The sequence below is a fragment of the Microcaecilia unicolor genome, chromosome 1, assembly GCF_901765095.1.
Source record: "Microcaecilia unicolor chromosome 1, aMicUni1.1, whole genome shotgun sequence".
Lineage (NCBI taxonomy): Eukaryota > Metazoa > Chordata > Amphibia > Gymnophiona > Siphonopidae > Microcaecilia > Microcaecilia unicolor.
In genome coordinates this window covers 134,449,731-134,521,819 of record NC_044031.1, presented here as the reverse complement: position 1 = coordinate 134,521,819, position 72,089 = coordinate 134,449,731, and the positions used below count along the sequence as shown (strand labels likewise).

Below are 72,089 nucleotides of genomic sequence, written 5' to 3'. Positions count from 1 at the left end.
CATTTGTTCTTTTTCCTGAGTTTTTTTTTTGCCTGTGGTCACCATCTTGCCTACGCAGTCCAGTCACGTTTAACAACTTCTGCAGGACCGTTTGTTCCCTTCGGCTGCAGTTGGTGCTTTCCTCTTCTCTGATGGGGTCTGGACCCCTCGCTCATGGCTCTGCTGCATTCCCGGGAGATGTCTTTTGCGACTGTACCTTGACTCTGGGTCCAGTCCTCCTTAGCAGTGGGAGATTGAGAGGTTCGCTGCGGGTAGCGTCCTACATCTGTGTGGCGGCTTTGCTGCCTGATGCACTCAGTCATCCTGCGCCGGTTTCAGTGTGGGAGATCCTTCCCGAATATCTTTGTAAAATTGGACGGGCTGGATCCTCTCATGGCGGACAGTGTGCACTGCACATTCCCTCGTGGCCTGCTTGTAGGTCCCTGGCTGTGGTCTGTGCTTCTGGCTGCCGTGGTTTTCAGAGGCGGCCATCTCACTTGCGGTGATTTGTGTTGGGGATCCGCCCTGCAGTGAGCTCTGCCTGGGGTGCTCTAGCCGTGTGTCTCCCCAGAACCGCTCTGATCAACTGCTGCTCACGTGAAGCGCCCAGATCATCAACGCTTGGTCGGGTCAGGCAGTGGCCTGGCTCGGTTGGGTCCATGGAGTGCAATGCAGACTGACCTCCTGGCTGTGTGCCAGGTGCATGTTTTTCACCACGTGAATTCCCAGGTCACTGAAGGTCTCTGTTCTCGGGTTGGGACTCACTATCAGATGCTTGTCTTCTCCTTTCCTCTGCGGTCCACAGACTGAAATTCCGAGCAGTTCAGAAGGTTGCGCTCATTGCATGACTCCAGCTCGCAAGCCTCTCGTTATTTCTGCCATAAACTACTCTGAAGATAGAATTCCTATCCCTTACATACAATAACAGACCATGCCCAAAAGCCAGAATAAAAACCACAGAGCACAGGCATGTGTAGAAAGGAGAGATATGTGAACAGTAACCATATGAAAGGCCAAGATGTGTCAGAAATAAAAGATACTCGCTACACAGCATCTTTATATACTTAGGAAAATATGGAATTACTATTAAATCTTCCTTAGCTGTCCTACCAGCCCCTTGTATTTTTGGATGCTATCCTGCAGCTCTTATGGTCACCATCTTAGTACCCAAAAGGATGGTAGCAATAACTATTCAGTCTCCAGACACATCAAATTCTTTTAGGATACTTTTGCTGCATGCACATTTTTACTAAATCCATTTTATGTGTTGACCAGAAGAAATGGGAATTAAGAAGCCCTTTCTGTCATATAATTCATTTTCTTCAAATTGGTGATAGAGGTAGAGGCCGGTCCTGCCATGAGTGTGTGTATAGGAAGGCAGAGTCCTCTGTCAGTAAGGTATAATAGGCGTATCCTGTGTAGAGTTCTGTAGGGTAGATGTTTAAGGTGGAGATGATGAGGCTCCATCTTCCACTGTTTCTGCTTCTGTTGGCCTGTTTTTTAAATTGTCAAGTCATGAAAGCATGGAAAGATTAAATACTGAATATTGAATCTTTCGAGTAATCAGAAGAGATGCTCTGCCATTTGAAGAGCTAATCTTACAATCTTATTGAAAACAGTTTTCCTACCCATAAATAGGGTAGAGTGCAGACAACAGAAATATGTGAGGGATTTGATCTTTGTGTTTTGTTTGTTTTGGATACATGATGGCCTTCCTTGACTAGAGCCATTAAGACTGTACACATTCTACGGCATAACAGTCTTTCTTAAAACTGATGCTGTCCGCTGTCCCCCGCCCCCCCCCCCCCCCCCCCCCCTCATTATGGTGCAAGGCTGCATGAGTATTTAAGAGAATATTTAAATGAGATTAAAGATCATTTAATTTTTGGTAAGAATGTGCATTAGATTTTTGTATAAATGGTAAAAGAGCATATTTGGTTAGTTTTACCACAAACTGATTTCTCAAGGCTGCAGTTTTTCATGAATTACCATTCGTGAAGTTTTTGTCACAGGTATATGACTGCTGCCAGGCATGCTTGAACCACTCGGGGAGGGGGAAGGTGGGATTAGAACTTTTTCACAGGCAGCCTATCTTTGCGTTTCATCCCATGGGTGATGATGTCACTGCTGGGTTGGAAATACGCAGACAGATCGCTAGAGAGAACAATTTTCTCTCGGGTTTTCAAAGAGGGTGGGGCTTCAGTAATTTTGCTCACAATAGAGCTGGAAGCAGTTGAAAACAAAAGCCAGGAAAGAAAAATTCTTCCAGAATCAGAGTGACAGGCAGGCAGGTTGGAGTGGAGATGTAGCATAATGGTTAGCACATCTTCCTGAAATCTAGGGAAACCAGGTTCAATTCCTACTGCAGCTCCTTGTGACTTTGGGCAAGTCACTTAACCTTCCATTGATCCAGGTACAAAGTAAGTGCCTGTATATAATATGTAAACTGCTTTGATTGTAACAATAGAAAAGTAGTATATCAACTACTATCCCCTTGGAAATCTTATGAATATAAATTTTGTGTGTGAAGGGAAAGAGCATACTTATAGGTTATACTACTGTACACTAAGTCAGAACAAACAGATAGATGAAGAAATGTTAACAGAAATTAGGAAAGCTAGCAAATCTGGCAACAGTATAATAGTGGGTGATTTCAATTACCAGTAATGTACTAGGGATGAGCTGTATAAACTCAGAACATCAAAAATGTCTTCCCAGTGAGCTGATATTATGATTTCAATTACCCCATTATTGATTGGGCAAATGTGCTAGGGAGGTAAAATTCCTAAACGTAATAAATGACTGCTTCTTGGAGCAACAGGTCCAGGAACTGACAAGAGGGTGATATATTTTAGATCTAGTCCTTAGAAGAAACAGTTTTGGTTCCACTGAGAAACAGTGATCGTAATATGATCAAACATGACTGACTATCTGGAGTGAAGTCACTAGGGAAATCTACTATAGCATTTAATTTTCAAAAAGGCAACTGTGATAACATGAAGAAAATGGTTTTAAAAAGTTTAAAAGGATCAGACGCTAAGGTTAGGACTTTTAATCAGGCATGGGCGTTGTTTAAAAATACTGTCTTGGAAGCCCAGACCAGATGTATTCCACGTAGTATTAAAAGTGGATAGAAGAGCAAACGATTGCCAGCATGATTAAAGGGAAAAGTGAAAGAGACTATTAAAGTCAAAAGAACATCCTTCAAAAAATGCAAAAGGTTCTGAATAAAACAAGAAACTGCATAAGCACTGGTGAGTTAGATGCAAAGCATTGATAAAGAAGGCTAAAAGAGAATATGAAGAGAAACTTGCCACAGAGGCAAAAACTCATAGTAATAACTTTTTCAGGTATATCAGAAGCAGAAAGCCTGTGATGGAATCCATGGGACCATTAGATCATCAAGAAGTAAAAGGGGCACTCAGGGAGGACAAGGCCATAGCAGAGAAACAGCATGAATTCTTTGCTTCAGTCTTTACTGAAGAAGATGTAAGAGATCTGCCTGTACCAGAAATGGTTTTCAAGGGTGACGATGTGTAGGAACTGAAAGAAATTTCAGTGAACCTTGACGACGTACTGAGCCAAACTGACAAGAGTAGTAAATCATTTGAACCAGATGGTATGCACCCCAGAGTACTGAAAAAAACTCAAACATGAAATTGCTGATCTGCTGTTAGTGATCTGTAACCTGTTATTAAAATTGTCCATAGTACCTGAAGATTTGAAAGTGGCTAATAACCCTGATTTTTAAAAAGGGTAGCAGGCATGATTCAGGAAATTACAGACCGGTAAACTTGATGTCAGTGCCGAGCAAAATAGTGGAAACTATTATAAATTGGTTTAATGGGTCAGAGTCAACATGGATTCAGCCAAGAAAATTCACCAATTTGCTTCATTTTCTTTGAAGGCGTGAATAAACATATAGGTAACGGTGAGCCGGTTGATGTGGTATATCTAGATTTTCAGAAAGCTTTTGACAGAGTCCCTTATGAGGAAATTAAAAGGCCATGGGATAGGAGTTAATGTTCTGTTGTGGATCAGGAATTGGTTAATGGATACAAAACAGAAGGTAGGGTTAAATGGTCATTTCTCTCCGTAGAGAAGGGTAAATAGTGGCATGCCGTAGGGATGTGTACTGGGACCAGTGCTATTTAACATATTTATAAATGATCTAGAAATGGGAATGATGAGTGTGGTGATTAAATTTGCAGATGACACAATTCAAATTGTTAAAATACATGCAGACTGTGAAAATTGCAGGAAGACCTTAGAAAATTGGAAGACTGGACATCTAAATGGCAGATGACATTTGGAAAAAATAATCCAAATCATAGTTACTTGCTATTAGGTTCCACCTTGGCAGTCAGCACCCAAGAAAAAGATCTAGGTGTCATCGTGGACAATAGATTGAAATCTTTTCCTAAAAATGCAAATAGAATGCTAGGAATTATTAGGAAAGGGATAGAAAATAAGACAAAGAATGGGAGCACCTGGGAAAGCTTTGGAGGAGGATGTAACTCCAATATATATATGTTTACCTTTAGTTTGTTTCTGTACATGGGATTTTACTGTTTAGTAGTTAATGTTAACTCGTATAGCATAGCCTATGTGGCGGGTTTATTCCAATGACCAAAAATGTCCAAGTTCCTGTTACTTGTCATATAGATTTTATTTTTCTCTGTCTTATATAGATCTTCAGATGGTAATTCAATCTTTCATGCTTTCATCTCTTCCAGTTTAGACAGCTGAAGTACTGCACATTTTTCACTGCCAAAATGTCTGATGATTAAAGCTATTGCGAAATGCTGCAGCATTGCTTATCTTAGATATTTTGGTGAAAGAGACAAGTTGCCCTTCCTCTAAGAACTATCAGTGACTTGCTACAATTAGGATTTTGTTTTCGATAAAGAATGCTGAATATGAAGACCCACATTTTTGGGGAATTCTATCTGTGCTCCATGAGACTGCTTAAGATTTGCTGGGGAGAATCTGCTAGTCAGCCTGTGGGATAAGCTTGCACCTGCCTGATGGTGTCTTCCAAAGCCTAATTGTCAATCATTTTTCCTACAGGATGTAACAGATGCTATTCCCTAATCAATCACCACCTGAAAATAATGAAACCCTTTTTGTTTCAAAATAACTGCACCCAGACTAACCTAGTGGCTCATTGCCCAGCTCTACAGGACTTTGGTTTGATTCCTGGGCTGGCTGGGGTAGGAATGCTGATAAGGCAACATTCCAATCCCTAGGAGAGGCAATCCCAGTTGTTGTGCAATCATTACACCTAGCAGCTGCACTAACAAGTAGATGATCAAAAGCCCCACGCTGTTCCAAACAGTGCTCTAAAATAGCGCTGGAGCAGCGTGGGGCTTTATTGCACCGATGATCAGAGATAATTGCATGCAAATTTAAGCACGCAATTATCTCTGATCATGGGGTAGAAGTGCGGAAGAATTGTGCCTGAGCATGCGCTCAGCACAATCCTCCCACACTTGTTTGACAGGTCTGGGCTGTCAAAAGCCCAAACCTGTCAAACACAGGGGCTGGAGGTCCATGGGACCACCAGGCCCCAACTACCCCTGCCTTGAGCAACGGGGTGGAGGTCCGTCAGACCTCCAGTCCCCCAATGATCCCCCCCCCCAGGTTCAGGGAGGGCTGGAGATCCAGTGGGTCTCCAGCCTCCCTAACTCCTGTCAACGTGCACCCAGTCCCTGGTGGCCCAGTGGGTGACCAACCCCCCCCCCCCCCAGCGACAGGGGGGGCTGGAGATCCGCTGGACCACCGGTACCCCCCCCCCCCTGACGATCCCCCCCTAGGTTTAGGGAGGGCTGGAGATCCGGTGGGTCTCCAACCTCCCCAACCCCTCAGCAAAGGGTCCCTGGTGGTCCAGTGATCAAACCGCCCCCCTCTCCCTACTCCCCTACCTTGTGGGTCGGAGGAGGGAGGTAGCCTGCCTCCCTCCTCTTCCTTCAACGCTGCAAAATGGTGGCGCCCTGCCCAGTGTATCCTGGGATGCGCTGGGCGGGGCTACACACCATGTAAGGGAGTTCCCTTATATGGTGTGTAGCCCTGCCCAGCACATCCCAGGATACACTGGGCAGGGTGCCACCATTTTGCAGCATCGAAGGAAGGAGAGAAGCAGGCTACCTCCCTCCTCCGACCCACAAGGTAGGGGGTAGGGAGAGGGGGTGAGTAGAGAGGGGAGGGCGGATTGATCACTGGACCACCAGGGACCTTTTGCTGGGGGGGGTTGGGTGGGGCTGGAGACCCACTGGATCTCCAGCCCTCCCTGTACCTAGGGGGGGGGGGACCAGTGGTCCAGCAGACCTCCAACCCCGCTGTAGCTGGGGGGGGGGGGGGGTTGGTCACCCACTGGGCCACCAGGGACTGGGTGCATGAGTTGGGGGGGGCTGGAGACCCACCGAATCTCCAGCCTCCCTGAACCTGGGGGGGGGGGGGGGACCAGAGGTCCGCTGGACCTCCAGCCCCCTGTCGCTGGCAGGTTTGCCTTGTTGGGGGGAATGGGGGCCTGCCAGCATGCAAATGCATGCTGGACAGGGCTCACCATTCCTCCCCAATGATCTGCAAACCCTAACGCCAGCTCAGAGCTGGCGTAGGGTTTGCCGCAGCCAGCAACTCAATCTTTGGCGTGCTGGTCGCTGATCATTGGGGATGAATATGTTTAGCCCTGTTTAGCATGCATTTGCATGATAGTTGCGTTCAGAGCCCTAGAGCGCGTTGTTTCACATGCTTGAGGGCTCTGATCATGGGGCGGTAGCAAACGCGGGCACTAGTATGGAGCTAACAGCCTCTAGCACTGGCGTTTGCTTCTGATCATCCTCCTGTAAGTGGCCTAAATGACTTGGAAGAGGGATATGAACCTAATCTCTTTTCAAGGAACACTAAGAGAATAGCCTTCCAGAGCCATGGAGGTAAGCTTTCCAAACAGGAATACATATGTGGTGGTTTATAGCTGTGAAACAGTATGAAATCACACATGTAAATGTGATATGATAACCCATTGAGAGAGCTGTACTTTGTCTTACATGTCAAAATAGGCAATAAGGAGAGTTCTATATATTGGTGCCTCAGGTAGGCACCCAAATGCCAAGATGTTATTACTGAATTGGAGCTAAGATTCTGTTATAGAATACCAGCATAAGGTTGGCCATGTCAATGAGAGGCGTAAGTTGGTGCGCCTGTGTGTAATTTATAGTATTCTATAAACTATGTGTGTAACTGGGAGATACGCCCATGGCCCTGCCCATGCTCCATTCACATGTAGGCCCCCCTTGCAGTTAGGCATTATGGCATTTAGGCACTACCTTATAGAATAGCAGTTAGTGTACATACAGGCTCATTTTCGAAAGAGATGGATGTCCAAAAAGTGACATAAATCATCTCTCAGAGACGTCCAAATCAGTATAATCAAAACCCAATTTTGGACGTCTCTAACTGAAGTACGTTGCAAGGACGTTCAAATTTCAAGGGGGCGTATCGGAGGCATGGTGAAGGCGGGACTTGGGCATTCCTAAGACTTGGATGTCTTTGACCCATAATGGAAAAAAGCAGAGACGTCCATGAGTAAAACTTGTACGTTTTCACCCGGACCTGTTTTTATTACGAATAAGGCACAAAAAAGTGCCCGGAATGACCAGATGACCACTGAAGGGAATTGGGGATGATCTCCCTTTACTCCCCCAGTGGTCACTAACTCCCTCCCACCCTCAAAAAACATTATTAAAAATATTACTTGCCAGCCTCTATGCCAGCCTCAAATGTCAAACCCAGCTCCATGATAGCAGTATGCAGGTCCCTGGAGCAGTTTTAGTGGGTGCAGTGCACTTAAGACAGGTGGACCCAGATCCGTACCCCCCTACCTGTTACATTTGTGGAGGAAACAGCGAGCCCTCCAAAACCCACCAGAAACCCTCTATACCCACATCTAGGTGCCCCCTTCACCCGTAAGGGCTATGGTAGTTGTGCACAGTTGGGGGTAGTGGGGGTTTTTTTTTGGGGGGGGGGTTGGGGATCTCAGCACACAAGGTAAGGGAGCTATGTACCTTGGAGCATTTTATGAAGTCCACTGTAGTGCCCCCTAGGGTGCCCGATTGCTGTCCTGGCATGTCAGGGCACTACAAATGCTGTGTCAGGTTCTCAGGTTCAGAGCCCGCGGGGCCGGGCTCTGGAGCAAACGTGAGCCCTTGGGCTGCTGCCGAGGAGCGACAGCAGCAGGCAAAACCCACCAACCAACACTGGGCAAGCACACCGGCAGGGACTGCAGGCACTGCCCAGCAAACCGGAACACATGGACTGGAATCCCCCGGACTGGAGGACACAGGACTGGAACCCCCCGGACTGGAACACTGGACTGGAATCCCCCGGACTGGAGGACACAGGACTGGAGCACACCGGACTGGAGCACACTGGACTGGTCCGAACAGCTTCACCTGCACTTAGCTACTAAGCCCCCCAGGAGTTGAGCTCCTGGGTTCGAGTAGCCGGCAGGACTTACTGGATACCGGATGACACAGGGACCAGGACTGGAAACAGAAGTACTCCTAAACCTAAACTGATCTACGTGCTCCCAAGCCCTAAACCAGCAGGAGTGTTCCTAACAGTAAACTGACAAAAGGACTTCCTAAGCCCTATACTAAACAGGAGCTCCTAAGCCCTGCTCAAGAAAGGGACTTCCTAAGCCCTAAACTAACAGAGCAGGGAACTAAATACACAAGCTAACACAGGTGCTACTAAGCACCAAGCTACAAGCAGAGCTCTACACTAACAAGCTAAACACAAAACTAACAAGCTACCTAAGCACTGCTCTAGCAAGCTAGATACAAAACTAACAAGGTGCTTCCTAAGCACTACTCTGGCAAGCAACCAGAAGAGCTCCTAGCACTAAAAGGGAAGACAGGGGAGCCACAAGGAAAAAGCAGGGAAGCTAACACATAAGCCAAAAGTGATTCTAAATCACCAAACACCAACAGCAAAGACTGCAATGCTCCCAATAGCACAAACACCAGAAGTACTTCTAACAGCAAACTCTGCAGTGTTCCTAACAACACCAAACCCTGAAGTACTTCTATCAGCAACAGAGCTTCCAAAGCCCTACACATAGCAATGCTTCCAAAACCAAGAGGGAAAAGCAGGGGAACCATAAGGGAAAAGCAGGAAAGCTAAACACACAGTCACCAGTGCACACTGCACTAACACTAACCTGGCCCTTAGCAAAAGCAAGCAGGGAAACTAGACACAAAGTCAGAAGTGCACACTGCACCACCCTACCTAAAGCAAACACCACCGTTGCAAAGGCTCTGAAACAACACCACTTCCTTATCAAGGCCCTCCCTGATGATGTCACACTCCCTAGACCTAGGCAAAAGCACACTGACCCAGAGAGGCCCAACCCACACCAATGCAACACCGTGAAGCACTTGAAGCCAGTACACCCAAAGAGAGGTAGAGCTAACTCCATGCTGCTGGAAGCTGCCAGCACAGAGAGACAGAGCCAGCTCAGAAAGGCCAGAGAAAAGAAACAGAAGCCAGCTAAGAAGCTGACCCCCAGGAAAGAGGTAAGTTTGAGAGAGGTTCTGACCCCAATCATAACATGCTGGCTCCTCCCATGTCCAAATGTTCCTTGACTCCACCACCCTTTTGAAAGAAACTGACCTATAAGAATGCAATTAAAGTTAGACCCAGGGAGCCACAAAACAGTACCATAATTATCAAGCCTACAAAAGTAAAGATATGATGAAGAGCAATTTGGATAAACTATATTCTGGATATAACCAAGAAGATATAATGGCATCCATCAAAATAAGTTCCATCTTTATGCCACTTTGGTGGTTATGTTTCATGTGTTCCATTGTAATTGCCTCACCACCAGCACAATTGCTAAGATATTTCATCATGCAAGCATAAAGAATTCTTTAAGTCTCCCATCACTGCTCGTTTGGTGGAAGGACTAGAAATAACATCATCAAGCAAGTTCACCACAGATTAGGTTGATGTTAGACACTTGGGATTTGAGATTATCCAAAAATTCAATGATGATTTTTGCATACACAACAAGCTACTCTGGGAGCCCAGTAATTTTTAGTAATCCTTTTTCTGCACCATCACAGCAAATGTGTTTGAAATAACTAAACGTCGTTGGGGTCGATATTCAAAGTGATGTGAACCAACCAGAAATGGTTGTTTAAGTCACCAGTGTGGGGCTATCTGCTGCCATTTAGAGGCACTCAACCAGTTTGTGCCAATGAATATCACCGCGGACCACTAAACTAAAAGCTGGCTATTTTGTGAGTAGCGTCAGCACTTATGCGATTGTTGATATGTGGCACTTAACTGCTTAAGGGCCCTGTTTACAAAGGTGCACTACCGTTTATAGCATGTGCAAAAAATTAGCGAGTGCTAACCATGTAGATGCCCATAATATTCACAAAGATGTCTATACAGCACGCACTAAAAACAGCGCACCTTTGTAAATAGGGTCCTAGGTTAAGCAGCCAAATTGGATCACATAAAAGTCAGTCCTATCTTTAAGTGGTGTCACTTAGGTAGTTAAGTGCCAAATATTACACTTAACCACATGAGAAATAGCGGCCCGTGTAAACCTGGATATTCAACGCCACTTTCCAGATGTGGCCGGACTTTGAATATCCAGGGATAGTGCTGGCAGTGTCTAACAAAATGCTCACTACCCATAGCTGAACATCTGTCCCCATTGTTCCTTCGCAGAGAATCATGTACAACAGTAGACAAAGAAACAGCAGTTTTGTATAGAGCCCACTTTTAAACTTTAATAATGGGACAAAAATATACTGTTATCATCAATACACATGAATAAAGGGAAATAACAGAATACCCTCAAAATGCTCCCATAATCTTGCTGTCCACTGATATGCAACACAGGATATAAAATCCTTATAAATGTGCCAGTTCTTTCAACTTAAAACAATTTATTATGTATAGGGAGAAAAGACTTCAGAGATAGATATCTACCCTTCTGTTCTAAAATATCAAGTGATTATTATTGTTATTTTCAATAACAATCTCTAGGCACTGCTTTGGGAAAAAATGTTTTCTTCATATTTCAAAATAACTTGCTTCTCACCAACTCACATTAAACAAATTATTTGTGCACTGGAGTTGAAAGAATAACAACAGTAATCATTTGATATTATGGCCTAAAAGGGCAGATATCAATCTCTGAACTCTTTTCTCCATATAAATAGTGAATTGTTAAAATACAAGTTGAAGTAGTTGGGTGCACTTATAAGGTTGTTGCTTATCAATTGACAGCAGCTTTATTTTTGTTGCCAAAACACAATGCTAGTTTGGCTAGTCTCAGGGCTGCGGAGAGACAGAGCCAGCTACCCCCCCCCCTACTTAGGTTGCAGCCACCGCCCCCTCCACTTTGGCTGCCATCACCGCCACCCCTCCCACTTGGACTGCCACCACTCCCCGCCCCTTACCTTCCTGCATCTGCTCCTCCCTCAGTCTGTCATTCTCCTGCTCCTGTGTGCTAGGACCTGGGTAATCGGGTTAGCACAATCACTCAAGTCCCGACACACAGGAACAGGAGAGAGACAGACCAAGGGAGCAGAACCTTCTGCCTGCCTCCGGAAACCTTGCTGGTGCCAGGCCCCCCCCCCCCCCACCTTGGAGGCTGGGCCTGGGAAATCTTGCCCCCCCCCCCCCGCCCCCCTCATGGTGGCCCTGGCTAATCTTATAATATTTTCCTCACAGTATGATAAATAAGATTTTGAAGTCATTACCTATAAGAAGCTTGCACTGTTATGTTATCAATTACACCGGGCCTATAATGTCATCCTGAGCATTGAATGTAACACTTGATAGCTCTGGTCTTTGTGGTAAGTACAAGATTCTGCTTTGAGCCCTCAGCTAGTCTGCAATTCATCTATTAGTACAATTCAGAATTGTGGAAAATGTTATGTGCATGAGTACATTTCCACAAGATAAACTCAAACATCTGCTGAACCACTTCAAATATCTCTTGTGACATCAAAAGAAAGGAAAAAACAGAAACCCCACCCTGGTCAGTCTCTTCAGGTCTTAGGCCATATGTATCACTCTTCTTTATTCAAAACAAAGCAAATCACATTTTTTAAGACTCTAACTGGCTTAGGGGGTCTTTTACTAAAGATTAGCCTGAGTTATCTGCAGCAGGGCCCATAGGAATAAAATGGGAACTGCTGCAGATAACTCGATCTAACCTTTAGTTAAAGACCCCCTAAATATTAATTATGTTCCAATTTAATTCCAGTGGAGAAAACCACAGAAGAATTCAATGATACCAGGATTATTCAACATATTATTTTATTGTACTCAGTAGCATCTTTAATTTAGTCTGTAAAAATGAAGGTAGTTGGTTGTGTACATGTGTATTTAATCAAAGAGACCAAACTAAAAAGCATAATCCTATATCTGATCAGGACGGTGACATAAGCCACATCTGAACATGGATGTATCTAACCATTAAGGGAAAACTGCTAAAGGAAAAGTCAGAGGTACAATCGTACTTTAGTCAGTGAACAAGATTGTTGATTGGAGGTGGAACCTGATTTATGAATCCACTTGTAGGGTTAGTATATCTAGGACACGGTGTTCACAGATGGTGTAGCAGGATCCTTAAGCAATGATACAGGCTCCTTTCTCCTTGAAGGGATTCTTATCCTCAGGAATACCCTTCACCAGAGGATCCTCTCCAGAATTTTCTTCAATGTAATTCTTAATTTCTTCAGAACACTTGGATACCTTAAACCAAAGAACAAATACATAGAGCTTCCGACTATTGTGATTAGTTACATAACACATCAGAACTTGCATCTGATCACTGAGTAACTTGTGCCTGAAAAAGTCAAATTGGTACCTCCTCCTTCAGGCCTGAAAATCATTTCTATTAATGAACTACATCTAACCAGAGCAATATGACCCACTACCTCAGTATCCTTTTGGGGTAACTCAGGATTTATTCCTAAAAAACAGAGGGGTCTTTATACAAAGCCACGGTACTGTGGGTACATCTTTAAGACAGGCTCTGGGCCATTTTTTACCATGACTGGGAAAAAGGCTAGTTTTTAATGGGCCAGGAAATGGGCTTGCGCTAATATTAAAACTAGCGCATGCCTATTTACGGCCTGAGCCCTTACTGCCACCCATTGACCTAGCAGTAAGGGCTCTCGCACTATCCATGTGGTAACCATGCAGAATGCTCCCTGCAGTAGAAAATTATTTTCTACAGCAGGATTTGGTGCATGCCAAACTTGGAATTACTACCGGGCGCAAGCGCTACCCTGGCAGTGGTGCTGATTGGGTGCATGCTACCCATGCATTAGCCCTCCCATGCCTTTGTAAAAGGGTCCTAGAGTTGGACAGCAGAAAAAAGCTAAAAACTCACTGAATGGTTTCTCAATCCCATTGTATCCCATTTCCTATGGCAAGTATGGGAAAAGCCATTGTATTTTACAACATGGTCACATTTTTATTATCTTACTTTCCAAAGAGAAAAAAGGCTTATGGGTTCACTATGTGCCCAATTTTTGCAGCAATTATCCACTCCTACCCTAGCTGAGATAATATTTAACCATTTCTCTGACCTCATGTGCAACTTTCTTTAAATCAAGCACCTTACATTCTAACTCTTCCTACTGTCTTACCCTTCTATGTGTTACATCTTTGCTTTACCCTTCGCTATCAATTATAATGTTCTGTTACGTATTGTGTTGACATTGTAAGTGGTATATTATGTCATACTTTGTATTGCTTTTGAATATTTTTACTGCTGCAATTGTCTAATGTACACCACCTTGAGTGAATTCCTTCCAAAAGGTGGTAAATAAATCCTAATAAATAAATAAATTTAATTGGGAAACAAGCCAATTAGTGCTAATAATTGTGCCCTAACAACCAATTATTGGCATTGTCAAAAGTTAGGATTTATGTGTGCATCTTGTTAAGCGCTATTCTATAAAGTTGTGCGTGTAAATCCTTTAGAGGGTCCTTTACAAAGGCGCACTTGCATTTTTAGAATGTGCTAATGATTAGCATGTACTAAATGCCAGAGATGCCCATAGGAATATATGAATTATCATTTGTTAGTACTCAGCTTCAACCTTAACTTGGTAATATCATATTCAGTAGTCTGGTTCAGTGATACCCTTTAATTGGATCATCAGATCCGCGCATCTACCTCTGTAACGGCTAGAATGAGCCAAGCATATCTTAGAGGTAGTGTCGTAATCCTCATAGATCCTCTTATTCTATTATATTTTTCAAAAGTTTTTATCTTTTTCATTAGTTATCAGTAAACTTAATAGCTAGATACTTAGCTTGTTTTGAGTATTACTCTTTTATTCTTCAGTATGCATGATGGAGACTCGGTTACTGAAGAATGAGTATTATGACACTACCTCCAAGATATGCTTGGCTCATTCTAGCCGTTACAGAGGTAGATGCCCGGATCTGATGATCCAATTAAAGGGTATCACTGAATATGATACTACCAAGTTAAGGTTGAAGCTGAGTACTAACAAATGATAATTAATTTACTACTCCCTTTATTAGTATAAGTAGTTATATGCCTAGTGAAACGTCATAGGAATATATGGGCATCTCTAACATGTAGCACACACTTATTTTTAGCACGTGCTAAAAACACTAGCACGTCTTTGTAAAAGGGGCTCTTAGTACACAACTTGAAAAAGGAGCATGGCCATGGGAGGGGCATGGGGGGGGGGGGGTCAGGGGTGTCCACTAGAGATGAATGCAGAGTTATGGAATTTGGGAGAACTGTGCCTAATTTACAAACCAAGATTTACAGCAGCTTTCAGTTGGTGTACATGCTTGTAACTAAAAGTTGGGCATATATCTCAGAGGTAAGTGCTATTCTATAAATAGTGCCCAACTCGGAGCACCATTTATAGACCAGCGTTGATTGTGGTTTTTGTTTGGTGCCCAAATTTGGGCATGATTTATAGAATTTCCCTCCTAAGTGTATATGTGTGTGTTTGTTGTTTGGTGTCCTGTTGTATTTTCAAGACATAGGAGGGGGCATGTAAGGAATGTAATGATGAAGGTTTCAGATGATCAAGATCATGCAGATTTGTGTACATTGTATTATATCTCTGTTATTTCTTTTTGTTTTGTTACATTTGTACCCCGCACTTTCCCACTCATGACAGGCTGTTAAATGTTGGTGCTGTTAAATGTGTATATTTTTGATCCTATTTCATGATGGTCCTATTACTAGGTTTCAATTTACTGTTTTCAGGTTTTCTTCTTTCATTGTATTTATGTTTATACTTGTTTATTTTACTATTGTTATGCTGTTAACAAAATTGTAAGTTTGATGTTAAACTGTACCTACTGTACATTACCTTGGCAGAATCACTTCATAATGGTGGTTAATAAATCCCAATAAATAAATAAAATTTGTGGATCATAGACCTGTATCCAAACATGGCCTGGAGAGTAGGCTCCTTTCGTTCTGGGTAGAATTTTTGTCTTTCATAATTTAAGATTTCCTTTCACTCAAAGAAAGTACAGAGCAGAGCACAGCAAGGTGAGTTTTACATTCCTAAAGTATAATGCCGGGGTTCTCAATCCCAACCCAGTTCTTTGCACACACTCAGCCAGTTAGGTTTTCAGGATATCCACAATGAATATTCATGATACAGATTTGCATGCACTGTCTCTGTTGTATGCAAATTTGTCTTTTGCATATTCATTGCCCTCATAGGAGCCAACTTTTCTAAATGATTGGAGGTGTTAAGCCCAGTGGAAATAACCCATCCCTGGACACATACAAGGAATTTTCTCAATACAGGGGGTGCTCAAGCACCCACAGTACCCACAAAGATGGCTCCTATGATTGCCCATACCCTGAAAATTAGACTGGCTGGGATGTGCCCTGTGGACTGGGTTGGGAACCACTACTTTCTTATGAAATGTACTCTATAAGATTCACTTGTCTTAACTGATGATGAAAATCATATAGAGACTGTAAAGATCCTGTGGCCAGTATGCTGCAGTATTTATTTATTTAGATTTTGCTTACACCTTTTTCAGTAGTAGCTCAAGGTGAGTTACATTCAGGTATACTGGATATTTCTCTGTCCCAGGAGGGCTCACAATCTAAGTTTGTACCTGAGGCAATGGAGAATTAAGTGACTTGCCCAAGATCACAAGGAGCTGCAGTGGGATTTGAACTGGCCACCTCTGGATTGCAAGACTGGTGCTCTAACCACTAGGCCACTCCTCCACTCCAAAAGTACTGTGTTTCCCCGAAAATAAGACACTGTCTTATATTAAGTTTTGCTCCCCAAAATGCACTAGGTCTTATTTTCAGGGGATGCCTTATTTTTCAGAGAAACATCGGGGTCACCCCCCACCCGAGATCACCGCCCCCCCTCCACCCACCCTGAGTCGCTCCCGGAACTAACCTCTTAAACGCTTCCTTTCACCTTTGCACTCTCAGCAAGCAGCAGCAGGGCAGGCCACTCCTTCCTTCCGTGTCCCGCCCTCGCCTGACGTAACGTCTGCAAGGGCGGGGCACGGAAGGAAGGAGAGGTCTGCCCTGCTGCTGCTTGCTGCAAGTGCGAAGGTGAAAAGTGACGCTGCAGGTTAGTTCCGGGAGCAATGGAGGGTGGGTGGAGGGGGGCTGGCAATCTCGGGTGGGAGGACGATCTCGGGTGGAGGGGGTGACCTCGGGGGGGGGGGGGGGGCGGCCTTGTCCGGCTCTCGGCGGCCCTGCTTTAAAAGAAAAACTTTGCTAGGTCTTATTTTCGGGGGAGGCCTTATATTTTCCAATTACAGCAAGACCTCTACTAGGTCTTATTTTTGGGGAAACACGGTATATATTTAATCAGCTGATACCATACAAGGAAAATACTATCTGTTGGTACAGCATTTAAGAATAGCAGTTCCATAGCTCCTGCAGTTTCAAGGTACACCAACAGCAAAAATGTTAACAGATACATCAGATTACTGGCACCCAACAAGTTTCAAATGAAGGCAGGCCAGCACCCACTAATAATGAAAATGTAGTTTGTGGAGTATTTAAATTATACTCATTATAAAGACACTAGTGGCTGTCAGTTAACAAAATAGTCAAAGGCTTACCTTATATGTAAATAAGCACGCCTGAGTGCCCAATAAGTATGCTGTTTTACCTCAGAATTTCTTTTTAGAAAGGCATTGACCAAATACTCCACAGAACAGTATTTAGGAAAATACCTTTGCAATAGACATTTTATCCCCCTCCGCCCCCTCCCCGTCGGATTCCAGAATTTACAGTTCTGTGCATTATGACTGAATTTTGTAGCAATCATGACATAATCTCCCGTTTAATGAAAGGCAGACAAAATGCATTCGCCTTTCCCAATGAAGCGGACTGCCAGAGGGATGGATACATCAGGGCACATAAATTTACTTTTCTCTTCCTTGAATTCTGTCTAAGCAAAAGCTTGGGCAATCCAATGCTTTCAACTGCCAAGAAGGTGTGTTTGTCACCCCCCCCCCCCCCCCCCCCCCCCCCACTTAAAGCCATAGGGAATTGTTTCCACTGGACCGGCCCTGCTATTGAGAATGAGCAACTCTTGTTACAGCAAAATACGTTTATTAATGTAACTGAGAACAAATGAGTCCCACCTGAGCAATGTAATGAAAATGGTCTGCCATTTTACATGTTGTTTAATGTTTGAATTTGTACGGCGTGAAGTAGAAAAATATTAGAGAATTACACACCTATTTCACGATGTACTTTTTTTTTTCCAGTCGTCATATTTTTGGACATGTTCTTTATCCCCAAGGTTTGTATTTTCTATCGTTCCCCGTATTCTTATTCTCTGATTTCTGTCTCCAGCTGAACACAAAAGTAATAGTGTTGCTTGGTTTATTTTGTTTTTAAGCTGTAATATACTGTTCTTTAGAGTTTGATTCCCTACCCCCCTCCCCCCCCCCCTTCACCCTCGGGTTCGTAGGAATGATTTTACACAGAACTTTGGCAACTGAGCTCCGAGAAACCGAGCAGTGATTTTGGTAGCTTGACGTCAACCTGTCCTGAGAATCTGAGTATTACACCCTGGACTACTGGAGGCGGCTGCTATCTTTGGATGAAGAAGTCAAACTACATCCCTAGTCACCATTCCCTCCTGATTTCTCCGGAAAGGAAAGTGAAAAGCAGGCCAGAGCTTCCTGGCATGAAAGCCCCACAAGGATGATAATCAGGCGTGCTGGTACTTTCGCATCGCAGTTATCCCTCAGCCCCCTCTGAGTTGTTCAGACGTATATCACAATGCAGTTTTTCTTTTTAAAACTCAAAACTTGTATTTTTGTTTGTGAAAACCAGACTCCACCGAGGCTGAAAACATGCCCACTTTCCAAGCTAACATCTGCATCTCAAATCACAGTGTATGTGTGTGTCAGTACTGTAATAGTTATGAAAATAAACGCACAAAGTGTGCGGGGGGGGGGGGGGGGGGGGTGATGAGCCCCTTTTAGTCCAAATATCCCTGAAATGTCTGGGGGAGAGAGAGGGATTTACTTACCAGTTGCCTTTCAATTTTCACTTCTTTCTTGAGCTGTTCAACCTCCATTTTCAGTTTATCCTTTTCTGTTAAATCCTCAATGTTGATCACTGGCATTTTCTGATAGGGGGAAAAAAAGGGACACCACACGCTGAAGAAGTTTTACGGGCAGCGGTCAAAATAGGCGTTTATAATTGCAGAGTCCCCCTACGCGAGAGTCTCCGAGGATATTAACTTACTTTTTTTCTTCAGCTGTCCCGTCTGTCTTCCCTGAAGCGGCGACTTCCTCTCCAGCAGCCTCCTCGACCACCTTCCCTAAAAAACCACTCCAACGACTGCAGCTGGGTGTTTTAACTAATCTGCTTGATCGCCCCCCTAATCTGATTAAGGATTTGAACCCCTCATTCCACGGGAATGCGCGTTTAGCCTATTTTCCCTTAGCCTTGTTAGTGCAAACTTTTATTTTAGCTGTTCCGGTTTTGGTTTGGGTATACAGAGTTTTCGCTACTTTTGCAAACATAATTAGCGTTCCATAGGCAAAACGGAATAAACCCAGCAAACACCCAGAGCACTTAATCTGGTATTAGCATAGGAACATATGGTATAGAATAGCATGTCACGTCATTAAAAGTGTACTGTAGTAGTACATACCAGAATACCTGGGAACGGATGGCTACACGGGGTGGGGAAATCGTGCCTTAACAGGCTTTCTTTTAAAATGAATAACTAGGGAGGTGCATTTGGCACGCATGTGGAAAAGGAAACGGATTTTAAGGAAACATTTGGGATGCTGTGCGTATGTTTGTGTGTATGTGTGTTAGTTACACTGGTGCAAAGGAAACTTCAGAAATATGACTAATCTGTTATTCAGAACAAAGAAATGAGAGATTCCCATTCTCATTGAAGGCATTAAACTTCATTTCATGTTTTTTTCTCTGGATACGTTTATCTTTGTCTATTTTCTTTCATACGGTTATGAAATCATCTGTACGCTAACTACCAGTAAAAGTACATGCTGGAGTGCGGTTGATGACAGCCTGGTCTGGCCTGGCTTGGCTTGGATGTGTGGTCAGCAAGGCTCCAAACCCAGCAGAGAGCAGAGGAAGCCACAGAGCATGATCTGTGTGACATCAGAATGAAGTAAGGTCAAAACCCTGAAATTGCTTGCCTACACGTCAATGTCTGCTCAGCTTTATTTCAGCATCCTCTGAAACACTCATGGGGTCTTTCTTTAAGAGGAAAAATGTGGTGGGAGAAAAAGCTGCAGGAATACACACATTCAATAACTCATATTTCCTGCCACAATAAAATGCAAAGTATAAGAAGGTATAAAGTAGTGAGAACTACAGTGGTGGAAACTTGATATGGCTGCAGAGGAAAATAAACATTTTGGCATATATATATTTGCTCCTTAATTGCCTAACAGCCTCTCTGGCATTAAAGGTGTCATGTAGATGTTATTTGCAGGTATTTTTATGGTTGGGAGTGTATTCATTCTTCGTTGTCCATGATTATTTTCCATGCTTTACTTTTAACTTGCTGTCGTTTCATGTGACCAGTGATTTTTGTTTGACGGAAACTCATTTATAAACTGCCTTGATGTATATCCCAAGCATGGCATATCACCTCTGCAATTGTAGGCTAGCCTGAGAGCTCAGAAAGGGTACAAGAGATCACACACTTCCTAGAGGGCTGACTCCAGCCCCGGTTTGCATGCACGTGAAGAGTAATTCTATAAACTGGGCACTAACATTTCTGAGCCCACTGCATGCGCAAATGTTTGGAATACTAACATATATGTGCATAATTGTGCACCTATGCATGTATATACCAGTATGCTGTTTAACTTGCATAGCAGATAGGCAAACACAGCGAGGGTGACACAAAGGATGATGCAGAACAAGCACATCCAGTGGACTAAAAAGTACACATCAGATGCTTTATTTAAAATCAAGTGGACTCGACACGAATTGTGTTTCAGCCACAAAGGCCTGCTTCAGGAGTCCCTAAACAATACAGAACATATACATAAAAAGACTGTCATAAACAAAAGTATATTTATAAAATATAACAGAAGTGACACAAATAAAAAGTTATATAAAAATACATATATAGATATATATAAATATAAAGTTGGCATAGAAACCCATGACACACTGGTAGAGCATATAACTAAAACAAATCACATAATACTTGGATTTAAATCTTAATGAACATATAATGTAAAAGAGGCATATATTAAATAACATAACAACAGTATGCTCAGCACTAAATATGAATAAAAACTGAGTCACACATCCCACATAAAAACAATATGAGTATTAACATATAAATAAATGAAAGAACTAGTAACAGCAGAGCTCATATTTCAAAAAAAGTGTACCATTGGCTCCCTGGTTACCCTAGACATGAAAGAACGTGCAAAGGAAATATTTGATGTTCAAATGAGACCAGTGAGGATTTGCACAAGGAAGACAATTCAAGGACGGAGCATAGGTGGTACATAGGGGAGGCTCCCACTTATACACATAGGACTCAGTTCTATAAATGGTGCCCCTCCCATGGCTGTGTCCCCTTGTGGGATCTGTATATAAAATTTATATGTGGATCCTGGAAACTAAAGATGTGTGTGCAAATTTTAATTAATGCCAATTAGCACCAGTAATTGATTACTAGCAGCCAATTATTGGCGATAATTGGCTCGTTAGTCAATTGTATGAACAAATCGGGTACATGCCCATATGTACATGTGCAATTTTGAGCACTATATATATAGAATTAGAGCAATAGCTTACAGAACTCCACATTTAGGGATGCCTACACTAACTCCAGCTCTATGGTGTGTTTTGATACTCTGTTACACTAGTGTTCTATAACAGAACCTAGGTGCCTACGTTCCATTAAAAAATATAAGAACATAAGTGTTGCCATACTGGGAGAGACTGAAGGTCCATCAAGCCTGTATCCTGTTTCCAGCAGTGGTCAATCCAGGTCACAAGTGTCTGGCAAGATCCCCAAACAGTACAATACATTGTATGCTGCTTATTCTAGAAATAAGCAGGGGATTTTCCCAAGTTCATCTTATAATGGCTTATGGACTTTTTCTTTTAGGAAGCTATCCAAACCTTTTTTTTTTTTTTAAACCTGCAAAGCTAACTGCTTTTACCACATTCTCTGGCAATAAGTTCCAGAGTTTAATTACAAGTTGAGTGAAGAAATATTTTCTCCAGTTTGTGTTAAATTTACCACTTAGTAGCGTCATTGTGGGCCCCCTAGTCCTAGTATAGACTCCTACTGCCCACTCTTGGGGCCCCTAAATGGAGGCACCCTGTGATAGAATACTCAGGTACCTTTGGTTCCTGTGACTATGGAGCTGTATGTATTGCCCACTGACCTGTCTTTTAATTGTCATTACTATGTATTTCACTCTCATAGTTTGTTCAGCATGAGTTCTTGTTCTTATTTATTTATTTATTTTCTTATTTCATTTTTTTAAACTGGTACAGAAGTCAGCAATCATCCAACAAACATGTCCATTTACAGAGTTATTTACAACAAATACTCCCTAGGCAGGTCTCTATTGACAGACACTCTCTACTTGATCACATGCAGGCCTTTTTGATATAGCTGTCTTGTCCACATGGAGTTTGTCCCCTCACCTCAGGATTCCATTCTGAGCAAGACCACAGTCACGAAGACCTCCAACCCACTTCATATGTTCATCCCCTTTTGTCCTCCAAGCAACCATCACCTTTCAGTCTGCGCTCACTCGTTCTACCCCTCCTCCCTCCTTTCCCCCATCGCTCCAGCTTCCCATCTTTGTTTATTTAAGTCTTTCTGCTTTCCCCAAATATTGGTAGGTGTACAATTCAAACGCTGCCATATTCCTCATCATTATAAACCAACATGTTACTGATGGTGCTTGTTGGTCCACCCAAAACTTTAAGATGGTCTGTCTTACGAAAAGTAATGCCTCCTGAATAAATTTGCCTTTGATGGTCAGCATTCCCTTCAATTGTAATAGAACTTTATCAACTAATAGCATCTCTATGTTATAGAAGAACACTCACAGGAATCTCTTTTGAAGACCTTTCTGCAGTGATTTAGCTCTTTGGATAGGATCATATGATGTCCATCTTCCTTTGCCTACTCTACTACCTGTCTATTGGTTCGGTGACATGTTGTCAGGACTGTTTCCATTTTCCCTCAGGGCTAGGCACTGAATTTTCTTTATCTGCACTGTAATACAGCCAGCTTTCCCACTCATTGGGTTAGGCCCTATTTGGCTGTGCCGACATACAGCCTGCTCTAAAATACACGAGAAAGGGACATCCATGCATTGGTAACATTCAGCATGAACATCCATTTTATAAACTGAAACATCCAAATTTGGAATAGGGCAAAGCAAGGGACATTGACATCTTTAAGGCAGTGTAGGGATGTGCATGTTATAAAATGGTCAGATAGACATCCATGCAGAGTACATCTTTTTTAAATTAACTTCTTAAAAAACCTCCATACAGAGTTGAAATTGTCTAGTGGTTAGAGCAGTGGGCTGAGAACCAGAGGACAAGGGTTCAAATTCTATTTCAGCTGTTTGTGAAATTTTTTTCCCTTTTAAATTGTTAGCCCTCCAGGGATAGAAAAATACCTATTAAACCTGAATGTACACCTCTTCAATAGCCTTAAGACTTGCAGGTTTCTTGTATACTCAGGTACAGTAGGTATTTTTTTTCTGCCCCTGGAGGGCACATAATAAAAAGTGGGAATTTAAACTTGGGTACCCTGGTTCCTAGCCCTCTGCTCTAACCATTAGACAACTTCAACTCTGTACGGAGGTTTATTAAGAAGTTAATTAAAAAAAAAGATTTTAGTACCAGGAATGTCCATAGTTCCTGAAGCAGTCATAAAGCCCAGTATCCCTTGCTAGTTTCACATTCAGGGGAGGGAGGGGGACAGCAACCATTGGGGAAATAAGGTAGTGCCTTCATTAATCCTTCCAGTGGACAACTGCTCAATCAGAGCAGCTTTCAGTAACCTGGAGGTGCCACATATCAGGTTGAAATGCCAACATCCATCTTTTTGGACAGAGATGTCCATTCCCCTTCTGAAATCGGAGTTGGATGCCCATATGGTGGCTTCTCCCTAGTCCTGCCTAAAACATACCTAGACCATACCTCTTGCTATGAGGACGTACTGCAGCTTTAGATGCCGTACCTGGCTTTATAAGACTGGGAATTGGACGTCCATGCAAAATGGATATCTAAATGCTGGTTTTCAGATAACCAAAACATGAATAGAGCTTCTAAAATAAGGGCCATAGGAGGAAGTGACATCATCCATGAAAATGGCAGCTTAAGTAAATAGCTCCGTTCGGGACTATTTACATTTTGAGCAATTCACCGTCTCTGGCTTCCCTGGTGCATTCTAACTTCTCGGTGCGAGTGGTGATGCCGCCTATAAAAAGTCTGGACAAGTTCCGGTTTTCGGCGTTCCGGCAGGAGAAGATAAGAGCTGGAGCTGAGGGCGAGGTGGAGGAAAGCAGGAATATGGCGGTGGTGCAATCGGAGGAGGAAAGTGTGAGTGTGCAGGAGTGGGTGATGGAGGAAGAAGTCACTAAATGAGAGCTGGTGCAGTGGCTCAAGGAGCTTCGGGAGGATATGGCGGGAGTCCGGAGTGATGTCAAAGAGACCTTGAGAGATATTAAGGCAGAGTTGGGTGAATTGGGAAAAAGAGTTGCGGCAGTGGAGGACTCGGTGGAGGAGGTTTGTGAGGAGTTGAAAATGGTGAAGGGTATCTGCTCTACTAACTCTGAGGCACTTCAGGAAGTGAAGGATCAACTTGAGGAACTTGAAAACAGATCTAGGAGGAACAACCTCCAATTTAAAGGCGTTCCTGAGTCAGAGGATTTTCGAGATTGTGCCAGAGTGGTGGCAGATTTCTGCACTCATTTGATGGGCCCGGGGGCTGAGAATGAGCCGGCCACATGGCAGATTCAGCGGGCTCACCACAGTCTGGGCCCCGTGAGGGAGGGAAAAAACTAGAGACATTATTGTTTGCTTTGCTGATTTCCCAACAAAGGAGCATATTTTGGCTAAAGCGCGACAGCAGCAATCGTGGGAGTGGCGAAATTGTAAAATCAGCGTGTTCCAGGATTTGGCTTGGGTCACGCTGCAGAAGCGGTGGACTTTTCAAGAGATTACCAGATTTCTGCGGGGACGTGGGCTGAGATACCGCTGGATGTTCCCGTTTGCGGTGTGGTTGTCCGTAGGAGGAAAGTCAAGAAAAGTGAAATCTGTGTCGGAAGCATGGATGGCTCTGAAGGATATGGGTTGTACAGTCATGCCACCTGTGGGGGATACCACAGCCCGGGAAAAAGATCAGAGTTCTGCTTCTTTGTGGCATAAGGTGGGGGCCGATGGACAAAAAAGACATAAGAGCTCCACCTGAAGGGACATTAGCATTTCAAATGTGGTTGAGAGTGGACACATTATTTTTTAGGCAGAGGGGGTTTTCTTGGATTTTATGACTGCAAGTTGGAAGGTCAGGGGAGGGATGTTTGGTTGGATGATGTAATTGGGGGGGAGGGGGGAGGTTTTTTTTGGATGGATGGTATGGTGGGGGGATTGTATTAGGGGAGGGGGGAGAAGGAAGGGATTCGGGTAATTGCTTGGTGGCATAAATGGTGGGAGGGTGGGGGGATAGTAGGGAGGCGAGAGAAGTGGTTGGTGGTGATGGAATTTGGGGAGGGGGTTGGAGAGGGTGGAAGTGGGAGTTGGGTGGTAGTTTGGCTGTGAGGTTGAAGGGGTGAGAGAGTGAGGGAGAGTGTTTAGAAAGGAGGGGGTTGAGGAGTTGTTCGGAGGTAGGGAGGGGTAGGGGAGATGGGAAGGGTATGTGATATGGGTGATAGGATGGGGGAGATGAGGCAGAGAGGGGGAAGGAAGGGAGGAGGGGTTATTTAGGGGAAGGGGGAGGTACTGGGTGATTAGTGTGGATGGTTGGATGTGAGGTGTGGAATGGATGTGTGTGGGTTTGTTTGGTTTTTTTGGGGTGGGGTGGGTGGGGGCCAGGGGGGAATCGAATGAGGGGTTTTGAGCCATTTAGGAGATGTTATTTCCTGACATGTTGGCAGGCTCATTTGGAGATGGGTCAACCAGTTGGAACGGGGGAAGGGAGGACGGGGGGGGGGGGAGTGGTGGTAAGGGGGGAGGGGAGGGGGGATTGGTAAGGGGCGGCTGTAGGGAGCAGGGGAGAAGGGAGCACCGGAGTTGATGACAGTGGGGTCGTGGGATGTAAATGGGTTGAATAATCAGGGGAAGAGAAGCATAGTTTTTAAAGAATTGGGTAGACTTAAGTGGGACATTGTATTTTTGCAGGAGACTCATTTGAGATCTGGGGGTCTTCCTCTGTTAAAGAGGAGGCCGTTTGAGTTAGTGGTGGGTCACCAGGGAAGGGATGGAAGGAGGGAGGGTAGGGGGTGGCTATCTTAGTTCGGGAGGGATTTGGTTTTGTAACATAGTAACATAGTAGATGACGGCAGAAAAAGACCTGCACGGTCCATCTAGTCTGCCCAACAAGCTAAACTCATATGTGCTACTTCTTGTGTATACCTTACCTTGATTTGTATCTGCCATTTTCAGGGCACAGACCGTAGAAGTCTTGCCCAGCACTAGCCGCACCTCCCAATCTCGGCTAAGCTTCTGAGGATCCATTCCTTCTGAACAGGATTCCTTTATGTTTATCCCACGCATGCTTGAATTCCGCTACCGTTTTCATCTCCACCACACCCCGCGGGAGGGCATTCCAAGTATCTACCACCCTCTCCGTGAAAAAATACTTCATGACATTTTTCATGAGTCTGCCCCCCTTCAATCTCATATCATGTCCTCTAGTTCTACCGCCTTCCCATCTCCGGAAAAGGTTCGTTTGCGGATTAATACCTTTCAAATATTTGAACGTCTGTATTATATCACCCCTGTTTCTCCTTTCCTCCAGGGTATATATGTTCAGGTCAGCAAGTCTCTCCTCATACGTCTTGTAACGCAAATCCCATACCATTCTCGTAGCTTTTCTTTGCATCGCTTCAATTCTTTTTACATCCTTAGCAAGGTACGGCCTCCAAAACTGAACACAATACTCCAGGTGGGGCCTCACCAACGACTTATACAGGGGCATTAAAACCTCCTTTCTTCTGCTGGTCACTCCTCTCTCTATACAGCCTAGCAACCTTCTCGCTACGGCCACAGCCTTGTCACACTGTTTTGTCGCCTTCAGATCCTCAGATACTATCACCCCAAGATCCCTCTCCCCGTCCGTACCTATCAGACTCTCCCCGCCTAACACATACGTCTCCCGTGGATTTCTACTCCCTAAGTGCATCACTTTGCATTTCTTCGCATTGAATTTTAATTGCCAAACCTTAGACCATTCTTCTAGCTTTTTCAGATCCTTTTTCATGTTTTCCACTCCCTCCCTGGTGTCCACTCTGTTGCAAATCTTAGTATCGTCCGCAAAAAGGCAAACTTTATCTTTAGGGTGGGAGGGGGTTATTGACCACTGGGGGAGTACGGGGAGGTCATCCCCGATTCTGTCCGGTGGTCATCTTGTCATTTAGGGCACATTCTTGTGGCTTGGCCGTAAAACTAAAAAGGACCAAGTAAAGTCGGCCAAGTGCTCGTCAGAGACGTCCTTCTTTTTTCCATTATCGGCCGAGGACGCCCATGTGTTAAGCACGCCCCAGTCCCACCTTTGCTATGCTTCCGACACGCCCCCGGGAACTTTGGTCGTCCCCGTGACGGAAAGCAGTTGAGGGTGCCCAAAATCGGCTTTCGATTATGCTGATTTGGGCGACCCTGGGAGAAGGATGCCCATCTTCCAATTTGTGTCGAAAGATGGGCGCCCTTCTCTTTCGAAACTGAGCCTAATAATCCTTCTCTTGCCAGCTGACCAAACACTTACAGGGGTATCTTAAGAAAAAGGTAGCCCCCATAGCTAACACCTGCGATTTCAAATCAAGAAATTGTTTCCTCCTCAGCTAGGTAGAACGAGCCACATCAGGAAAGATTTGAATCCTTTGACCAGAAAGTAGCATTGCTTTATTCCTAAAAATAAGTTTTTAGAACTAATATTTTATGTTTCTCAGAAGCAAATGAGATAGGGCCTAACAGAACTTGCACCTTTAGGTGACTTTATTTATTTATTTATTTATTTATCAAATTTATATCCTACTTAAATACCAAAGCGGGTTACAGTGAAAACATTCAAAAACTCAGGACACACATAACAATACAAATAATACAATAATTGTCATACTAAAAATAATAAGTACACCAGAAACTCCTGATACTCCAGGAAGAACTGCCAGAACAAATCAAGATCAACCCTTCATAAAAGCTTTCATAAAATAATAAGTTTTCAAAATTTTTTAAAACTGTTGTTTACTAGGAGAAAGTCTTAAGTAGATGATTCCATAGATTCACTGCTGCAATCCAAAAAGCGTAATTACGTGTGTCCAATAAATGGCATATAGGAACACATAGTTGTTTTGCTGCCTCAGAGCGTAATGCGCAATTTGGTTATACATTGACAAAATATCCATAACATATTGAGGAACTATATCATACACACGTTGATGGATCAAAACCAATATTTTAATCAGCACTTTACTGATGTCTTGGCACCCTGAATAACGAATGAGTTGATTAAATTTGCTGATGACACAAAGTTATTCAAATTTGTTAAATCACAAGAGGACTGTGAAAAATTGCAAGAGAATTTACAAGACTGGGAGGTTGGGCATCCCAATGGCAGATGACATTTAATATAACATAGTAACATAGTAGATGACGGCAGAAAAAGACCTGCATGGTCCATCCAGTCTGCCCAACAAGATAAACTCATATGTGTATACCTTACCTTGAGTTGTACCTGCCTTTTTCAGGGCACAGACTGTACAAGTCTGCCCAGCAGTATTTCTCGCCTCCCAACCACCAGTCCCGCCTCCCATCACCGGCTCTGGCACGGACCGTATAAGTCTGCCCTCCACTATCCTCGCCTCCCAACCACCAACCTCTCTTCCCCCACCTGCTCCGCCACCCAATTTCGGCTAAACTTCTGAGGATCCATTCCTACTGCACAGGATTCCTTTATGCATATCCCACACATGTTTGAATTCCGTTACCGTTTTCATCTCCACAACCTCCCGCGGGAGGGCATTCCAAGCATCCACCACCCTCTCCGTGAAAAAATACTTCCTGACATCTTTTTTGAGTCTGCCCCCCTTCAATCTCATTTCATGTCCTCTCGTTGTACCGCCTTTTGAGCAAGTGCATGAAGGGAAAAGGAACTCAAACTGTAAGTACACCAAGGGTATAGCCAGACCTCGACAGGAAGGGGGGCCAGAGCCCAAGGTGGGGGTACATTTTGGCTTGCCTCCCGCCTCCTGCCTCCACCTCCCCCCCCCCCCCCCCCCCCGCGGCTGCTACCGCCTCCCTGCCGCCACCCTCCTGCCATTGTTCCCCCCCCCCCTACCGCCGCTGCGAAGGTATCTTGGCTGGCAGAGGTCCCCAACTCCCACTAGCTAAAGCGTTTGTCCCAAGCTGGTCTCATGTGGCACCCTTTTCTGTTTTCAGTCGATGTGCATGCTAGTTTTAATGAAACTGAGCATGCTCTGTTTCATTAAAATGAGTGTGCACAGCGACTGAAAATAGGACAGGGCACCAGGCAATGTGAGACCAGTGCAGAACAAACACTTTAGCTGGCAGGGTTGGGGACCCCCCCTGCCAGCCAAACTGGGGGCCCCACAGCCAATTTGGAGGGGCCCAGGCCCCCATGACCCCCATAGCTACACCACTGAGCTACACGATGCAAGGGTCCACATTAGGAGTCACTGCTTGGGGAAAAGATCTAGGTGCTCAGTGTGTAGCGGCAGTTAAAAAAGCAAATAGAATTTTAGGAATTATTAGGAAAAGAATGGAGAACAAAACTGAGAATTTTATAATGCCTTTGTATCATTCAATGGTGCAACTACACCTCAAATATTCTGTGCAATTTTGATCACTGCATCTCAAAAAAAGATATGGCGGAATTAAAAAAGGTACAGAGAAGTGCAATGAAAATGATAAAAGGGATGGGATGACTTCCCAATGTGGAAAGGCTAAAGAGGCTAGGGCTCTTCAGTTTGGAGAAAAGACGGCTGAGGGGAGATATGATAGAAGCCTATAAAATACTGAGTGGAGTATTTAAAAAAAAAAAAAAAAACCCCAATGAATAGAGAGCACATAATGAAGCTACTAAGTAGTAAATTTAGAACAAATCAGAGATAATATTTCTTCACTCAATATGTAATTAAACTCTGGAATTCATTGCCAGAAAATGTGGTAGTAGTAGCAGTTACCTTGGCAGGGTTTAAAAAAGGTTTGGACAAGTTCCTAAAAGAAAAATCCATAAGCCATTATTAAGATGGACTTGAGAAAACCCATTGCTTATTTTTTAGATAAGCAGCATAAAATCTGTTCTATTCTTTAAGATCTTGCCAGGTACTTGTGACATGGATTGGCTACTGTTAGAAACCAGATACTGGGCTTGATGGACCTTTGGTCTGTTCCAGTATGGCAATGCTTATAATCTTATGTTCTTATAATTTTTAACTTCATTAGTCTGCGTTCAATAAAACAGACCAAAATGTTTCATTTCCCATTTCACCCTTGGCCTCCTGTGTAGAGATAGATAGATAGATAGATAGATAGATAGATAGATAGATAGATAGAGAGAGAGAGAGAGAGAGAGAGAGAGAGAGAGAGATAGATAGATAAAAGAAAGGGAATAAGGGTAATGGTTTTAGATATACTGCCTTTCTGTGGCATAATCAAAGCAGTTTACAATTATTGTATACAGGCACTTTCTCTGTCCCTAGTGGTCTCACAATCCAAGTTTTGTACCTGGGACAGTGGAGGGTTCAATGACTTGCCCAGAGTCACAAGGAGCTGTAGTGGAAATTGAACCCAGTTCCCCAGGTTCTCAGCCCACTGCTCTAACCACTAAAAGCACTGTTGCTTTAAATTCCTTACACTTTACAGTTACCCACAACAAATTCTAGTTAGAAATTATTCATCAAATACAATTTGTAGCTTGGTCTATGGTTTATCTTTCTGTAACCAGTATATGGTGAAATTGTGAAAAAGAAGACGGTAAAAAAACGCAGACAGGGAGTCGGCACTGTGTCATCTTTACTGCAGTCCTTGAAGTGTAATGAACAAGGAAATCATCATCAACCCACAAAACTGTCCTTTCCCCTACATGTCTATAAAGTAACGTACTTTCTTTTTTTGGAAATCTCTCTATTACCACAAAAAAAGTCATGAGCAAGAAAATAGAAATCTCCCTTCTAGAATATCCAAACTTCAGATAGAAAGATTTTAGTTACTTTAGTTGGCAGCCAAAATACACACATCAAGTAAAATCCCCTTTTTACTTCCAACTCTTATAAGAACCACAAAGTTTCAGAAATGTCCTCTTTTATTTTTAAGCTATTCTCACAATCCAGAATCTGTGCAAATCAGTATACTCTTTTCTAACTCTTATTACAACATGATGCAGTTAACACGTGGAAACCATGAACACAGTACAAACCACACTGATACATGGAAACCATGACACAGCACAAATCACTGAAGACAAGACTTCGGAAATGAGATTTTGAAATAAAGCAAATGAATATCCTAGTTCAGACGCAATATGAAATATAATATAGGAGCGCTTTTAGTAAGGTGTGGCATGTCAGTGTGTGTTACTTTATTTATTTGGATTTATCTCACAGCTTTTTCAGAAGTTGTTTAAGGTGAGTTACATTCAGGTACACTGGATATTTCCCTGTCCGTTGACAGCTCACAGTCTAAGGGGCCCTTTTACTAAAGAAAGGTAAAATCTGGGCTTAACAAATTATAACACGGAACTTTCCCTTCCAAGCTGGGAGAATAGGGAGTCAAATAGCAGGCAAAAATTAGTGGTTGACCTAAGTTAAAAATCCTATGAGCCAATGTAAGAATTTTATAAATAATCCGTGTTTTGATGGAAAGTCAATGCTCCTGCCTAAGAAGAGGGGTGACATGGTCGTATTAATGTCCACCAGTAATCAATTTAACAGCTACATTCTGGACAAACTGCAATTGTCTAATTTCCCATTATCCAAGACCCTTAAATAACACATTGCAGTAACCTAGGCACGAGAGCACTAGGGCATTTATCAGTACATGGAGTGCTCCAGGTTCCAAAAAAAGATGAAGGGACCGAATCTGGCATAGTCTGTAAAAACATTTGCTTATGGCAGCAGATATATGGGAGTGAAAAGTAAGACTGGCATCAATAGTAAACCCTAAAATCTTAAGAGAATCAGAGATGAAGATTTGGGTACCTGAGAAGTAATGAAGTCTAAGGTCTTGTGGGCAGTACTACAAGTAAAAATATAGCCTTTGATTTTGAGACATTAAGTTTCATCCTTTGTATGACATGCGGAGTAGAGTGCCAGTTACGGTTTTGTATTAGAGAGCCAGCAGGAGGCAAGAAGGCTCTGAAGCAAATTGCATATGTGGTGACTGAGAGAGAAAATTCCTGAACATCCAACTCTCATGTCGCTACAAGAGAAGTTGAATACAACAGAAAACCCATTCAAAAAGTAGGTGTAAGAAGAGAAGAGAAGAAATGAATAAGCTGAATGTCAGAGTGTTCAGCTGGGCATGGAGTCACAGGCTTTGATGTTGGAAGAAAAGCGGTTGGTGGTGGAGGGTGATGGAGATGCAGAATCCTCAGTTCCTGAGTTGGTGGAGTCATTCCCAGAATCAATGTTGTTCTTGGAGCCTGATGAAGTCAAGCAGCCGGGAAGGGGAGAACGGAGAAATGCCTATGAGAAGGGAGGAGCTCCAGGTACAGAATCCTCCAAAAGAGAAGATGATGAAGCTGCAAGAACCGTTGGAAAAATTGTCCATGAAGGGACCTGTCATGGTAAATGGAGAATCAGTCTGAGAAGGAAGAAATAGAGATAATTAGTTTGGAAGAAATTAAGTGGCAAAAGTAGAGGGGAAGGAGCTGATATCGAGAAGAGTGCGGCAAGAATCCGAACACAAATATAAGAACAGATTGAGAAAAATCGTAATAAAGACTGTGATAAGGAAGAACATCAACAATGTAATGCATAAAAAAACAAGGGGCTGGAATAAAGGGACCAGGGTGCAGCCTAAGTCTGTTGAGGTCAGGGATGGAGAATGGGAGTTTCCTCAACAGCCAGCCAGAGAGAGTACAAGTGGAGGAAGGAAGCAAGAAAACGGAAGGAAAGAAAGAACTTTGACTACAAAAAGAGGAAAAAATATCATGTGCTGAGATGTGAGCTCTGACCTGGAGGGGAGGTCTGGGGGTTACCCAAAAATAACTCTATAAATTAACACTGTGATTGGGTAATGAAAATTGTCCTGAATACCCCACCCCAAAGTGTATATTTGTATAAAAAAGTAGATTTAAAAAGCTGTGTATAATAGCGAAATGTTATAGTGTGTGATGGGATGTTTATAACATTGTAGTTGGAATGGTGTATTTATTAAAAAAATGTTATGACAAACATTTTTTTTGTGCCAGCCTGAACGTAACTTTGTAGGGTTGAAGAGGTTTTTTAAATTTCCTGGCTGCTCTGGGGTGGTAGGGGTTTCGAGGAAAGAATTGGGCTGAAGAGGCTGCAGTGCCAAGGTTGTTGATGTACTGCTGTGATGGAGATGTAAGAAAAAGGGCTGCCGGGGTACCTGTGGACTCTTGCGAACCCGGAAGCACCCACATGCGCTGGTGTTCAGGTCCAGGTGCAGCAGTGAGCGTGAAGTGAGAGGGGACTCATGGTTGAGAGAAGCCACTTAGAGTGAGTCCTGCAGGGCTCAGGTGTGTGCTTGCTGGTGTGCGCTGATGTTGTTATGCTTGCGCACATGCATGGTGATATCACAGGTCACGTGTCCACCCAGAATAGAGCTGGTTTGTGCTAAGTCGGGAGACTGGGTTTACAAAAAAAAAAAAAAAAAAGATCTTAAGCCCAAATAGGTTAGGAGCAATGCTGACCTTGGAGAGAGATCCTGGCAAGGTACTGGTAGGGTGCTGGGGTTAGTGAGTGGCTTATTAAAACCAGGAGACAGAGGATGCAAAGTTGGCTGCTGGCTCATGCCAATGGAGTCTCATGGTTCATGAGTCCATGACAGTGCTAAAAAAGGGTTGTAAATTGCCAAAGCAGGCAGTTGGGTGGTGAGTGGGGAAGTGAACGGATGAATTGAAGAGTGCTGGGAAGTGAAGGGATGAACTGAAGAGCGTGACTGATTGGCAGTACAATTTAGTAGGCTTTAGATCTGTGTAGTGTGGAGAGTGATCAGCTTAATGTTAACGATTTTGTGTGATATGTGGTGCAGATTGTCAGCTACAGTTATGTATTAGAGATCCAGCGCGAGGCAAAAAGGATCTGTTGATTGAGAGTGAAAATTTCTTTGACAGTTCGAGCTGAAGTGGGTGTCAAGTTGGGAGGGTAGAGTAACGATGAAAAGATGTGTGTGGATTTCAGTTTTGATGTGAAAGAGAAAATTGATATTTTGGGGTTAAAGTAAATTACTACTACTACTACTACTATTTAGCATTTCTATAGCACTACAAAGCATACGCAGCGCTGCACAAACATAGAAGAAAGACAGTCCCTGCTCAAAGAGCTTACAATCTAATAGACAAAAAATAAATAAAGTAAGCAAATCAAATCAATTAATGTGAACGGGAAGGAAGAGAGGAGGGTAGGTGGAGGCGAGTGGTTACAAGTGGTTACGAGTCAAAAGCAATGTTAAAGAGGTGGGCTTTCAGTCTAGATTTAAAGGTGGCCAAGGATGGGGCAAGACGTAGGGGCTCAGGAAGTTTATTCCAGGCGTAGGGTGCAGCGAGACAAAAGGCGCGAAGTCTGGAGTTGGCAGTAGTGGAGAAGGGAACAGATAAGAAGGATTTATCCATGGAGCGGAGTGCACGGGAAGGGGTGTAGGGATGGACGAGTGTGGAGAGATACTGGGGAGCAGCAGAGTGAGTACATTTATAGGTTAGTAGAAGAAGTTTGAACAGGATGCGAAAACGGATAGGGAGCCAGTGAAGGGTCTTGAGGAGAGGGGTAGTATGAGTAAAGCGACCCTGGCGGAAGATGAGACGGGCAGCAGAGTTTTGAACCGACTGGAGAGGAGAGAGGTGACTAAGTGGGAGGCCAGCAAGAAGCAGATTGCAGTAGTCTAAACGAGAGGTGACAAGGGTGTGGATGAGGGTTTTGGTAGAGTGCTCGGAAAGAAAGGGGCGGATTTTACGGATGTTGTAAAGAAAGAAATGACAGGTCTTGGCAATCTGCTGGATATGAGCAGAGAAGGAGAGAGAAGAGTCAAAGATGACCCCAAGGTTTCGAGCTGAAGAGACAGGGAGAATGAGAGAGCCATCAACAGAAATAGAAAACGGGGGGAGCGGGGAGGTGGGTTTGGGGGGGAAAATGAGAAGCTCGGTTTTGGTCATATTTAATTTCAGGTGGCGTTGAGACATCCAGACAGCAATGTCAGACAAGCACGCTGAAACTTTGGTTTGGATGCAAGGTGAGATATCAGGGGTAGAAAGGTAGATTTGGGAGTCATCAGCATAGAGATGGTAGGAAAGGCCATGGGATGAGATTAATGAACCAAGGGAAGAAGTGTAGATAGAAAAGAGGAGGGGACCAAGAACAGAACCCTGAGGTACGCCGACAGGCAGAGGGATAGAAGTAGAAGAGGATCCACCAGAGTGAACACTAAAGGTGCGGAGGGAGAGGTAGGAAGAGAACCAGGAAAGGACAGAGCCCTGGAATCCAAGTGAGGACAGGGTGTTGAGAAGTATGCTGTGATCGACAGTGTCAAAAGCAGCGGAAAGATCAAGAAGAATGAGGATGGAATATTGACCTCTGGATTTAGCCAGTAATAGGTCATTGGAGACTTTAGTAAGCGCAGTTTCGGTTGAGTGGAGAGGGTGAAAACCAGATTGTAGTGGGTCAAGAATAGCATGTGAGGAAAGAAAATCAAGGCAGCGGCGGTGAACAGCACGCTCAAGTAATTTGGAGAGAAAAGGAAGGAGGGAGATGGGTCGGTAATTAGAGGGACAAGTAGGGTCGAGTGAAGGCTTCTTAAGGAGAGGTGTGACCACAGCATGTTTAAAGGCAGCAGGGACAGTCGCAGTGGAAAGTGAGAGGTTGAGAATGTGACAGATAAAAGGAATAAGAGCAGGAGAGATGGCATTAAGAAGGTGGGTGGGAATGGGATCAGAGGAACAGGTGGTACATTTTGAGGAAGAAAGGAGAAGTGTAGTTTCCTCAATAGTAACTTCAGGAAAGGAGGAAAGGGAATGAGGGGAAGGAGAGAGAGGGGAACGGACTAGTGGAGGGAGAGGTGGTAAGGTAGAGAAAGCAAGGTTTATCTTTTGAACCTTGTTGTGAAAGAATTCAGCAAGGGTCTGAGGAGATAATGAAGGGGGAGTTGGGGGAGGGGGCACCTTGAGGAGAGAGTTCAATGTGGTGAAGAGAAGTCGAGGATTAGAGCCAAGAGAGTTGGTCAGTTGGATATAATAATCCTGTTTGGCACGTAAAAGAGCAGATTGGAAGGAGGTCAGCATGAACTTAAAGTGTAAGAAATCAGCAAGGGCCCGAGATTTCCGCCAGAGGCGTTCGGCGGAGCGGGTACAGGAACGTAGGTAGCGGATATTAGAAGTCAGCCAAGGTTGGGGTTTTGTACACCTTACAGGGCGGGTCATCAAAGGTGCAAGAGTGTCTAAGGCAGAGGATAGAGTATTGTTGTAAGAAGAAACAGCCTCATTGACAGACGTGGATGGTGCCACAGTAGAGAGGAGGTTTGAAACATGGGAGGATAGAGATGAAGGGTCAATATCGTGAAGATTCCTAGATAAATTAGATAAGATAGGACGGGACTGGGAGGGAGGAGATTTAAGTGTGAAAGTTATAAGATGGTGATCAGAGGAGGGAAGATCAGAGGCAAGGAAACTAGAAGGTGAACAGTTGGAGGAGAAGATGAGATCAAGACAGTGACCATTTTGATGAGTGGGGGAGGTGGAGCATAGTTGGAGATTAAAGGAGGACGTTAAAGCGAGTAACTTGGAAATATAAGAGTTGGTAGTAATAGTAGTAGTAGTAGAGAGAAAATTGATATTTTGGGGTTAAAGTAAATAAGAGTTCTAGTGGATATGTTAGCCAAGAGTTAAATGACTGGGATTCTGACAGTGAGAAGCTAAAAAAAGGAGTTGTACTGAGGAATTTATTTTATTTTTCTTACATTTGTACCCCGCGCTTTCCCACTCATAGCAGGTTCAATGCGGCTTACATATTATATACAGGTACTTATTTGTACCTGGGGCAACGGAGGGTTAAGTGACTTGCCCAGAGTCACAAGGAGCTGCCTGTGCCTGCAGTGGGAATTGAACCCAGTTCCCCAAGACCAAAGTCCTCCACTCTAACCACTAGGCCACAACTTATGATAGATGCTGTGCACTGATGTTGTGGGTTAGAAGAGTAGGGACTCATGCTTATTTGTTTCATTTGAAATAAAACTAGTGAACACAAAAAGTTGTATGCTGAGGCAGGACACATTTAAAATGGACACACGCTAGGGAGACAGAATTCTTTATTGATTTTTTAAAGAAAGGACTGTAGGCAGAAGATGTACCGAGATTGATGTTGGTTAACACAAGAAAGAGAAGTCTTCATGGAATGGAATGTCAGATTACAGCTAAGTGATACCTGCATTAAAGACTGAGATATTAGAGATATAGAGAGAAAACAAATAGAAAGAAAAAAAAGCCAAACTTACCTGATTCCAGGGTTGTCCTTGAGTAGAATCCGTTGACTCTGGAAAATATAATTTGAACACAAACAATCAATTTGAAGAAAGAAAGTTAATTAAAAAACTTACTTACTTTGTTTTATTTCATAGAGGAAACCAATACTTGATATTGTTCCTGAAATGAATTGGAGGGGTAAAATGTTGCAAGATAAATGGTAAAAGACCCAAGTCTGTGATAAATGTTGCCAGAGCAGCCAGAAACATATTAAAAAGTAAAGGAGGTTTTCTTTAAATCATTTTTGTAAACTGTGAATATCGCTTATATTTCTGTTACTGAAAATATCTATAAATAAAAAAAAAAATTTAAAGTAAAGGAGCCAAAGGTGAGCCTTGAGGCACTCCGCAGGTCGATGGAAAAGACTCAGATAAAGTATTACGCCAGAGAACGCAATAAAAATGGTTCAACAAATAAGCCTGAAACCACAGCCACACTGGGCCAGTGATTCCAGTGTCCCATAATCTGCCAAGCAGCAAACCAAGATCTACAAGGTCAAATACTGCTGAAAGATTGATTGATAATAGCAGGATAGAAAGGTTCTGAGATAAAGCAGTTTGAATAGTGGTCAACATAGCAATAAGGACTATTTAGGTGCTGAAATCTGGTTTGGTTAGGATGTGAAACACATGCACTGTCTACATGCTCCATCAAGCATGTCAGTACTAAAGAGTACCCTTCTCCACCACCGCCAACTCCAGGCTCCGCCCTTTCTGCCTCGCCTCACCCTATGCTTGGAATAAACTCCCTCAGCCCATACACCAAGCCCCCTCCCTGCCCATCTTCAAATCCTTGCTCAAAGCCCACCTCTTCAATGTCGCTTTCGGCACCTAACCATTGTATCTCTATCCAGGAAATCTAGACTGCCCACAATTTGATTGACTGCACTTTTTGTCCTTTAGATTGTAAGATCCTTTGAGCAGGGACTGTCCTTCTTTGTTAGGTTTAATATCTTTTATTGGATTTCAACATAATACAATAGAAGCAAGAGCTCACCACAGTTCAACAAGCAACAGTTACAAACATGGCAAAACCGGAGCTCACATTCAAGAAACAACTATCCACAACTAGAAACACATGAAGAAAAAGGGGGAAGAAAGAGGAGGTGGAGAAATAAAATAATAAAAAAAAAAAAAAGGAGGGGTGCACAGCGCTGCGTAACCCTGGTAGCGCTTTAGAAATGTTATAGTAGTAGTAGTATTAAGGATTTAACACCCTTTGGTAAAAAGGCCACTAAGTTTCTACCTGAGGCAATGGAGCAGACACGCCAAGTCACATGCATTCAGAGTACAACACATGCATTCGGGACCCTTCTCCAGCTCACATGCTTAAGGGGACCGATCTCAGAATTGGCTCCCAGCTGCCCTCACAGTCCAGCAATCTCACTCCCACAGGTCTGGCAGCTCTCTCTCTTTCTTCACTTTCCTCTGACTCCAGCAGCATCTCCTTCTCCTCTCTCCCCTCCCACCATGGTCCTCAAAACCTAGTGAGTCATGGGCAGTGCTACAGACGTGCTGCTGTTTCTGGCTGCCCCAGTCCTTCTCTCTGCTTGGTCCCGCCTTTCTTGATGCAACTTCCTGTGCTTGGGACCAAGCAGAGAGGACCGGGGTAGTTGGAAGCAGCAGTACATCTTTAGCATGGCCTGCGACTTGCTGGTTTTTGAGGATGGGGGAGAACAGATGCCAGACCAGAGGTGGGGGAGAGGGAAGAGGGGGAGAGCTGCCAGACCCACAAAATGGGGGAGAGAGGAAGAGATGCCAGACATATTGTTAGAAAGGGAGGGAGAGATCCTAGATCTAAGGAGGGAGGGTGATACCAGACCAGATGGAAGAAAGGGGAAGAGATGTTGGACTCTGGGGGGGGGGGGATTGGAGGGAAGACAGTGAGAGACTGGACTGTAGAGGGGGAGAGATCCCAGACCCATGGTAGGGAAAGTGGAGAGTGGAGGAAAAAGAGAGAGAGAGAGAGAGAGAGAGAGACCACATGAGAGATGCCGGAACAATGGAGGGAGGGAGAGAAAAAGATGCAGGACTGCAAGGGTAGGTAGGGAAGAGAGAGGGAGAGATAGTGGCCTTGGGGTGAGGGTGCTGTAGGAGGGGAGGAAACAGGGGACACGCTGGACAAGGGACGGGACAAGGACACAGAGAAAAGATGCTGGGCATGGAGGCAGCATAGGGACAGGGACACAGAGGTGCAGTGCTGGACATGGGAGGGGGGACAGAGACACTGAGAAGGCAGATGAGGAACATGGGAGGAGGATAAAGAGAGGGACACAGAGGAGAGTTGCTGGATTGGACAGATAAGGGACACAGGGGGAATATGAGTAGTAGACATAGAGAGAAAATAAGTGCCAAATGGAGAAGACAGAGGAAAGCAGAAACCAGAGATTGAAACCAACACCATTAGAAAAATAAAATGACCAGATGACAAAGGTAGAAAAAATAATTTTATTTTCTATTTATTGATTAGAATGTCAGTTTTTGGAATGTGCATCTGCCAGAACTGCTGTTAGACATGCCCGTGGCCTGCGAGAAAAAACTCACTCATTGGCCTTCAATCTCCAGGATTGTGGAGGTAAATCTCCAGCTTTGGGATGAACCACCATTAGCATCTCTGATGGAGGGTTAAGTGACTTGCCCAAGAATCCAAGGAGCTGCTGCTGGATCTGGTTGTTAGCCTGGGCTACTCCTCCTCTAGTTTATTTGGTAACTGCATAACCTGGAATGGGGTGGGGAATGGGCTAGGCCAAGCACCATTACTGATGCAGAGAGTACTGGTGCACCTACTGCTTCTAAATAGGAGGTGCTACGTGCAGCCATGATGTCGTTGCAGTTACCACTTCATAAAGGTCTCTCCTCTGTGATAACTGCATGGCTGGGAATACCTTGAACAGTTACTGCATAAGCTTTGTGGTTACTGCAGGTTCATTTGGGCACTTACTATGTGGTATGTGCAAATCTTTACTGCACTTTAACAAAAAGGCTCCAAAATAGAATAGGTCAGAAAAAAGAAAGCAATGTAGGCGATTAGACCAAAACAGAAAAATGTGATATGCTAGATACCTTGATTCCACCAGTCTAGATACATTTGTTCTACATTATGTCCTTTTTTAAAAAAAATGCTAACTTATTTCCCTTTTTGTGCCTCAAAATCAGTCATGAAACATGGAAAATGTCTGACATTCCAGCAAGGGAACACCACAGACAGACAGACACACACACACTACATATATTTGTTGTGAAAAAACTGCAAACATTTTCCCCACCACTCCCACCCTCCTCCCCAAAAAATCATTCACCAACTTTAAAAAGTGTAAAGAACAAATTCTCCTCCCCCAGGATCTTACTCCACAAAGAATTTGGTGTATGATCTAGCTGGTCCACGGTAACAAGAGAGACATGAACATACATTAAAACAAGTCACAAGATAGATATTATACCAAATGATAAACCTTTCTGTTTTACTGAACTGAAGTTCAGAAGGAAGGTAAGAAAAGGTGGTTGGTACTTCAGCTTTAATACTAGACTTCATACAAAATAATGAGGGAATTTTTTGCAAAAGCCTTTCTGTGGGGACGTTACTCAACAGCTCCTTATCAGTTATGATAAGGCCTTGGAAGATGACACAGTTTCACCTTATCCTGTGTTCATTAATCAGAATTCCTAAATCTTCATGTTGAGCTGTAGATGGGCAGACATGTATTTGGTAGACCCAGGGGTGTGCTGGTAAATTGTTAACAGGGGGCTCTCTCTCGCCAGCAAAGTAAAAGAGAATTCAGGAGGGGCCCAAGCCCACATTTTGGGATCCATTTGTTAAAAGTAGCCATGGAGAACCGGCTCCCAAAATTCTTAAAAACTTAACAAACGGCTCTCGAGAGCCTGTGAGAGCCTGCTCCAGCACACCACTGGGTAGACCTGTTATTAAAAACAGATGACAGCTATAAGTCGATTAATAGGAATTTAGCAATAGAAGTGACAAACAAATTATATCAAAAGGAGAGCTTCTCTGAGATTTTTAAAGGATAATTTCCAATTATATATGCAACTTTAATGAAAAAAAAACATATAAACAAACAACTAAGCTCAGGTAAATATACAGTAACAACAGAACAAATTACTGTCATTTTTTTCTGCCTTTCAGTTTGTATTTCTTTTTTCTTTTTTTTTTAATTTGTAGCAAGTATTGACATGTCCAAAAAGATATAAACTTAGGACAATATGGTAGGCTTTATCTGACCTGGGAAATCAGTGACTGGACAGATTCAGGATATGGCTAGGAATTTTCAAGGAATTCTTGGGAAGGGTAAGGAAGAAAAGCTAGACTTTGACTATGAGACTTTTCAGGAAAACACAGGAAACAAAGATTGCTTTTAAGATGGGAAACATGGCACCTCTTTATAAAGTAGAAACTCTCAGATGAATTAAATTAACATTTAATACATTTCCTCAAGGTGCTGAACTCCCACTGGCAACTAAGTTTAAGAGATATTTGACAGAGATTTTGCTGTTTTCCCAGAAATGATCCCACAAGTCTTCCTTCATTTAAAAAGTGAGAGGAAAATGAGCATCAACAGGATGAGTCAGAAGAAACAAACTTATTGGGCACGATGGAATTTTAGAAAAGTTTAATTTAGAAGTAGTTGCATCATCTACCTTAGTTAGTCTGTCTGGTCTGGCATTCTGTCCATGATTTATTGCCTAATATGGTTATTTATTTATTTATTTAGTTTCTGGGAAAGATATGTAACTAAAACAACTCAACAGAAAAGGGAAAGGGGATGGGATTTGATATATTGCCTTTATGTGGTTATAATCAAAGCTGTTTACATATTATATACAGGTACTTATTTTGTCCCAGGGACAATGGAGGGTTAAGTGACTTGCTCAGAGTCACAAGCAGCTGCAGTGGGAATTGAACCCAGTTCCCCTGGTTCTCTGGCCACTACACTAACCATTACTCTTATGATTTAAAAAAAAAATTAAATCTAAAGGTGCTTGAGTGGGACTCTCTTTCTTCTTAAAGACTCCCTGTAAATGTAATATTAAGTAGCAGTGAGTGAGATGCATTTTTTTCAACCTGCTCAATTGACTTCTCTTCTGGGTAATAAACAGGATTGTGATGATGGTTAATCCCTTCTGAGATGACAGTAGATTGTGCGACCTGATGATTTAAGGTGGCATTTGGGATAGTCCCAGTTGCTGCTCTTTTCTTTCACATTTGAGATTGGATTTAGCTGAATAGATAATGTTTACAGGACCCCATTTGTGGGCTTGTAATTTCCATGTGGTGTTTATTGTCCTGCTGTTTCCTTTGTTTTCCCTATGTATATGGACAAATTGAGATATTGTTTTCCATTGCCAATTCTCTTGAGAATTATTTTTTTAAAAGCATAAATAAAAACAATACAAAAGAGACCAGGTTTCTTTTTTAGATTTCTTAAAACATTTTGGCTTCACTGAACAGACCCATCAAAGTTTAATTCATTAAAGGCTTGGTTTTCTGATTAATCTTTATTCCCATAGACAGAGAGCAGGAGAAAAGGCTTAGGCCTCACGAGGATGCTTTGTGAAGTGATGGATCAGTAGAAACTTTGATGATGATAAGCCTCCTCACCACAACGGAGGTCTTAGCACTCAGAAGGAATCCCACATGAAACTGAAATAAGAAGGCACTTGCAATGCACTTAGGACTAGATTCACTAAATCAAGCAGAAAAATCCGCGCATACAAATTCTGTGTTAAGCAATATTCTATAAAGGGTTTCTGCACTTTACACAATAGCGCAAAAGCACCTCATCCATGCCTAACTTTTCACCTGCATTTATACCTGCTAAAAGTCTGGATTGGGTGTATTCTATAAGAATTCATGTACTTCATAGGAACACCTCAAACACGCCCCCTAAAAAGTATGTGCCCTAGGAACTCGTTGCTGGAGAATGGAGTGACAGCAGCTGGCCTTACGGAATTTAAAATGGGTTTGGACAGATTCCTGAGGGAAAAGTCCATTGAACATTATTAATTTTTTTTTTTTTTTTGGGGGGGGGGGGGGGGGTTGCCGGGTTTTTGAAGCCTGGATTGGCCGCTGTCAGAGACAGGATGCTGGGCTTGATGGACCCTTGGTCTTTTCCCAGTATGGCAGTACTTATGTACTTTATGTACTTATGATTTACACACAGATCATTGCAGAATACAGTCTGTGTGTAAATAACAATTCAGGCCAATTAATACCAATAATTGGTTATTAGCAGACATTTATTGATGCTGATTGGCTCATTAATCAAGTTGGGCATGCAAATTGTCAATGCGCGATGATTTGCATGCACAACTTTACTCACCATATATAGAATCTGGGGGTTAGGGTACATTTTCAGTATTGCACCTAACTGTAATGTTGCATTCGGACTTGTATACATTGTTTATGAATATTGGCTTATTGTAGCTAATCACATGCAGATAACCACTGTTTCTTCTAGGGCACTCAAACCTGTCCTGGGGCTCCACAGGCCAGTTGGGGTTTCAGAATATCCCTAATGAATATGTATGGGAGAGATTTGCATGCCTGTCACCTCCATTATATGCAAATCTCTCTCATGTATTGTCATTAGAAATATCCTGAAAACCCGACTGGCCTGTGGACTCCTTTGAGTACCCCTGTTCTAAGGCGGGTGCATAAATATCTGGAAAGCATTCCTCAGACAGCTGTGAACATTGGAGCCGACTCTGTGGGTTCTTGAGCACCCCCAATATTGAGAAAATTCCTTGTATGTGTCCAGGGAGGGGTTATTTCCATTGGGCTTAGCACCCCCCAATAATTTTGAAAAGTTGGCTCCTATGGCTGTGAATACTGTATCTAGCCCTCTGCAGGATCCAACAAAGCTGGACGACCAGTAGGAGCATGTTTTGCATTAAAGGAAGGGAAAGGAGAGAACTGCAAAAGAAGAGGAGAGATTTGAGGAGTGAGTGAACTAGGAGAAAAGGGAGAAAGCACTGGTAGAGGCTGAATCCCAGGAAAGGAGGAGAGAAAGAGCAGTAATAGGACAGAAAACTATGTGTGAGGGGAGGGGGAGAAGAAGAAGGAGACCACTGAGGGATGCAGAGGAGAAGGGATGAGATGGGGAGACCAGTTAAAGCACTTGGTGGAGCAGAGAGTTAGAGCTGTAGGGCTGGAACAGAGGAATGAGAGCACTAGCATAGGAGAGCAGGGAAGGACAAAAGCACATGGAATCACAGTTATTTAAAATGGTGGAACCAAGGCATCTATCTTGCAAACCACTTTTTCTGTTATTCCGGTCTCCTACATTTTTTTTTTTTTTTTTGCTCTAGTATGTTTTGAGGGTTGGGGAGAAAAGAGTGAAATCACTGGGGGAGGATGGAGAGGGGATGGTGCACTGGGCATGGAAAGGTGAAAATACAGAGAAGATAAGATTAATGGGAGGCATGACAGATCTCTGGGAAAAAGGGGAAAGGAAGATGAGAGCATGGGGGGTGGCAAGGAGGGAAGCATGAGAGAATGGGGGGGGGCAGAGAGAGGGATTAGAGCAATCAAGATAGGCGAACAGTGGGGGGAGGAGTCTATGTGTGATTTGGAGGGGCTTTAATGAACCTTTCCATCAGGCTTAGTTGACCATTGTTTTGCTTTCGGCTTACTAATGCAAGAGGTACTGTAGGAAATCTGAATACACCATAAACCATAATAAAGAAAAAATGTACTCCCCAATGTGGTCATCAAATAGTATGCAAATAAGCTGTGCACATAAATGTGTGCTAACATGGAAGACCACTCCAGATCTATGCACAGTTGGATCTTCACTATCAGCGGCTATATCTTGAGAACACACACACACACACAAATTGCATCAGCAGCTGTCAGTGCATGTGAGGATGTTATAATGCCGTTGTATCGCTCCATGGTGCGACCGCACCTTGAGTATTGTGTTCAATTCTGGTCGCCGCATCTCAAGAAAGATATAGTAGAATTGGAAAAGGTGCAGCGAAGGGTGACTAAAATGATAGCGGGGATGGGACGACTTCCCTATGAAGAAAGACTAAGGAGGCTAGGGCTATTCAGCTTGGAGAAGAGACGGCTGAGGGGAGACATGATAGAGGTATATAAAATAATGAGTGGAGTGGAACAGGTGGATGTGAAGCGTCTGTTCACGCTTTCCAAAAATACTAGGACTAGGGGGCATGCGATTAAACTACAGTGCAGTACATTTAAAACAAATCGGAGAAAATTTTTCTTCACCCAACGTGTAATTAAACTCTGGAATTCATTGCCAGAAAATGTGGTGAAGGCGATTAGCTTAGCAGAGTTTAAAAAGGGGTTGGACGGTTTCCTAAAGGACAAGTCCATAAACCGCTACTAAACGGACTTGGAAAAATCCAAAATCCCAGGAATAACATGTATAGAATGTTTGTACGTTTGGGAAGCTTGCCAGGTGCCCTTGGCCTGGATTGGCCGCTGTCGTGGACAAGATGCTGGGCTCGATGGACCCTTGGTCTTTTCCCAGTATGGCATTACTTATGTACTTATGTACTTATATATTCGCGCATGTGTTGGAATTTTATTCTGTGCGTACAATTTTTGCAAATACTATTGGCACATGGGATGTTGTACACATATACATCTTTTAAATTTATTAATATAACTAATACATTTCCAAACTTATTATACACAATGAAAAGAGCAAATCAAGCTCATAATCAGGAAAAGAGAGCAAATGCTACAGACTAAATAAACTACAAGATGTACAAAATAACATGAAAGAGTTTCAAAAGGAAATATGAGAAGTCCAGAGGGGAAAAAAAAAGTAATATAGATCAATTAATTCGCAATATATCCTGTCAAAATAATAAGTGCCTCTTAAACTCTGAGCTACTGGAGTGGACTAAAACTGACCTTCCTCATCCTGTCTTACTATCTTCTCTTTGAAAGCCTGGATAAGTTCCTGTAATTGTAAAAGAGAAAAGAAAACATACTCTTTCCCCTGATAAGTAATTTCACACTTTCTAGGAAATTTAGGGGGGAAAAGACATAAAGACAAACCTTTGGGTCTAATCTCTTGAGTTTAGGGGATAAATCTGGATGAACCCAGAACTAAACTCCCATGTAATAAGGTAGATTTTTCCTTAAAAAATGAAAACAAAACTTTATTTCTATCAGAGACTGGCAAAGATGCCACCACAGTACACCTATTGCCCGTTTCTTGTGCCAAAGACTCCATGAGAGTAGCTAAACTTAAGTCCTGTATTTGATTAGCTGAATCACCCTGTGAGACTCCTGAGCAAGTGTGGGGAGTGGACCAGTAGAATAACACAGTCAAACAACAGGGATGTACACAAAATAAGTATCTATTTACAGGAATCCCTGGGCTTGTTCCTTCTCAGGGCCCGAGTCATAGCGTGTGTAAACCTCCGCGATTCAGGAACCCAGTCATTAAATAAGCCTTTAGCGGCAGGCCTAACAAAGTTTGTGACTGCCGGGGGTTGCCACGTCCCAAACACAGCCGTAGGTTCTCAAGTCTCTGACAAGGTTCAGGTCTGGCTCCTACCAGATCCCAAAGCAAAACGCACAAGTCTTAATGAGAAGCACAAAGTTGGCTTACCTCAGCCAGATCACAGCAGTTAGATGTATTCAGTCAGGGCATAGGCTGGGGCTCCCATTCTCCCTTCCCTAGCCGCCTCCTTAACTTCTACCTGGCCCTGTTTTTTGAACTTCCCAGTAGTGACTCTGCCCCTCCCTGCTTACTTCCTCCCAGGACAGGATCTGTGCTTTTAAGGTGGCCCAGGCTACTTAAAGAGGGACTCTTCTTAAGGGTGAGGGGTAATGTCCTATAAACCCTGTCACATACCCTCCCCCTCAGCTCAACAATACCTGGTTGAGCACCTACCATGTCAGCGTCCCTCTCCTGGGACAAAAAGTCCACATTATATGTTCTCGGCCTACCGAGTTAAAGGACCAGTTAAAATCTGGGCTGACCAGCACTGGCTATGAGCAAATAGCCTTCTTCAGAGTTTGGAAGGACATATACAACTTTTTGGTCCAGTGCACCTTCTCAGGAGCCTTCTTCTGCAGGAGGCGGGCTAGCAGTTCTGCTTTCTCAGCAAATGTAGGAATAAACCGGCAGTAGTACCCCACGATACCATGGAAGGCTCGTATTTGCTTCTTCATCTGAGAGACTGGCACCTGAGTGATTGCCTTTACCTGTCAGATCTGGGGTCTCAGCTGTCCTCGCCTGACCCCCAAATACTGTACTTCTTGTGCTCCCAAGAAATACTTCTTGGGATTCGCTGTTAATCCAGCAGTCCGTAGACTATCCAGTACTGCTTCTACTTGGATAAAATGAGTTCTTCAATCTCTACTGCAGATGACAATATCATCCAAGTAGGCAACCGTGTACTCACCATGGGGTCTATGTAGGCAGTCCAGAAGGTGTTGAAAGGTAGCTGGAGCTCCATAGAGGCCAAATGGGAGTACCATGAACTGGAACAACCCTTGGGGTGTTGAAAAGGCTATCTTCTCCTTGGTGTCTGGGGTGAGAAGTTCCTGCCAATAACCCTTGGTCAGGTCTAGTGCTGAAATAAATTGGGCCCATCTCAGCCACTCAATGAGTTCATCCACCCATGGCATTGGATGGGCCTCTAGCTTGGAGACAGCATTCACCATCCTGAAATTAATGCAGAACCGGATACTTCCAACCGGTTTTGGCACCAGTACAATGGGAGATGCCCAATTACTGGTGGACTCTTCGATAACTTCCAATCTCAGCATCTCAGTGACTTCTTCCACCACCACTTGCTCTCGGGCTTCTGGGATTCAATAGGGATGTTGTCGAACCACCACTCCTGGTTCGGTAATAATGTCATGAGTTGCAAGGTGGGTCCGGCCTGGCACTTCAGAAAACACATATTCATTTTGGCATACCAACTGCTCTAGGTCGGCCTTCTGCGAGTCAGAGAGCCGCTCACCAAATGGAACTTGCACGGGTCCGGATTCTATTAGGACCCGTGGGCCAAAGTCATCTCTTTGCACCAGGGCTGCCATCATGGGGGACTACTTATTCAATAAGTTGACGTGAAAAATCTTTGCCTTGTCCCTCTTGTCAGGTTGCCCATGGGGTTCCCATCTACTGCAAGCATCCTAGTTCGGGCCACCCTAAGGGACTCATCCTCTGACTGTGCCCTTTTGAAATTCCCCCTTATCACCCTCCCTACTCCATTTGGATACCGTTCGAAAGGGTTGGGGTTGTCCAACCTGTCATGTTGTCCCTGTCCTGGATCTCCATCTAAAGCTGCTCCAAAACTCAGAGAGTACCGCAGTTTCTCCAGCCAAGCCCAGATGGCACCAAAATTAGGGAAATCCTCGCCCAAAACCACTGGGTAAGGTAGCCAAGGTAAAACTGCTATCTCCAGATGAACTTGTCCCATAGGTGTTTTACATTACACTTGAGCTGTCAGATACTGTCTCTGGTCTCCATGTACACAGGCCAAGATCACAATTCACTCATAGTTCAACTGTGAACAATTACTTCCCTTTGGACAAAGGTGTTGACACTGCCACAGTCCACTAGTATTTGGTAAAGGTGCCCTTCTAGCTCCACTTCTAATATACATTTTCTGATTCCTGGCTGAGCAGCTTATATAAAATTGCAGCCATGAGTGGCCACCAAATTCACATCCATAGCACCCTCCTCTGTATCCTAGCAGTTTCTGGCCAAAGGGCCTCTTCCTCCACATCTGAAACAGGTGGGGGAGTATCCTTCCTGTGCCTGGTAAAAAGGGCCACGGTATGTTTGTAGGGATGAGGGCTTCTATCACTCTGACCCCCTTTTTGGAGACCCCTGGCTGGAGGGTGGTCTCTGATCCCTCAGGGGGTCTGGTCCAGTTTCTCTCTTTTACTCCAAGGATTTCCAGGACACTTCGTTTCTTTACAAGGTTCTATCTCTGGCTGCGTCTGAAAGAAAGCTTTGGCTGTTTCTAATGCACTGTCTGGGGATAGTTTGGGGTGTTGCTGCACCCACTGCTTCATTGGCAGTGGTAACCCTTTCAATAACTGCTCCAGGATGATTCTTGCGATCTCTGGGCCTGTCTTTCCCTCCGGCTGTAGCCATCTCCAGGCGACCTCCTTGAGGGATTAGGAGAAACTGCTGGGGTTTTCTTTGGCTTGCATGGAATCCTTTTGGAACTGCTGCCGATAGGCCTCTGCAGTGGAGCCCTCTCTCTCCAGGATGGATGCTTTCACCTCTGCACGGGTAGCTGTCCCAGCGGTATTAACATACTGGAACACCATCTGGCTGCTACCGGTCAGTAAATTCCCCAGATATGCAGTCCATGACTCCTCTGGCCAGCCAGTAAAGCGGGCGGTTCTTTCAAAATTAGTCATAAAATAGTACGGGCCATTTTCCAGTACCATTTTTTTAAATAATGAACCCTGGGGGATCACTGACAGACTGGGTGAATGGGTGGCTAAAACAAACAAAAAAAACCCCCAAACAAAATAAAAGCTTATCTGTCCAGCACTAGCTATACATCCCTCCCCCCCCCAAAAAAAAAAAAAACTAGGGCAGGGCTAAACTTTTGTGCCCGCCTTCCCTGTGTTATCATATTGATAGGCCCAGAGCCCCGTAGATCACAGATCTAGCTTTCTTAGGCAGGACAAACTCCGGATCACTGCCACCACATGTGAGATCCCCGAGCGAGTGTAGGGAGTGGACTAGTGGAATAACTCAGTTGGACCAAAGGGATGCATACAAAATAAGTATTTATTTATAGGAATCCCCAGGCCTGTTCCTTCATGGGACCTGAGTCACAGTGTGGGTAAACCTCTACGATTCAGGAACACAAACATTAAACAGGCCTCTAGTGGCAGGTCTAACATAGTTTGTGACTGCCGGGGTTGCAATGCTCCAAACACAGCTATAGGCTCGCAAGTCTCCGACAAGGTTCAGATCTGGCTCACCGTACTTCCAGTTTTGGCACAGCATAAGTCATCACAAGGACAAAATATAAGAAAACCAATGGTCTCCATTAGGGGCTTATAGCCCATTTAGTTATGTTTAAGCAAATGAGAGATCTGCTTTAAAGAAATATTTATTTTTATTATTTTGACTTATGAAAACCACTTGTACTTGAAACATACTCAAAATACAATAATCCATTTGTACAAAAGAGATGAGGTGAAGATGTGATTCCATGTTCCCTAATGAAAGGAGAGTTTAATTTTACTTCCAATCTTTATAACACCAGGCAGATTACAACAACAATTAAAATGAACCCATCAGTAAACTGGATATCCTCACTGAAATTGTATAGAACAGTGTAGAAAAATAAGCACAAAATACAGCCTTTATTACTGCTGTTTCCACCAGCTACAATAATTTTTGAAGCTGTTTTAATGACATTCAGTTTTTATTTCTTGATATTTATATCTACATATGGAAAGCTTTCAAATAAACTAAACAGCTGTCAAATAAATTAAAAAAAAAAAAACAATCTTTTGTGATATACCTTTTAAGCCAAAGCCTATCTAACTGGAACAGCTTTTGACTTTTTACAGATGGATCACGCATAGGCAGTCCTTTATTTCTAATAATTTTTTGCTATCGTTTTCAATAGTGTTCGCTATTATTTTGGGTGAACCAATGTGGCGGCAATCTCTGCCTACTGCCTGCAAGCTCCACCTACTGGCTTCAGCCCATATAATGGGCCGCATAGGCTCATCCCACTTCCTGTTTTATCTAACCTCCTTGGTATATGTTATAGAATACCAGCACATATGTACGTATAGGGCTAGATTCTACATATGGTGCTTAAAAAAATTGGTGCTGACAAAAAATGCTTAAGTGGTATTCTAGAAGCTTTGCATTGCGTATTCAAGATGTCAAAATTTGAAGGAAATGCTGAGTCTGGCTGATGTATCTGCTTACAGACCAGCAGTTCAGACTCCTCTGTCGGGACATGTGAAATGTGGGAGCTATGTCAATTGTGAAATTATATTTGAATGTACTGAATTTACAAACCCCACAGGTGGCAAAATGTATACGTTAACATTTAGTACTAACTCTAAATCGGATCGTTGTGTATGCATTGCAGTGTCCTTGCAATAAATGTTATGTGGGAAAGACTGTGCAAATATTTTCCACCTGTTTGAGTGAGCACAGATCTTGCGTTATGAACAACAAGCTGGGGCCTCCTATTGTTTCTCATTGTTGGAATTTCCAACATGATTTTGGATCTTTTAAGTGCTGGATAATTGACCATGAGATTCCTACAGTTCAGGGTGCAGATAGAGAAAAACGATTACTCCAGCGTGAACAGCGCTGGATATTCCGTTTAAAGTCATATGATCCTTTTGTCTCAACACAGCGTTGCAATGGGCAGCGTTTCTTTAAATCAGCATGCAGAGCACTGTGTGAGGTGACCAGGCTCTGATGGCACCTTGTTTGATGGCATCCTTTTGAGAGCTGGCACCATCTTTAATGTTTATAGATAGAGTGCAATCAGAGAGTGCTGAGTAAGAGTATAGTAGGTAGACTGTTCTTAATGATTTTTTTTTTTTTTTTTGGTGTTTGTGAATGCTAATCTTGTCTTTTGGCTGCAGATGGGTTATTTAGTGAGATCTCCAGAAGAAGCCTGAAGCGAAACGGGTCATCGTCAGGAACGACATTGATTTTTTTGTATGCTCGAGACTGGGAGAGAGTGTATTATCACATGCAACAATTGTGTCTTTGATGGTGGATACCACAAGAATGGTGATACAAGGTAAGTGTTGTTTTTTTATGTAATGATTGAAGTCTAATTGAGTGGCACATTTAATAAGATATGCTTTTGGAAACTATTTTGTTTTAAAGGAGGTTTTTGACCTATGATTATTGTTTTAACTGTGAGCAAGAGTGAACACACACAAAAAAAGTAGTTCATGATATCTATTCAGATGTTGCCACAGTCTAATGAGGTCTTTTTCGCCTAAATAATAGACATCTAATATAATAATTCGCACCTCCAACGTTCTGAAGCTGACTTCGTGGCAGCGTGGCAGTGAAGCCGTGTAGTGTTCATAATCGCCCTTGAGGGAATTCTGTATAGTTGCCAGCCCCCGCGCCTCCCTCCCTCTCTCTCCCTGCCCTCCAAGCACGACCTGTCCTCCGGCAGCCCCTCGCCTTCCTAAGTGCTGGCTGTATTTAAAAAATTCTTACCTTGGGGTGCGGCGTCCACAGTGAAGGCGAGTGGCACTTCACACTGCCTTCGCATGTGTCTCAGCTCTGCCTCTGGTCCCGCCCTTCCGGAAACAGGAAATGAGGGCGGGACCAGAGGCAGAGCTGAGACACATGCGAAGGCAGTGTGAAGTGCCGCTCGCCTTCACTGTGGACGCCACACCCCAAGGTAAGAATTTTTTAAATACAGCCAGCACTTAGGAAGGCGAGGTGCTGTCGGAGGACAGTTCATGCTTGGAGGGCAGAGAGAGGAAGGGAGGCGCAGGGGCGTGGAAGTCGGGGGGGGGGGCGTGGACCTTGGAGGGAAGGAGGGAGGGGGCGTCCTGCAAGTCGAAGGGGAGGGGAGGTCCTGCAAGTCGAAGGGGAGGGGGGCCTGGAACTCGAAGGGGAGGGAGGGAGGGAGGCGCAGGGGTGTGGAACTCGAACGAGAATGGGGGGCATGGAACTCAGAGGGGAGGGAGGGGGTCCTGGAACTCAAAGGGGAGGGGGGCCTGGAACTCGGAGGGCACACAGAGAGGTAGGGAGGGGGAGTGGAACTCAGAGGAGAGATGGAGAGGGGGGGGGCCCTGTATGTGGGTGGATGGAGGAGAGGCCAGGGGAGAATGCAGAGTTGATGCACATGTAGGGGGGGAGGGCAAGGGACAGAGGAGAATTGCTGCACCACAATGGATGGAGGGGGCAGGGGAGAGATGCTGCACATGGATGGATGGAGGGGGCAGGGCACAGAGGACGTTTGCTGCATATGGATGAATGCAGGGGAGAGAGCATAATTGGTGCACACGGGACACAGACAGACAGACAGACACACACACACATTCTGTCTCTCTCTCAATCAATCAATCACACACACACACTCTCTCTCTCTCTCTCTCTCTGACACACACTCTTTCTCTCTCACATACTCTCTCCTAACAGTTCCCTTAAAAACATAATTGCTATTAGAGGCCAACCTTGCTAGCGCCCGTTTCATTTCTTTCAGAAAAGGGCCTTTTTTTTTACTAGTTTCTTAATAATTTCATTATTCAATGTGTTGGTTTAGGATTACTTAACCTATAGTTTTGAGTGAATACGATCCAGTTTTTGTATTTCAATATTAAGAACATAGGAACAATGATACATTTACTCCTTAAAATGTCAAAATATATCACATATTAGAACTGCAGAGACATCCTTATTTAAAAGGTATCATAACATATAAAGGGCTCCTTTTACTAAGCTGCATTAAGCACTAGTGCGTGCTTGCCATAGCTTAAAAGGGCTTACCAGGGACACACCAAGATGTCCCACGGTAAGTTCCAAATATGCGCATGCAAACCACGCATTAAATAATTTTTTAGAATTTTTCTTGGAGGGATGTTTCGGGGGGGGGGGGGGTGGAGAGTGGGCGTAACAGTATGAATCAGTTACTGCAGCTTCATTGCTGTGTGCTGATTAGCAAGGGTTTAGCGCATGAGCTCTTACTGGCTGTTAGACCCTGACACAGCTAGATGAAACCCTGGCCACCATTGGTCTCGGTCTGTCTGTTTTTTGGAGAAAGGAATGACCACCCAGCTAAGTACTATTTAAAGTATTACTGAAGATTATTTTTACATGCTGTCACTCTGCAAGGATGTTTTTTGCCAATGATGAAGCAGTCCTGCTCTTGTGACTTCCTTTAGCCAACAGCTTCTTGAGGCTTTTTCCTCCTTATTTTCCAATACTGCTGATAACCTAATCTACAAGCGAATCCTCTTGCTTTTGTGTGTCCTTTAGATATATTTGTTGGGTTCTCTCCCTCACTTTTTTGCAGGGCTTTTTTTGAAGGGGTACTTGGGGGTACTGAATACCAGCACCTTTTCCATTGTCTTCTAAAATTGACCCATTGTCCCCAAGTTTTAATGAAAGAGTTCAGGCTCTACACACCAATTCTGCCTTGACATAGATTCTGTGACTGGTTGCAGGGGGCCTGGCTATTGTGGGATGAGTCCCTCCGTGATCACCCCACCCCTTTGAGTACCAGCACATTTTTTGCTAGAAAAAACGCACTGCTTTTTTGTATAGTTTATAACAAAAGAAAGTAGCCATTAATTTGGAAAATGGAAAATCGGCCATTTTCCAGCAGCAGTACAAATGGCCTTATTATGTGGGAAAGACACGCACAAGGGTGCGCTATGGCCACTTTTTACCGCAGCTTGGTGAAAGGACCCCACAATAAGCAGCTGAGTTTGAGAGCCTCAGGTTTGTTTGTAGCTGGGACCCTATGTGCAGGCAAACAACACACAATATAAGTAACTGTTCTGCACTACAACAGAGTTGGCTGCAGGCCTGTGGAGTTTGCACAGCCAGATCCCATCAGTGGAGATGATCACAGGACTGGAGAACAGGATCCCACCTTCAGAGAAGCCCAGTGTCACAGGAGAAAAAACTAAGTTGCTGGCAGCAGGAAGGTCAACAGCCTTGCCAGCAAACAGATGTGTAGTGGCTGAATATAAAATGGGGACTGAGGAGGAAAGAGGCAGGGCAAACTATCCAAGTAAATAGGATAGTGGGAGAGTGAATGGGAGGGTGAATAGAAGACGAGGTTGGTTGGAAGGGAAAGACAGAGCGGCAAAGGAATGTGCACTGTGCAAACTCCGCTTTCTAGATTTCTCGTCATTTGGTGATGGGTTTTCTTACTAGCATAGCACATTTTGATCATACTTCCAGTAATATTTACAGTACTAAGAATATATGTTGACCCCTCCCCCCGTACAGATATTACCATAGTTCGCCTTACTGTTTTCTCTCACGACACTAAGGCATTATTTGCCTCAAGCCTCATTAAACCAGTTATTTTTTCCTTTGCGCCAACACTTTGCAAGAGATTTGTTTGCTGCACCCATATTATTCATAACTCACACAGCATCACGTCCGATCAGATAACTCTACTCTTCAAACTGCATTGCGTGCATCAGACGTGAGCCTATATTTAAATCGTGGAAACAAGTTTTCTTTTGACGCTTTTCGGGGGGATCTTTTTGAAGGGGGGGGGGGGGGAGAAGGCGCTTGCAGATGTTGCAACTTGGTACCATCAGGTACCGACGACCGCCCGCTTCAGCTGTGGCCCCAGGGATCCCGGTGGTGACGTACGCCTTGCGGCCTGGCCGCTTCGTGCAGCACTGACGTGGCGCAGCAGCAGCCCCGCACTGAATCACAGAGGCGCTCCCATGTGGGCAGAGTCCGCCCGCGCGCTCGCTCAACATCTGGGGCGGGGCCTCCTGGGTGCTTTATAAGGAGCGCGATGGAGTTGCTGGGGAGTGTGAGTGCTGCTGCCGCAGGTGTCATTTGCTCTCTGATTTACCCGGGCCGAGCAGTCATGGTTTCAGCTTCCCTGCGGCCGCTGCTGGGTGTTAGCCTTGTGCTGCAAGTTCTGGGCATGAAGCTGCTAGGTAAATGCCCGACGTGCTTTCCGGCTTTGCATTTGCTATGAACTTCGGCCGCTTTTTCAACTTTCCCTACCAAGTTTGCATTTATATTCTTCGGAAATCCTATTGGTAGCTAAGGACTATTCTGTTTGAAGTGCATTTTCTGCCTACATGGAATAACTTGGCCAGCTGGTGTTAGTGTGTTTTATTTTCTCAAGTTTAAAATGATACAATCTTATTAGATGGATTGAATGCATTTTGAATAACTTCGAAGAACTGTACTCCCAGGCCAGTGCGGATTGAGTTCCAGATGTTGAAGTAACGCTGTAGTATAATCTGTAGTTAACACTTGTTTATACGGTTTTACAATGTTCACGTTTTTAAATGTCCCTATTATGTATGGTTAGGTAGAGAAGCGTTCTTGAAGCTGAAAAATAGGTAATGAGAGTGTTTGCCCAAGAGTGAGAAAACAAAACAAAAACTGCCACAGAACTGGCCAATTTTCAGTTATAGTGGCATTGTGGGTTTGATTTGCTAAGCATTTCCATTGTGAATCCAGAATAGGAAAAAAAAAAAAAGACCCAGTGAATCATAGGGATGTGTGCAGACAAAAAAAAAATGTTTAGTTTGTCTTCTACTAAACTTTCTATGATTTGGGTATGGTTAGTTTCACAAATTTGTTCTAATAATGACTTTAAAAAATGTTTGCTATTACATTTTAACACACAAATTGGATTTCTAATGTGTGATAAATAACAAACATTTATAAGGCATCCTAACAAATACAGATATCCCTTGTAAATCAGGCTCTGGGTGTGCTAATGGATGATGACACCAGTATTATGATCACCTTTAATTTGAGGTTCTTGTTCCTGACTACAAGGAATGGAGTAGTTTAGTCTGCAAAAAGTTCCTTCGTTTGTTCTCTCATGGATTGCTTGTGTCTGAGCCTGTTTGTTATTCATTAACTAACTATATATTTGATATCTGAATCGTTAGAGTCTAGGAGATCTTATGAAAGGTCACTTTTCTCTTAATTTTTGTAGACAACAGAGAGATCTGTTTGCTGCCTTCGGATGATGGTCCATGCAGAGCTCTCCACACTCGCTATTATTATGACCGTTATACTCAAAGCTGTGAGGAGTTTACATATGGAGGCTGTGAAGGAAATGCCAACAACTTTTTGACATTGGAAGACTGTGAGACAGCTTGTTGGATGATCAAGAGTAAGTCTTCATTCCAGACCAGAGTGGTCTTTACTTCTGGGGGGGGGGGGGGGGGGGGAATCTGACTAAAATCGTCCTGCAGTTGTAAATGTAAGATAAGGTGATTATTTTAGGACTAGTTACCTTTTAGACATGCGTAAACTCCAATTTTACAAAGCCAGGATATACACGCCTAAAACTGAAAAATGTGCGTATGGCAAAGGGGTGTGGTGTGGGCAAAAAAAAAGTATTTATCCTTCCAAAAGGAGAATACAGATCTGTCCAAAAAGATTAATGTCGGGATTTACACCTGCTACCCAGGATGTCTAGGCTTAAGAAAAGGGCTTGTAGTGAGCGGCACTCCACTGGAGATGTTAGGGGAGGTCACCCCCTGAATCCTCTAGTGTTTACTGCCCCCCCCCCCCCCCCCCGAATATGAAACTGGTTAGGATATTGGCTAACAAACGTTTATGTTCCACCACTTAAACGTGTGTTGGCTTTTCAGAACATACATATTTATGTGCCTGTTTTGGCCTCATTCATATTTTAGACATTTCTGTTTTTAAAAAGGATGCTCTTGCCACACAATTGGCACATAAGGTTCATTTCTCAATGTATTTTACAAGAGGCTCTACATCAGCAAATACTGTTCTAAAATATTAGCGGATCTTGACATCACAATCTATACATCCTTTCTAAAGTGCCACTGTCTGGATAAACAGCTTGACCTATGTATTCATCAATAAGATGTTATTAAATGGGGCTTTGTGCCAAAGTGTGTATATACAGTATGCAGTTCTCATTGCCTGATAATGGCACCTCTTTCTACACGATGCAAGGTTCCATGTTAGGAGTCACTGACCAGGAAAAGGATCTAGGCGTCATTGTTGATGATACTTTGAAACCCTCTGCTCAGTGTGCAGCTGTGGCTAAGAAAGCATATAGGATGTTAGGTATTATTAGGAAAGGAATAGAAAGCAAAAATGAGAATGTTACCTTTGTATCTCTCCATGATGCAACTGCACCTCGAATACTGTGTGCAATTCTGGTCAGTGCATCGAAAAAAAGATATAGGGAAAGGGAAATGGGACTTGATATACTGCCTTTCTGAGGTTTTTGCAACTACATTCAAAGTGGTTTATGTATATTCAGGTACAAGTGACTTGCCCAGAGTCACAAGGAGCTGCAGTAGGAATTGAACTCAGCTCTCCAGGATCAAAGTCCACTGCACTAACCACTAGGCTACTCCTCTGCTCGTGCAATTAAAAAAATGTATAGAGAAGGGCGATGAAAATGATAAAGGGGATAGGATGACATCCCTATGAGGAAAGGCTAAAGTGGCTAGGGCACTTCAGCCTGGAGAAGAGACAGCTAAGGGGAGATATGATAGAGTATAAAATGAGTGGAATGGGTGGATGTGAATCGCATGTTTACTCTTTCCAAAAATACTAGGTCTAGGGGGTACAAAATGGAGCTATTAAGTAGTAAATTTAAAACAAATCGGAGAAAATGTCTTCACTCGATGTGTAATTAAACTCTGGAATTTGTTGCCAGAGAATGTGGTAAAAGCAGTTAGCTTAGCTGGGCTTAAAAAGGTTTGGATAACTTCCTAAAAGAAAAGTCCATAAGCCATTATTAAGATTAAGTCCATTAATATGGAATTGGGAAAATCCACTGCTTACTAGGATAAACAGCATAAAATATATTTTATGGTTTTGTCATCTTGCCAGGTACTTGTACCCTGGATTGCTCACTGTTAGAAACAGGATACTGATCTTGATGGACCTTTGGTCTGTCCCAGTAGGGCAATGACCAAAGCTAATGACACTATGCTGGGATTTTATACTGTTAACTGTAGCTTCCTACAGATGGAATAAGTAAGCTGTATACTCAAAGACTTAAGCTGCAGGTGTATTGATGTACCAGTCTTGGTGCCACTGATAATCAGGAGTTTGTGCTGATGTGTATTTTCTCATGCATTAGACCTGAGAAGACCTTGCTTTGGTTGACCTTTTGAAAGATACTGAAACAGGTGAAGTCATGCCTGTGTACTTCCTTTGCTATACAGTAGTTATGGTGACATGCTTTTTGAAACCAATCCTACTACTGGACTGACATCTCCACTACTCAATTTGACGTAATCAAGTTTTCTATTTGTACTATTTTACAAGGCATTTGGATTACTTTGCCCCTTCAGCTACATTGCTCGAGTTTGCATATATGCAGTTTTAATCCATGCATGTGCGTGAATTATAGTACATCTTGTTGGATTAGAGGTGATAGTCCAGTTCTTTGAGCGCATATACATATATATATAAAATATAGTGGGAAGATGATGCTTATGTAATTTAGGGCAGCTTTCATTTTTGAAAGTTTTGGTGCACATGCTTGTCTTAAAATACCTACCCCCCCCCCCCCCCCCCCCCCACACACACACACACAAATCCATCTGCTAGAATTTGGATGTTTCACTCTGGAGTTCATAAAAATTGTAAGAGGGCATGTTCTGGGTGGGACTACGGCAGTAGCGTAGCCAGCGATTAATTTTTGGGTGGGCCTGGAGGTAGACTGGGTGGGCACAGACCTCTTTCCTCTCCACCGTCCACTCCCCGCCCACCGCCGCCGCCACATTTTGCGACCGCCCCGCCCGCGACAGCCCCCTGCACTGACCTGAAGCGTGTTCTCCCTCCAATCCAGCACCGGCGATCATAGCCAGCCTTCTACCACGTCCAGCGCGTGTCGTCGGAGCTTCTTCTCAGGCGCGTCCCGCCTACTCTGCAAATTCCTGCTGGACGTGGTAGAAGGCTGGCTATGATCGCTGGTGCTGGATTGGAGGGAGAACGCGCTTCAGGTCAGTGCAGGGGGCTGTCGCAGGCGGGGCAGGCCTGTAGCAAAAGTGGGTGGGCCTGGGCCCATCCAGGCCCACCCGTGGCTACGCCCCTGGACTAGGGAAGGCCCAAAAATGGGACGTCCACCAGGGAGTTTTGAATAGGAGTTAACGTTCCATGTTCAAAAATATGTTTTTATCTAGACCTGTTTCCATCATATCCCAAGTTACAAAACTTTGCTGTAATTGAGCATCTGGCCACTTTTTTCTTTTTTTAAAAATTGAGCCTTCCAGAAACAGAAAAGTACCTAAGACACCCTCAAGTCTGAAGGCTATTGAAGGGATGTTCATTCAGGTACAGTAGGTATTTTTCAGCCCCTGGAGGGATCACATTTACAAAAAAGTTAGGGGTTTGAACCTATGTCCTTTGGTTTAGTCAGCTGCACTAATCACTAGGGAACATGTGTGGCCATGTTTTTAAAATGCTTCATATCCCTGTTATTCATGGATGTTCTTATTACAAAAATGTCCATCTCGCAGCCATAAATTGAACAGGAAATCAATGTTTCTCCTGCATGATTATGGCTGTGATATGGCAGGAGTTTTTTTTTTTTTTTTTTGATGTTAAATGCCCCTCTTTGGGGCACATTTTCAAAGCACTTAGGGGTCCTTTTACTAAAGTGCACAGAAAAATGGCCTGCGCTAGTGTAGGCGCGTGTTTTGGATGCGTTCAGATCAATTTTTCAGCTCACCTGTAAAAAATGCCTTTTTTGGGGGGAGGCGCGAAAATGGATGTGTGACAAAATGAAAATTGGCGTGCGTCCATTTTGAGTCTGAGATCTTACTGCCACCCATTCACTTAGCAGTAAGGTTTCAGGCATTAACCTCACTTAGCAGTAAGGTTTCAGGCGTTAACCGGGCGGTAATCATCAATGCACGTACAATGTCGATTACCGCCCGTGTGCTAGAAAATAAAATATATTTTCTGGCGTGCGTAAAAAATTAAATTACCGCCCGGGCTAGGTGGTAGTTCGTGCACCTATGCGGCTTAGTAAAAGGGTGCCTTAGACTTGTAAGTCTAGTGCTTTGAAAATACACTTTGTGTACTATAGGGTCAAAACTGGCCAAAATTTTGTTCATAACTTCCTATGGATTACAGAGATATAGATGTGTTAAGTTTGCTATGTTTCAAATGCGTTTTTCCGAACGTACTTTTTTATTGATAAATATTTCATTTCAAAATATATAATTAGCTCATACTTTAGGCTAACATTTAACAGGATTATACAGTTGATATCTCTCTATCTTGTAGTTTAAATAAGTTATGTACTGCACTTTTGGTACCTTTTTTGCTTATCGAGTCGCAAATCATGGGTCTCTTCTGATGTTGAATCTCTTAGAGGCTTTATCCTTTAACTCATTTATTTGCTTTCTCATGGTATTTAGTCATTTTGGGCCATATTCTATAATAGGTGCATAAATTTCAGAACACTCACAACACCCATAACCACGCCCCTTTTTGCCTACGCTTGTTAGAAGGTCGGCACACAACGTTACAGAGCGAGGTGTGCACCTAAATTCTAATCAGTGCCAATTAGTGCTCATTATTGCGTAAGTGCTGATATCAGCACTCATTAGCTTGTTAAGCCAATTAAATTATATGCAGTGTTATAGAATCTGCGCCGATTTCGGAGCCTAAATCTAAGCGCACTATATAGAATCCAGGGGTTAGTGTGTGTTTCTAAATATTGTACCTAGCCCTGGACCTAGATTAACTTTTTGACCCATTTTTTCAAGTCCCCCCCCATCTTAACAATTTTATACCTCCATTCCTTAATTTTTTGTCTTTTGTAATTAGACAACTATGACTAGCACTGTCATTAGGAATGTGGAGACCTCTCAGCCATGTACAAACCCGTTCGTTAGATTCCAAGCTGCTTTTGACACAATATTGGAGGACATTTGCCCCAGGATTCTATGTCGCCCAAGGTTGGATTCTGGAAGTTGTGTGCAGATCTGAGATCTATGTGCAACTCAGTTGATTAAATGGGTGACTACCAGCACCAGTTAGGTACATGTATATTTTTAACTCACATCAGTTTATTGGTGAAGCACATACTCAGGTTCTGCTAAATTCAGCAAAAGGAAATATGGTACCTCTGTCTGCTTGCACTGGTGCTTTAATTTCACTTTCACAGCGACTGTGCCTGACCATGGTCTTAGTGATTGTGAAATGTCACTGTAGCCATCATGGCTGATTATAAAGGGAAGGGATTTGTTATACCACCTTTCTGTGATTACAATCAGTCATTTTAAGTTTTATATACAGGTACTTATTTTGTATTTTGGGGCAGTAGAAGACTAAGGGCCTCTTGGTGTGCTAGCATTTTTAGCGCACACTAACACCTTTGTAAAAGACTCCCTAAGTGACTTGCTCAGAATCACAAGGAACTGCAGTGGTAATTGAATCTGGTTCCCCTAGTTCTGAGGCCACTTCATTAACCATTAGGTAACTCCTGTATTGTGCGTTTGAAAGTCTGTTTTAACTATAACCTTAAATGCATTCATTGTTCATCTGTTATGTTTTAATTCACTGTAGTTTTCTTTTTGCTTTCATGGTAGAAGTTCCTAAAATCTGCAGGCTGGAAGCTGACACAGGACCTTGCCGAGCTAGCATAAAAAAATATTTCTATAACTTAATTTCAAAGCGGTGTGAGGAATTTGTTTATGGAGGATGTTACGGAAATGACAACAATTTCAATGATGAAGCTTCTTGTATGAACTTCTGTGAACCTAAAAAAGGTAAATAATTTTACCAAAAATGTTAATGCTCTCTTGCAGGGAGGACCATGCAATCAACCTAACATTGACAATCCATCCTCTTTCGTACTTGCTCATAAAACAAAAATCGCCATAATCCTTTTTTATGTGGAAACAGTATTTGGCCTTAGCTTTATTAAAACATCAAATCAACAAATAAATCAGTGCATAACTATTCAACCCAAACAGCAAGTGGACTTCAATTAATTAACATTCTAATAGCGCTAGTCAGTGACTAACTATACACCCAACTTCTCCACTCAAAACTTTTCAATATTCTTTCATGTATTCCAGAGAGACCTGCAGTGTCGTCAAGGCCTCCTGTCAGCTTGTGGCAGTCCCGTACACAAGCCAATAATACACCATGATGTTATGAAATTCACATTTGTTCCCCTTTCTTCCCGCAGCTGCAACAATGTCCCCCCCCCCCCCCCCCCCCCCCCCCCGCCTCCTCTGCCTTTACAACAACCCCAACCACATAACAAAACTTGAACCTCAAACCCACTAACTCATCCCATCTGTAGGGGTGAGATGGGTGGGCTTAAAAAACAAAACTAAAAACCCCACTCTTGTCTCGCACACCGTCACCACTCAGACCCATCCTCCCTCTCAAACTTTTCTCCTCACATAAAACAAAAAACTTCTCTTCCCACTCCCTGTCTTCCAATGATGTCCCTGCAATCAGACTTCTGTTACCTCATATTCCCTTGGCAACCCATATTAGTGCTATACTTAAACCCAATTATTTTGACACTCTCTGCATAAAACTTTTACTGCAAATTAAATTTCTTAATTCATTTTTACCTTCCCATACCAACTCCCAAAGTTCATTTGCTTAAAACTTACTTTAACCCTAATTCTGACTCTCCCTCTACTCCCCCCCTCTCCCCTTCCCCTTTCCATCACACCTTACTTTAAAACTTCCACACACACTACAGCAGGAGCCATGTCAACGTTATTTCCGCCTTTCTGTAAATCCTCAGGCTACCTTTGTTTTTTTTTAATGCACTTCCAAATATTAGCATTTTTTAAAATATATGATAACGTTTACGCCTGTGGAAACAACTGGAAATAGTGAGGTTGGTATTCAGAAGCGCTTAATGCTGTCAACACCACTGCGAACAGCATAATTGCCCTCTTGGAGGGTAACTTTACACCTACACCTGCTCGAGAGCAGATGTAAACGTTTAGCATACTTGCCAATTGTATACATGTAGATTAGCTTATTTTATATATACTACTACTACTTATCATTTCTAAAGCGCTACTAGACGTACGCAGCGCTGTATATGGTACATGTACTTGCAAACTCCACCTGTGCTCCACCTAGACCGCATGTCGGCAGCACCCACAGTAAAGCCATAGCACATTATTTTATATCTGGCACTATTTCATTTAGGGGTGGGAGCTGAATGCAGAAACAGGAGGGGAGCCAGGCCTCATTGTCAACAGCAGCAAGAAACATTGACTCCTGAGGCTGGCATTTTATTTCCGAAACATGGTTCTGTCGAATCTACATGTGTTGATATTTGTTAAATAAACTTGCTGCAGTTAACCTCTGGATCTCTGTTTCATTGGCTGTCCTACGTCACTTCCCTACTGCATTGACTTCTCTGTTCCATTCCGTAGGGAACTTTTCCTTCCTGCTGTGGTGTGTTGAGTATTTCATGAGAGCCATTTTACACACATGCATTGCCACATGCACAAAAGTGCCTTTAGAAAATTACTCCCCTCTGCCCCCCCCCCCCCCCCCAAGCCTTCGGAAAATGCAATTTTAGGGTGGAAAATGGGTGGGGACTGAACTCTGACAGGGTGGTCATTACGGGGTGGTAAACTGTTTATGCGGCAGATATGGAGAGCAGGTAATGTCACTTTAAATGGTGCATTTAACATGCAGTGTAGTTCATGGTATTGACTTTTTTTTACATTAACACTTTGGGAAGGCTGCCCTGCAATTACACAAGTTTTGCAGTTGCCATGCATTAATTTTGCCTTTTACTATAACCACAAAACCTTAATATACCTGGTTATCTGTTTTGATTTGGGGTAATTTAGGGGTGGAGCTAGAAGTGAAGTGATCAATTAAATGACAGTATTCAGCTGCTCACCCTGATCTGTTTGAAAGTTATACTTGTTACTTATGTGGTGCAACCTGCCTGGGTAACTTATCTCTTGCATCCCTACTTGGACTTGTTGAAAATCCCTGTCTGTCCCAGTCAGAGTTGCCAAATGATCCTGGAGGGAGATTTTCTGGCTAGTCCAGTGCAATGTGAGATTTGTAGTCCTGATTTTCCCATTGACATCACTGTTGCAGATCCCATTATGCATCTGGATAGAGTTGTTAGAAAGCCAGGATTGGCAAGAAATCTCTCTCGTGGAACTGGGGAACTTGGCAGCTCTGTAAACGTAAATAGTCACCGTGTTGCTGAAGTGACCTGAATTACGTATTATTTATTTAAACTAATTTTAGCCTTCTCTATCCTACTACATTAGATGGGTTACAATAAAAACACACATACGATAATCAATAAAATAGCACAGACAGCATCATAAAAACAAAGGTTTACAACAAAAGGCTTTTGAAAATGGAAGGCCTTAAACTGTTTCCTAAATGCGTTATTGAGGTAATGTATCGTATTTCAAAAGGCAATGCATTCCACAAACAAGCATCCAGTCTAAATATGCCAGAACGAGGGTACATCAAGTAACATTTTATCAACAGATTGCAAAATAGGTAAGATGGTAGAGTCTTAGTGAAGTAGCAATGGCAAGTCTTCGTTATTCATGGCTTTATGTATCAAACGTAGCACCTTATTTTTAGTAATATTTAACTGTATCATCTCTATCCATTTACAAAATCATGTCCTTCCTGCACAGGGTCTTCTATGCAGCCCCTCCTTCCCAGCAGCAGAGATTCCTGCTGCATTACTGCTATAGGCTGACCTAAGGCCGTGATATGTGGTATCAGTGTGCACATTCTAGTGCCCTGTTCTATGCAGTAGTTAACACTATGCTCTGTAATGGCCAGCACCTGCGTTTTGTTCCTCTGATGCAGCTGCTATTTCAGTCTGTAGGGGCAGAATACTCAACTTTTTTTTTTTTTTTTTTTTTTAATAAAACTACTCACTAACACTTTTTTTTTTTAATTCATGTCTTAGCTGCTCCCTTTTTCTGCTATTCCCAAGAAGATAAAGGTTCATGTTCAGCATCTGTGACACGATATTTCTACAATATGGAGACCAAAGCTTGTGAGGAGTTTACCTACACTGGATGTGGTGGAAATTCAAATAATTTTGTCACACTAAAAGATTGTAATAATATGTGTAAAAAAGGTAATGTATGATGTGAAGACTGATTTTTATTTTTGATGATTTGTTGGTTTTTTTTCCCATAAGTATGAATTAGACTAAAGCACCTTTTCCTAAAAAGTAGAAAAGGTTTGCAAAAACAAGACAATTCTATAAGCTGGTGCCATTAATTGACATGTAGGCACCTGTGGGCAGTAGGTGCTATTCTACAAGGAAGCACCTAGGTGCCATAGTGCCTAACTGCAAGAGTGGCATACACTTGGGCGGGCCATGGGCATGTCTTCTAGTTACATGCATAGTCTATAGAATAGTGTAAGGTACGTATGTCACTTGGTGCACTTAAGCAAACCCGCTTACACTGCCATTGACGTGGCGTAAGAGGGCACATATAAATATGGGCACCAATGCTGACCTTATGCTAATGTTCAATAATGGAATCTTGGTGCCAAGATGCTGTGATAGAGTTGTAAGCGCATGGCATTGAGGTGTCTAGGCTGAGGTGCCAATTTTTAGAATTTCACTGGAAGCCTCTGCCATAACTGTTCCTGTACAATTACCAGACAGAAAGCCCTTTAGTATGCAGTGAGAGTGCACAATAACTTGGTACAGGTGTGCTTGCCATACGTTTGCCAGACTTTATGAGATGGTCAATGTGTTTGTTGTCAGGAGCAGTCTATGCCCATAACATGCCCATTTTTCTCTCCCCTGCTCCCATTCCAGGATAGAACATCTGATGGCATGACAGTTATGCAGCTATCATATGTATATGTAGTAACTCTTAACGCTTTTCCACACGGTAAATTCAAGAAATTGCTCCATAAATTTGTGCATTCTCACACACACCCAGCTTTAGGCTTGAGCACTTCAGACAGCTAAATGAATGGTGCTAGGCACGCTTAAATGTTTCAAGTGTGTGCATAAGTTATCGAATACAAGACACACCCCAGACCTCCCATTGTATCTGCCCCCTTTGCAGTTATGTGCAATTGAACTTGGGTGCTAATTTTCTAGCATAGTGCCTAAGGGCAGTTACACATGTAATTGCAAATTAGTGGTAATGAATGCCAATTAAGGTCCATTATTGATATCTAATTCCTATTAGTACCTAATGTAAACTACGTTTGACGCATGATGGGTACTATTCTTACATGCATGACTTTTCATACTCAGCATGACATTGTGTGCTGAAGCTTATAGAATCTGGTAGCTAGTAACTACTTGCCATCTATTAATAAAAAGGCCCTTAAATCGAGCAGACCTTAATAACAGTTGGAGCTGGGACCTGTTCTACCAGGCTTTCACCCCCCCCCCCCCCCCCCCCAGTCACTTTTGTGTTCTCACCATATCTCATCAATCAACTCATCTGCACACAATTATGGGATAACCGCCCCAACAGCAAGAGCCCTGGCCTGTGTGGACCTCCACACATTTATTCCAGGTCACCCGACCTGGCTCATCCCCCATGAGCCATTGCTCCTATAGCTGAGGATTTGCTGCTGCGACAATCCAAAAGCACTTCACCTAAAAACAAAACTACAACACAAGTCAAGCTTCACCCCTCCAAATCAAACGTGTTGGAGGGTGGGAAAAGCCACTTCCATGGATGAGGAAACGCCCTGAGTCTCAGAGGAAGTGCCGGCTTTATTCCCCTCCCCAACACCCTGCCCCCAGTAACCTCTCCTCAATCGCCTCTCAGAAATGGGCTCATGGGCAGGCCAGCTTCTTTTAAGCCAACTAATAGTCTCTGCCCCTGAGCCCGCCAGATGTGAGCGCCGCCACACCCCCAACTATCCTCCTGCCCCAGCCCGCGTTCAACTGGGCCATCGAGACAGGCTCTCAGGCCTTTTCTTTCTTGTTTAGCTGTAGATGTGCTTTACTTTCTCTGTGTGGGTGTAGAAGAAGGTTAAAAGTTGAACTACACCAACTCACACCTATTTGTAATTTAATCTCTTTCTCTTCTAGCTGGGAAGTCAAGACACTGGCTACCGAAGACAACACCACAGAAACTAATTGAGTAATGTGAAGGAAAGCACTGTGAAGGATTGCCTTCAAATGGTTTTAAAATGCACTGTTTTCATTTGAACTTCTGTGTATCATAGTATTTAATTATTTGAGTCTCACGTTTGGTTTTATGAGAATGTAATGTACCATGTCTAGAAAAAGCTCCTGGTTTCTTTTCGTCTCACCTAACTTCTGTCAAATTGAAGGCAAAACAATACGGATGTTGGACAAGTCTAATGTGAAGCACCGCTCATCCTGACCATATAGCAGGGACTGCTTCAGGAGCCAAATTATACAAACAAGCAGCTTAAACTAGACTAGAGGATTCAAAAGTAAGGGCCCTTACTATCTTTTTCACCTCTGATTTACTGCAGAGCTGATGCAGGTTCATAGCAAAGAGTCTGGGTGGTGTCTTGAAAGTGTTTTTTTTTTTTAACTCGCATGGCATAAGCTTAGTCCAAGTGCCTTGCAGCCCTGCCCGCCTAGTCTTGGGTTACATTAAGTAGACAGCAAAAGTTGAACCTACTCTAATCTCCTATCTCACTCAGACATTTTGCTGTGTTTAGGATTAGGTAATCTAAGGAAGTTTGCATTTGGTATTTATCATTCTGCTAGCTACCCAGTGGCTACTGAGGAAGATATTCTGCAAAAGATCCCTTGATTTTCAGTGGCACATAGCTGAAGAGTGCTGCTGAAAATTCATTGAGACTGTTGTGGCCCAGTATGGTTAGTTCTGGGTTGCTCTGGGCAGAGCAGGGCATTACTCTTAGTGGTGATTTTCAGTTATTTGGGTTGTAATCTGCCTATTGCTCTGAATATTGCCTGTTTGATGCAGGTGCCGAGATTAGGCCTGGAATTGAATAGCTGAATCAAAATCTGCTTGTGGGAATCAGCCCTCTAACAATTTGTGACAGCTGTGGGCTGTTTTTAGTTCAATATATTTTTTTAATGACACAAAAACAAAGCTGAATAAAGTTTGAAATTTCACCCAGAATGTACATGTTAGGAAAGTAGCACTGAGTATGTGAAAGCAGGGGATAGCTCAAAGCTCCTGTGGATCAATCAATTTGGTTTTTGTTCCATCATCGTTTACAAAGAGGGGCATTTTTGATAGAACGTCTAAATCAATTTTACAAAAAACGTCCAAATTCTGAACAGGAAAGAAGGTCATTTTTGAAAAAGATAGACGTCTATCTTTTGTTTTCAAAACTATGGATGTTTTGTTTTTTGGACTGTTTTGTGATTTGGATGTTTATGGGTTTTTTTAAATGTTAGGCCATTTTTGAAAAAACAAACGAACAATCCATGTGCAAAATGTCCAAAATCAAGCCATTGGGACGTAGGAGGAGCCAGTATTTTTAGTAGACTAGTCTCCCTGACATCCCAGGACAGCAATAGGCACACTAGGGGGAACTGCAGTGCACTTCATTAACTGCTCCCAGGTACACATCTGACATTGCTCCCTTACCTTGTGTACTGAGCCCCCCCAAAATGCACCCCAAACCCACTACCCCCAACTGTTATAGCCCTTACGGGTGAAGGGGGAACCTATATGTGAGTACAGTGAGTTTTGGAGGGGTCACAGTTTCCTCCTCAAGTGTAACAGGTAGGGGGAGGTAGGAGCCTAGGTCACATGTCTGAAGTGCACTGCATCTATTACTAAAGTACTCCAGGGACCTGCATGCTGCTGTAATGGACCTGAGTATAACATCTGACGCTGGCATAGAGGATAGCAAGTAATGTTCTTCATCACAATTTTTGGGAGTGGGAGGGGGTTAGTGACTACTGGGGGAGTAAGGGGAGGTCATCCCTGATTCCCTCCAGTGGTCATCTGGGGCACCTTTTTGTGCCTTATTTGTACTAAAAAACAGGTCTAGGTCAAAACATCTAAATTTTAGTCTTGAATGTTTTTGTTTTGTTCCATTATGGCTGAAAGATGTCTAAGTCTTAGGAACGCCCAAGTCCCGTTTTGAACCCACCCCTGGCACGCCCCCTTCAGATTTAGAGGTTCCTCTGATGAACTTCAGAGAAAAACATCTAAAAAGAGGTTTTGAAAACACTGATTTGGACGTTTTTGTGAGATAAACGTCCAAATGAAGACTTAAGTCACTTTTTGGATATTTTTCCTCTTTTGAAAATGAGCCCTAACGTGTTACTGCCATAATATTTAATGTTAATATAAAAACTGCTTTGTATGTTTTATTTTAAAAGATTTATTTATGTAATTTAGGTTTTGGTTTCTAATATTGGAATCTTTTTCATGTGAATTTTGTAATAAAATGGAGCATAGAGTGTGATTTTTTTTCATTATTCTTCATCCTTTTAGAGGCTAAACTGAGGGGCTAAGAAGTGATCTGGTGCTGGTAGTGTCAGTACGGTACTACTGGTCTAAGAACCGTTCTATGGGGGTCCTTTTACTAAGTAGCGGTAAGCACCTTAAAATGCCTTACTGTAGGGCGTGCTCAGGTGTCCCGTGGTAATTTTGGCATCAGAGTGTGCTTTTCATGTGCTAAAAAAAAAGACTTATTTTTTAGCACTGGGGGCAGGTCAGGGAGAGGAGAGTAGACGTGTTCTGCACTAATTGGTTGGTGCAGCTACGTTGCTGCACAGTAATCACTTACTGCATGAGCCCTTACTGCCTACAACATAGGTGGCGGTAGGGGCTCACGCACTAATGGCCATGTGCTAATGGGAAAATTAGTGCATGGCCATTAATTCAACAAAATAGAAAAAGCAACATTACCCATGTGGAAAAAATGTCAGTGTGCAGGAATGACTCATGTAAGCATGAGAGTTCCAAGAGAAGAGGACATTTCTCTGGTAAGTGAGCGCTATTTTGTTTTGGGCTTTGGGAACTTAAAGGTTGGGGTTTAAAGGAGGAATTGTAGGTTAGTGTTAGGCAAAATAAAAATATCAAAAGAAAATTTTAACAACTAATCTCCATAGTCTTTTCCACTTAGTTTTAAAAGCTTTGTACCACAGCATGAACAGATAGAATCTAACAGGCAATGCAGGATCTAATTTAGTCTTCCCACCCACCCCTGGGACAACTCTTCAATTATAGTCAGTTATTGTAATTAGGGTAACAAGCAAGGAGTACTCTTACAGAGTTTTAAATTACATTTCATTACAATCTAAGAAGGAAACACTAAATAAATCATACAATATACTATATAAACTAAACGACACTTTTATATTAGGCTAATATCCTTAATAGTGTAGCAAGTTTTAAATGATTGAAAAACTCAAAAACACGAAGATGGAGTCAGCAGTCCAGCAGCGAGAGGGGTGCTATTCAGTCTTTTGCATTGAGTGTCACATGTAGGATTAGCTCCCAGTTGGTAAGATGTCATATGTGTGCCGGATGCAAAGGGCTCCTAGCTCTCAGAGAACGTGTCCGTTCTCTTGAGGCTAGAGTAACAGACTTGGTGGAGCTAAGGGAGACAGAAGTCCCACCTCCAGTCTGGTAGCCCCTGTGCTACCTTGGACGAGGGAGGTCTCCTAGAAGGAGAGCATCACTCTGGTGAAGTAGGAAGTACTTCTGTAGCCAGGACCTGCCCACCAGGGAATGTACTATCCTCTCGCACCGAGGATATGTCTCTAACTACTGACCGGGAGGGAAAGGATAGGACAGCTGTTGTAGTTGGTGATTCGATCATTAGGCATATAGATAGCTGGGTGGCTGATGGACGTGAGACGTGGCTGGTGGACGTGAGGCTCGCCTAGTGACTTGCGTGCCTGGTGCGAAGATGGCGGACCTCACGCGTCACCTAGATAGGATTTTAGATAGTGCTGGGGAGGAGCTGGCTGTCTTGATACATGTGGGGAGGAGCCGGCTGTCTTGATACATGTGGGTACCAATGACATAGGAAAATGTGGGAGAGAGGTTCTGGAA

General features: G+C 43.3%; 2 protein-coding genes across 3 annotated transcripts; one reads left to right on the top strand and one right to left on the bottom strand.

Moving 5' to 3' along the window:
• Positions 1–12,307: 12,307 nt before the first annotated feature.
• LOC115460097 (guanine nucleotide-binding protein G(I)/G(S)/G(O) subunit gamma-11) lies at positions 12,308–19,245 on the bottom strand. 2 transcript variants are annotated; one of them, XM_030189941.1, is made up of 3 exons: positions 18,769–19,245; positions 18,555–18,653; positions 12,308–12,762 (listed from the first exon to the last, which is right to left on the bottom strand). In XM_030189941.1, the coding sequence occupies exons 2-3, from the start codon at positions 18,648–18,650 to the stop codon at positions 12,637–12,639; spliced, it is 222 nt and encodes a 73-aa protein (XP_030045801.1). In that variant the 5' UTR covers positions 18,651–18,653; positions 18,769–19,245; the 3' UTR covers positions 12,308–12,636. The 2 variants fall into 2 exon arrangements, with proteins under 2 accessions (XP_030045801.1, XP_030045800.1); XM_030189940.1 differs by having other exon boundaries at positions 18,773–19,244.
• Positions 19,246–55,940: 36,695 nt separating this feature from the next.
• LOC115460095 (tissue factor pathway inhibitor 2-like) lies at positions 55,941–69,355 on the top strand. The gene is made up of 5 exons (XM_030189939.1): positions 55,941–56,057; positions 57,080–57,259; positions 62,688–62,867; positions 66,044–66,217; positions 68,156–69,355. Exons 1-5 carry the CDS (start codon positions 55,985–55,987, stop codon positions 68,209–68,211), a joined length of 663 nt encoding a protein of 220 aa, XP_030045799.1. The 5' UTR covers positions 55,941–55,984; the 3' UTR covers positions 68,212–69,355.
• The last annotated feature ends 2,734 nt before the right edge of the window (positions 69,356–72,089 follow it).

Bases quoted from the DNA above. Each gene is read 5' to 3' on its own strand.
- LOC115460095 (XM_030189939.1), top strand. From the start codon at position 55,985: ATGGTTTCAGCTTCCCTGCGGCCGCTGCTGGGTGTTAGCCTTGTGCTG. The intron at 57,260-62,687 runs GTAAGTCTTCAT...CTTTCATGGTAG, and splicing joins AGCTTGTTGGATGATCAAGA to AAGTTCCTAAAATCTGCAGG. The intron at 66,218-68,155 runs GTAATGTATGAT...TTTCTCTTCTAG, and splicing joins TAATAATATGTGTAAAAAAG to CTGGGAAGTCAAGACACTGG.
- LOC115460097 (XM_030189941.1), bottom strand. From the start codon at position 18,650: ATGCCAGTGATCAACATTGAGGATTTAACAGAAAAGGATAAACTGAAA. The intron at 12,763-18,554 runs GTAAGTAAATCC...CTTTGGTTTAAG, and splicing joins TGAAAATTGAAAGGCAACTG to GTATCCAAGTGTTCTGAAGA.